The sequence below is a fragment of the Lotus japonicus genome, chromosome 5 (assembly GCF_012489685.1).
Source record: "Lotus japonicus ecotype B-129 chromosome 5, LjGifu_v1.2".
Lineage (NCBI taxonomy): Eukaryota > Viridiplantae > Streptophyta > Magnoliopsida > Fabales > Fabaceae > Lotus > Lotus japonicus.
This window is the reverse complement of record NC_080045.1, coordinates 44,635,532-44,706,232: the sequence shown is the minus strand read 5'-3', so window position 1 is coordinate 44,706,232 and position 70,701 is coordinate 44,635,532. Positions and strand designations below refer to the sequence as shown.

The window sequence follows — 70,701 nt, the reverse complement described above, 5'->3', positions numbered from 1 at the left end:
AGAAATAAAAGCCAGTGGAGAACACTTGGAGGCACTCAATCACTAGAAAAGAGGTTCTTTTCTTACTCTGAGTTTAGTCCATGCATTTTTGCATATTTTTCTTTCATAGATTTTGTTTATCTTTTTTATCATGCATTGTTATATAGAGTCTTTTATACCTTGGTCTTTAAACCCTTTACTCAAATGACATGTTCCCAAGTCTTGCTCACTCATATGATGCTGGTTTTGAAAATGTTTTTAAGTGGATACTTTGTGCTTTCTTTTGGGGAGTGATTGTATGTTTGGGAAAGAGAGGGATAGACTTCGATCTTCTAAATGTTGTCTTGAGGATAGAGTTGAAGTGAGTCCACAAGGGTCCATCTTTGACCCTTCACTATATAATTTCCCTGGAGGATCCTGACTCACTTGCACTTCTTGGTTCTGTGTTTCATTTCTCTCACCCTTGAGAGTAGCTCTATGAGACTTGCATTTTTTAGACTAGTAGGTTTTCTTGGACTTCAGAATTTGTTTATAACATATTTGTCCCTAGTTGACCCTTTTGAGCCTTATGGAGAATTCTTTGTTACCTTTGTTATTTGGGCTGGATGATTGGTTGGATTCAATGGGAAGTTGTGGTCCTTAAATCTTAATGGAGCTAGTTTATGAAAGGTGCAATTGTCTCTTACCCCAAAGAAAAAATTGAAAAGAATTCAAAAGAGAAAATGAACTCCATGGGATGGATGGAATTTCAAAAAAAAAAGTCAAAAGAAAAAATGAACTCCATGGAATGGGTGGAGTTCCAAAGAAAAAATTTTGAAACAAAAGGGGGTTGAGAGACTTGTGTGCTAAGTATCAATTGCTTTAAGCTCCGGTTTTCATGAAGAACCACACTCAAATTTTGTGCAGCCTTAGTCTTCCTTAGGGACCACCTACCTTGTGCTTTACCTAGCCAACATTACAACCCTTTTGAAGTCTCATTGAATAATGCATTGTCAACTTTAGTTGCTCTTGAGGGAATGATTCTCAGAACCTATGAACTTGCTTGTGTGCTCAGTGCACTAAATAATTGTCTCATGCTAGGATGTTAGTTCTAAATGCTTCTCATAGTGGACTCTAATTCTTCTTTGTCTAAAAGTTCCACGGAGTTGATTGTTGAATCTTTCTCTTGGAACTAACTACATTCACTTGATCCCCCGGTTTTCTGAAAATGTATCCCTCTTTTGGCATGTGTGTTGGGAGTATTTCTTTGTGCTTGAGGGCAAGCTAATCTTAGTGACGCTCGAGGGCGAGCTGTCGTTGAGTATAGTGGTGTGATGACCCGGATTTAGTAGTGTTTTTTGGGTAATTTCTTTGCTAGTTTTGAGTCTTTTCGTGTGTCTCATGTAGTGTTTCATGCATTCTCATGCATTTTTACTTTTATTTGTGCATTTGCATTAGTTTAGTAATTTCATAGCTTTTAGGGACTTTTATTGCATTTTAGGAAAGATTGGGAGTCTTAGGTAATTTCCACTTGTCTTGGAGCCTTTGTGCTAATAACCCTTTGAGTTTCTTGATATTTTTCCTTGAGCTTTGATGAGAATCAGCAGGTGAAAACTGAAGAAAAGGGAAGGTCAAGAGGCTTGGAGTCATGAAGAAGACATTAAAGTGGAGTTAAAATGAAGTTTAAGGGGTTTTTGGGCGAGCACGGGCGCTCAGGAGCCCCTGTCTGGCGCCTGAGCGCCAGCTAAACAGTAGGTATTTTCTGCCAGCATCTGATGCTGGCGCTTGAGCGCCCTGGTCTGGCGCTTGAGCGCCCTGATGGCAGTAAACTCGCCCATTTTGCCTACAAATAGGTTTTTGGTGGTTTTCTTTTGTAATCTTTGATACCCATTCCATTTTTAAATAAGTTTAGAAGGAGAGGAACATCTAGGAGAGTGAGAGAAGGCTTCCAAGCTTGTAATTCAGGTTCTTAGCCAAGCATGGCTCTTGCCATGCTTGGCTAATCTCTCTTCTTATGCTTTGGTTTTCATGTAAGACTTTTCATATTTGAGTTATAATCTTAAGTTCTTTCCCACATGATCTTCTTCTTTTCTTGAATCCCATTTTCTGAATTTCAATCCAAGCCTGTATGCATGCCTGCTTTATGCTATTCTATAATCAGAACGGAAGTTTGTTATAGATTAGGGAACCGATTTGGGATTACCCCTTCTATCTTGGCTACTAGGAATAGAGGAAGGGTTGGGGTTTGTTGGCCTGAATTTGCATGATCTAAAACCTCATATAAATGACTAAGTACACAAGGAATTGGACTTAGCTTTTAGTATGGGAGAATTGCTTATGTGAGGAATCAATAAGTGAGTAACTAGGCTATAGCATCAAGGAGAGATTCATGAGAACATGTGCTTAGAATGATGTGCTTGAATTGACTAGATGAGCAAGAACCCAAAGCATGTTCTTTTCTGAGTTTTTGTTTATTTTATCTTTGCTACTTCGACATATCTTTGATTCAATAAAACAAACCTTCATACTCAAGACTTATACCGAATTAAGTCACTCACAATCCCTGTGGTTCGATAATTAAAACCGGGTGGATTCGTACACTTGCGGATTTACCAACAACTACCTCATTTCTTCCTTTCCAAATTGCCCAAAGAGTGTTAGCGAGAAGACATAGACTCTCATCTGGGTTGGGTGCGTTTTGTTTCAGGGAGGTCAAGCTTTGGTAGAGCCACAAGTCAAAACGGGAGACATTGGTAGGATGAAAGGCCCATTGGAGTGGTGATCCAAACCAGATTGGACGGGTCCAGGGATATATGAGGAAGGTGTGCTCCACTGTTTCATCATCGAGGTTACAAACTGGGCAGGTAGCTGATCTTGTTATTCTTTTCTTCAGGAGGTTTGCTTGGAGGGGGAGAGCATTGTGGACAGCTTTCCAAAGGAACATGCGAATTTTAGAGGGTATAGCCAGCTTCCAAATAAATTGCCATATATCAGGTGGGGTGCTGATGGATGGGCCTGCTGGTGAGAGGCTTTCTCGCGCTTCAAGCTTAGCAATGTGGTACCCAGATTTGATGGAGTAGAGACCATCATTTGTGTGTGGCCAAGTGAACTTATCTCCACCTCGAGTGAGTCTGATAGGTGTTTGGAAAGCCTTGATTGCCTCGGCTGGGGGGAGAACTTGTCTGATTTTCATGGGGTCCCATCCTCTTCCTTCCTGAATAAGGTAGCTTACCTTTAGGTGGGTTCCATTGTTTCTGAGTTGGAGTGTTTCCCCTGTCCACAACCAAGAATCCTCCCACAGATTGATGTTGTTGCCATCTCCAACAGCCCATCTACCATTCCTCTTTATGAAATCTCTACCTTTCAAGATGCTAGTCCAGACCCATGAGCCACCCTCTTCCCTTGGGCATCAAAGAAGGAGCTATTGGGAAAGTAAAGTGCCTTAAGGATTCTGGCCCAAAGGCTGTTAGGGTGGGCCTGCATACGCCACGCCTGTTTGGAAACATGGGCCAGGTTTTGCAAGTGGTGGATATTCTGTTAATCACCACAAATGTTCAAAGTCACTAAATCTAAAAGATTACCTAGGTGCTTAATGGATTTGGTTTAATCCTTGATAATGAACTAAAAAAATCCCTTAAACACTTGTCAATAAAGTATTGGGTCGTCAAATATGGATTGGTTGAACCTTTTCTTGTCTAAATCCCATTTTTGTGGGTCAATCAATTGGATAGCCCCGTAAAAAGCCCAACTTAATTTAACAAAAATCATTACCAGTAATCCAAAATGCCTATTCCCATCTACTAATTAAATGTTTTATTTTTTTGAAACATAACTAATTAAATGTAAATCAACTAATCCTTGTTCACTTTTACGATGTACCAAAAAAAATCCTTGTTCTAATATCGCCAAATTAGCCAATAAAGAAACGAATATACCTAGATCAGCTAATCTTGACAAAAAAAAAAATCAGTTGATCAACAACTCAACCTTAGACGTTAGACTAATTCATTGTGCCATTTTTTTGGTGCCAATTGAATCATTTAGGAAATTTTGCCATAAGTTTGGGTTTAAAATAAAATATTTAATTAATAACTTGAGTTTAAAACGGTCTCAATTGAATACACCAAAAAAGAAAATTGTTACCTAAAAAGAAAAAATGTAGCTACAATTTTGGCTTAATTCCTCTTTTGGTCCCTTATGTATTACGATTGTGTAATTTTGGTCTCACAATTTTAAAACGAGCAATTTGCATCCCTGACGTTTGTGCCGTGAGCACTTTTAATCCATCTGTCAATTTGCTAACTACAGAAGCTGACATGGCGTTCATTAAATCAATTGGCACTCTTATTGTAATTCCAAGTCATTATTTTTTTTTCCAGAAAAACAAATAAAAATTCATAAGCATGTGAAAGTCACGTGATGAAGCAAAGTGAAAGATAATTGGGGATAAATTTAGATTGATTGAACCCTAAATTGAGAAATTGAACCGAACTAGGAGAGAAAGGAACGCAAGCGAAGAAGATTTCGAAGCAGAGGGTCAAAGGTTGTTCCAATGGCACCAGACAGCTCCACTTCGTGAACGACCTCCATGGGTGATGGACCTATTCGACGAAGGTTTGTATGCGTCTGTGGTGTTTAGTCTCCCTTGATTACGTTGTGGTCAAAGGACAATCCAGGAAGAAAGTTCAACAGCTGTGGAAGGTACCAGGTAACTAAACTTCTCTTTGTCATCTTCGATTGATGGATGTTGCTATTCGAGGAACCCTAAAGTGAAATGTAAAATTTCATTTTCCAGGAAAAAGGAAATGCAAGTTCTTTGTGTGGCATGATAATGAAGGCAATGCACGTGATAAGAAGCTGATTGCAGCACTGCTTTCTAGAATTGAAGGGATGGAGAAGAAAATTACCTTGTTAACTTGGACTTGTGTTGTTTGGTGGGGACTTTTTGCTCTATTTCTCTTTGCATTTGTAATCAAGTGTATGAATAAGGTATAGGATTGGGTTTAGTTGCTGGTGGTTTAGTGAAAGTAAGGGTTTAGTTGTTGGTGGTTTAGTGAAAGTAAGGGTTTAGTGGTTGGTGTTGTAGTCAAAGAAGGGAATGTAGTTGTTTGTGTAATTTGGTGCACTATTTTTTGAATGCAAATGAAGATGAACTTTTAGTATACTTCTGCCCTGTTGTAAGAATGATTGAATTTTGGCATGACCGAATTTGGCATACTTCCACTTTAATTAAGATGAAAATGATGTAAAGGTCCTTGATCAAAAGTGGACAAAAAAGGATCTAAAAGAGAACATACAGTAAAAGTCCATTTTAAGTAAAATGATCTAAAAGTGCAGATTGTGCACATTGGTATTTCACAATAATGGACAGCAAAAGTACACAAACAATCCAACACATGTTGCTTAAAACAGAAACACTTCATAACCTTGTTCCAAAAAAGACAAACACATCAATACTTGTTCTTTACAACCATAGTGAAACCTTGTTCCTAATTAAAACAAAAACACTTAAACAATTGTTCCTTAAAACCTTAAGGACAAGATATAATTACTTGTTCCAAAATACCTACTTAAAACAGAAACACTTAAAATAATTTTTCCTTAAAACCTTAAAGACAAGACATAATCACTTGTTCCAAAATACTTAAAACATAAACGGAAATTACAACAAACAAGTCTTCATGCATTGTTGCTTTCTTGTGTTCCCAAGGCAACTCTGGCTCTCTTTGCAACTCTTGCTCCTATCCCCTCCTCATTTCTTGAACCTATTATTGTGTTGGCATCTTGGGAGGCCTGTGTGGACTGGGCATGTTGAGCTATTGGTTCATTTTGAGTAGCTCCCTGATGCTGGCTCTATCCACTGGCCCTGGCCCTGCCTTTTCCTCTGGCCATAGCTGTTGGTGGCTGTCCTTGGCCATTGCCACTAGCTCCCTGTCCAGGTTGAGCAGTTGTTGTTGACTGAGTTTGGCTACTGCCACTAGCCCTCTGTTCAGGTTGGAGTACCCTTGTATTTTCCTGGTTTCATTACATTATTTCAGAATAACTATTACAGAAGTTAAAAGACAATTAATTTGTGGTTTAAAAGATGCATTACCTTTTGGGATTATTCTATCAGCGGCTGTTTTTCCAATGCATGTCCTCTTATTATGGCCCCATTCTCTACACCTACATCGCTTAATTGTGGTTTGTTGTCTTTTTAGCTTGTGTGGATTTTTGGGTTCATCATTTGCCTTTCTCTAAGCCTTTTTTGGTCTTCCAGCTGCTCTCCTCATGTATGGTGGGTTTAGCGTGGATAATTACTAACTGGCCACAACTTAGGTCCATTTGATGGTAAAAAGATGTACTCGTAAGTCTTGAGAAATATGGATCTCTTATAACACATTATACTCTTTAGAACTGGAAACTCAAACTGTAAAGAATCACAAAATGATATTAAATGGTTAAACAGTTTACTTGTACCAAGGATGACAATACTCTCCAGGAATGTCATTGTTATACTAAATGCATGAAATTGCATGGCAGTAGGGGATGCCGGATAAGTCTCATCTTCTACAGGCACATGATTTGGCTTGCAAATTAACAAAATACTTATGATAACCTTTTGATACTTCAAATAGGCCATATTGATCATCTCCATTCCAGGTAGGTGTTTAACCATCTGACTCTTTCTCTGAAACCTCCAACTATTGTTGTATCATCGGACAAAGATATCCATCATACCTTAACATGAGATCCCTTTGCTTCACTATCATATTGGTCAGATAAAACTTGGGTTAAATGTGTTCTCCGTCCCTGAACTTTGAGCGAGTTTTGATTTTCGTCCCTCGCCGGAAAATCTTCCTAGCGCCATCCTCAAACTCAATTGTTTGTACGAAAATCGTCATTGCCACCGGTATAGCTCCGGAAGCCGTACACGTGGCCATGCCACGTCATTTAATGAAATGACATGGCATTTAAATAAAAAAATAATTTTTTTTGTTTTTTAAATTTTAATTAGCCCTCTTATTTAACCCTAAACAACCCAGAAACATCTTCATCTCCTTCTTCATCATCTTCTCCATCATTAAACCCAAAAATCAAAACATCTTCATCTTCTTTTTCATAGTTCATCATCCTCATCAAAAGCCCCAATCAAAACATTTCAGTACCAAATTTAAAAAATCCGAATCTCAATGTTAATTAAAAACTCAAAGCAATTAAAAAACCCAAGCCAAGTTCTGAATCTGAATCTCAATCATCCACTATGCTTCTGCTTCTTCCATTCTCTCATCACAACCAAGTTCTTATCTTCCAGAAAATGAATCAAGAACCTTCTACCGTGCTCACACCCTCTTCTACTAATCGGCAACCTCCATAAACTTTCCACGCCCTATCTCAGAAATAGACCCATCTATATTTCTTCCCCAAAATTCCATTCTGTAAATTGAAAAAGCTAAAGAGAGAGAGAGATCTGGAAGGGATGAAGTCAGAGGAGGAGAAAATCAATGGATGGTGTTGGGATCGGAGAGTATTACTACTGGATCTTTCAGCTTCAAACCCATTAGATCGAGATGGGTTTTCCGGATCTGGGTTTTGCCACTGTCGCTGGATGATGTCGAGGCCAAGCTCAAATACGCTTCTTCTTCCTCCGTTGCTTCGATTGTTTTTTTGAAATATGGTTGATTGTCAAAAAGATCTGGAGAGGGGTGTTTAAGAGGAATTGAAGAAGGGTGAAGTAGCAATGACCGTTTCGGAGGGCGACGACGACGTCGTTGGGAGTGATTTGTTCGGGTAGCGAATCTCAGTGGCGAACTTCCCCCAAGGTCTCTGGCGAACTCCTCTGTAGTGCTGTTTCTTCTCCACGGGTTTCGGTTGGGCCTGCACCACCGGTTCCGGATTCTGATCCGGGTTTCCGAACTGGATCCACTCGGTTGTCTTCCTAGGTAGAGCGATTTGCAGCGAAGGCTTCCGTGTGAGGCGTTGTGGTGGAGGAGCAACTGGTGTTTCGAGGTCAATCAGGTGTGGTTTGAACTCAAACTCAAAGAGAGGAAGTTGATTTTGGTTATCAACGATTTCAGGGAAGTAATGATCTAGAGAGATATTGGAAGAAGAGGAAGAAGAATCAGAGGAGGAAGATTGAGAGGGGCTAGTGTTTGATGTTGTTGTTTCATCAAATTGTTGAAACCAAGGTTGTTGTTGTGGTTGTTGATTGTTTTTGGGAGTTGGGAGTGGAGAGAGTTCACCTAGAAGATGCAATTTGATTTGTTTGAGAGCTGAAATTTCATCAGCATAAGCCATGCTTCTTGAGTTGAATTTGTTAATTTTATGAAGAGTTTGATGGATTCTAAAGAAGATGAAGGAGGAGATGAAGATGTTTCTGGGTTTAATTAGGGTTAAATCAAAGTGCTTAATTAAAATTAAAAAAAAAATTAATTTTTTTATTTAGATGCCATGTCATTTCATTAAATGACGTGGCATTGCCACGTGCACGGCTGTCGGAGCTATACCAGCGGCAAGGATGGTTTCCGTACAAAAAATTGAGTTTGAGGATGGCGCTAGGAAGATTTTCCGGCGAGGGACGAAAATCAAAACTCGTTCGAAGTTCAGGGACGGAGAACACATTTAACCCATAAAACTTTAGGCCTTCAACCAAAGAGATAATTGGCTTATCTCTATATTCCAATATCGCTCTGTTGAATGTCTCGCACATATTGTTTACTTGAAGATCACAATGGGGATATGTGTTCTATGCTGTCCTACTCCACTGCTTAGCTGGTATCTCACTCATGTCCTTCCAAGCTTCCTCATTCAATCTCTTAAGTCTGGCCATAGCTCTATCAAACTCTGCAATTGCGCATGCCCTTGCAACAGCCCATAGAGCACCTTCCAACTCTTCACCTGGATACTTCTTCCTCCAATTATTGTAGAGGTGTTTCACAAACAACCTGTGTTTCATATTTCGATCCAGCAACTGCAATGTTGTGACCGAGCCCTACAATTCCACATAATAATATGTTAGAATGTTAACAAAATACAAAGTACACAAACACAAACTTATAAAGTATATAAAGATACCTTTTGTTGATCCGAGATAAAGCTCCATAGCTTCCTTTCAATGCGATTTAAGTCTTGCAATAACAGATCCACAAACCAAGCCCACGAGTCCTTTGTTTCTGCCTCAACAATAGCAAATGCTATAGGAAGCATTTGATTATTCTCATCCTTTCCAACTGTAGTTAAAAGTTGCCCAACAGTAGACTCCTTTAAGGAAACAACCATCTAGATCTATTAAAGGTCTACAGGTGTTGGAAAATGCTGTTTTGTAGGCTGCAAAACAAACATACACCCGCTCAAACACTGGACCATCTTCCCCCATTGTGCTTTTTTATTTTTACAGTGCTATTAGAATTGCTTCTTAGTAACTCTTCTGCATAACTCCTCAAATTCTGATACTGCTCACATACAACTCCTTCAATCATTTCTAGCGCCTTCACTTTATCTCTATGAGCCAGAAATCTAGTCAGAACAACACCCTATCTGAGTTTGGCTTCCTCCACCAAAGCACTAACTTTCATACCAGGGGTATGTCTTAGAGTGGACACAAATTTCCTTGCTAGAATATTTATCTTTGCTTGTATATTCTTGGAAGTTTTGTAGCATGTATGATCACATTTCGAGCTGAAAATCTGGAAATAAGAATGCTCCTCATCAATGTTATTAAACTCGCAAGTATACTTGCTGACTTGGTAGACTCGCAAGTCTAGGTGTGGAAAACGCCTTGACTCGACATTAGACTCGTTTGCAGCTCAGACTCGCTCGGACTCGGTAGACTCGGTGGACTCGTGAGTCAATGACCGGGTCAGGGAGTCACGTTTTTTTAAATAATAAATTTAAAAATCCCTAATTTTTTAAAACCTAATGTCGTGAACTTTTTACTGTTGTGCCTCCATTCCTGTCTCTCGACTCTCTCTCGACATGTTGTGCCTCTAGGTTGCTTCCGCTGTCGCACCGCCGCCTACTTCCGCCGTCCAAGGTCGTCTCGCCGCCGCCGGAGTCCATCTCACCTCCCTTGTTCGTTTGTTTCTGGTAAGCTTCCAATCCCTCCATTTGTAGCTCACCTTCGTTTGCTTCTTCTCCTTCTTGTGCTTCTATTTTATTTTTCATCTCCCTGTTTGTTTGCTTCTGTTAAGGATCCTTACCTTCTATTTATTTTTTCTGGTATGGGACAGGATTGCATAAATGTCAGGGGTTGGAAATTCACAAAGCACCACTGCTAGTGCTTCTACCGTACGAGGAAGACCGAACTATCCTAGAAGAAGAAATGATCCTGGGTGGAAACATGGGATAAATGTTCTTGGAACAGGCAAAAAAGTTCGCTGCAACTATTGTCATGTCGAATTTAATGTAGGAATTAATAGATTCAAGAAACACCTTGCTTGATTTGGAGGAGATGATGGACGATGTGTTAGTGTCCTAGATGATGTGATGCAATCATTTAGGCAAATTGTGTCTCAGGCTGAAGATGCAAAAAATAAAAAGAGGCAATTGATTGACATTAGTGCAGAAAATGATGTGGAGGTTGAGGTTGTTAGGCCTCAAATTCAAAGCAAAGGAAAATGTCTTCTTAGCTTGACATCAAAGGGAAAGAGTAGTGGAGGAGGGGTGCAACAACATTTGAATGAAATGCTGAAAAAGGACTTGAAGGAGCAAGCTTATAGTGAAATTGTTGAATTTTTCTACACGAGTGGTCTTCCTTTCATTGTGGTGAAAAATCCTACTTTTGCAAAGATGTTGAAGACTGTTGGGAGATATGGATGTGGTTTCAAACCACCTTCTTATAATGATATTAGAGAATAGTTTTTGAAACGAGTTGTGACTCGAACTGATGAAATAAGAGATGAATTTAAGGAAGAATGGAAAAAAACTGGTTGCACAATCATATCTGATGGATGGACGGATAGGAAGAGGCTCTTAATTTGCAACTTCATGGTAAATAGTCCTAAATGGATATTTTTCTATATTCATTGGACACTTCAGACATTTCGAAAACCACTGATAAGGTTTCACAAATGTTGGAAGATGCTATCAATTAAGTCGTATTCTTAGAAACAACAGCAACATGAACACCTTGACCTACCACTTGATCACTGTCATCTCCTTCTTGATACCCATTACCAGGTATTACAAGCCCCCCATTGATAGTTAAATTTGGTAAGACATCGGTCCAATCTCACCTTTCATCGTAATCAGGATCATATAAGCTGACATCACTTTATTCATCATCTGACTCAAGCACATAATCTTCATCTAAGTTGTCTTCATCAGAATACCCATCAACCACACTCTCTTCCTCAACCCCAACAACCACACTCTGCCTTTCTCCCTCAACCCCAGCAACCACACCCTCTCCTTCAACCCCTCTAACCACACTCTCCCTTTCTACCTCAGCAACAACAACTTCTTGTTCAATCTCAGAAGAATTCAATACCTCAACAACAACCTCACCAACCACAAACTTCCTTTCAATCTCAAAAACATTTACTACCTCAATAACAACCTCAGACTCCCTTTTAGCAACCACACTCTCTCTTTCGACCTCACAAGCATTTACAACCTCAACAACCACAGACTCCTTTGATGCACCAACAACCTCAGAACCAGTGACAGTATTATCACAATCAATTTCAATTGGAACCACTTGATCCCCAGCATAATCATTCACAACCTCATAGTCTTTGAAATGTTCAACGTAGAATTCAACTACCTCATGACCCTTGACATCATTCAAGAAATTCAACACATGAGCATCTTCATTGAAAGGTCTACGCCCATTCAAAAGGCCAAAAGTTTGGTGTCTGTACCACACACTAAATGATGCATATCGAAGTTTTTTTACCAATTTACTCAACTCTATCTAATTTATCTCATCAACCACCTTTCTACTGTTTCACATGCAACATTTACATATTCCAACCTAGGTTCAGTAACAAAACAACCTCCATGCCAAATTTGAACTGTCATATATCTAACATTAGTGGGCCTACAATTTGATAAGTTGGAATTAAAAAAGGAAACCAGATACTATCATGCAATTCTAAATACGAAAATAAGCACAAGTGGGGTGGGGGAAGATACCTAAAGTGCATGTTCCCATGATGTTTATCCCCACCCCAGAAGGTAGGGTCAAAGTTCTTCTCCTCCAATGTGCGTTGTTTTGGGACCACGACACATTTTCCCTTGTCTTGCCTCAAATTCGTCCTTGCATTCCATCCTCGCCCTCCATGCGTTCTTCCCCGTCCAGCCATGGAGAATCTCAAAGTTTTACCGTTGGATTGCAGCAGTAGAACAACAATCACAATCGCCAAGGAGATGATAAGGGATTGCAATCGCACAATCCAAACGAAGAGGCCGATGTTAGGGTTGGAAAATTTAGGGATTTTGGTTTTATTATCCTTGCAATCTGATCCAAGGGTTGGGAAATTTCCTTTTTTTTTAATATGGGTATTATAACTTGATTTTCTGTAAATAAATAAATGAGTTGTAATTTAAGGAATGCCAGCTCATTTAATGAACTCAATGTCAGCTTTTGTCGTTGGCAAATTGACGGATGGACTAAAAGTGCTCACGGCACAAACGTTGGAGATGAAAATTGCTCGTTTTAAAATAGTAGGACCCAAATTTTACCATCGTGATACATAAGGGACCAAAAGAGGAATTAAGCTTTTTTTTTGCTTTAACTTGCGATGTCATATTGCTTACATGACAAGTTTATTATTCAATCATCAATCTATGTGACAAATCTAGTCGGAAAAACATGGGGGGAGTAGGTGGGGGGGGGGAGGATATAGATGTTGTGTGGTGTTGGTGAAGGTTTGGTGGTGGCTAGAAGAAGAACGGGAAGAAGAACAAGGGGGAGGAGAGAAATGAAAAATGATTAAAGATAACTTTAAATGACTAAAAGTGATATGAAAAATCCACATAGACAACCTACATCTGAAAAGTCCACATGAAAATTAAAACCTACCTTCTAATCCAAATTCCTTAGGTGAATTTGAGAGGAATTCACATTATGTGTAGAAATTGTTCATGCACAATTATAAATCCCTATTCATATCTAATCAACTAATTATGTTGCCTATATTATAGTATTTTTAATTTAAAATACTATAAATTTGTTGCATATTTGTGAGTATCTACGATGGATGAGCCTGAACATGAGGTTTTGGAGAGGTTTGCGATGATTGTGTATGCTATATAGGAGGCTCGGAATGCGGTGGTCTTTAAAAGAAAGCCTTTCGTCATGCAGGTGGTGCTGAGGCGTGCTGCCGTGTTGCGTTCGTTGGCGCGTCTATTACCTTTCCCTCATCTGACAACTATAGAGGTTTCATGGTGTAGGACTCCATCCCCAACCTAGGTAAAATTATTTTTGATGCTTATTTATGAAGATTAGTTGCAGGCTCTGGCATGGTTTCGTGGGGTGAGGAGCACAAAATCCTTGCTTCAGTGACTTTGTACCCGGTGGCGATTCAATCTTTTGGTCTCGCAGAAGCGCTTTGTTGGTGATGCACCTTGCTATCGACCTTGTGTTCTGTTTGACATACTTTGAAAAAAATTTCTTTCAGTTGTTTTAGTGGTGGGGACGTTGGTTTCAGAGTTTCGCATAAGCGCTTTGTTGGCGATGCACCTTGCTATCGACCTTGTGTTCCGTTTGACATGCTTTGAGAAAAATTTCTTTAAGTTGTTTTAGTGGTGGGGATGTTGGTTTCAGGGTTCTTCTTATTTGGACTTAATTATTGATGGTTGTGGTTTGAATGTTTTATTAGTCCATATGAGTCACAATTGTGTCGCAGACTTTTTGGCTTGAAGGCTCTGTTTTCCATTTTACAATGTGGCTTGAGGAAGCCTCCGAGGCTTTTAGATGTTGTTATTGATGCTTTGGCCTTTGTGTCGGTCTGATTTATAATATATGCAATTCCTTTTAAAAAAACTTATTTTCTCATAAAAAGAAGGGATCTTGATGAAAAAAGAGGGACTCAAATTCAATACCTAAATTTTTATAGGATTTTATGTTTGTGCATCGTAAGTGTAAACTTTTTTTTACCTATGCATTCAACGAATGATAGCCAAATTAGAAAATAAAATTTTAATTTAATTAAAGTTAAAAAGATCATGACTTGTTTTGAATATGCGATATTTCATCATTGGACGTCTGTGTAAAAATATTTTACACTGACAATGCATGAACATTAAACTCATTTTATATATATATATATATATATATATATATATATATATATATATATATATATATATATATATATATATACACACACTCTTTTTGTCCTTGTTTATAAGTGAATCTTTAATTTTTTTTCTAAATATAAGTCAGTATGAATTATTTAACACTCTCTTCCCCTCAAACTAGCCTCATATTTAACGTGAGAGAAATAATGTGATTTTGAAAAAAATTGACTTGAAAAAGTGACTAATAGAAAGTGGATAAAACTTAGGTCAAGTTCCTTACATCCATTCCATCAAGTTTATGTGTAATTTTTAAAATTTTGACAATAAATTCTTAATAAATGACATTTATTTTTAGAAATAGTTGCATGTGTGTCATCACATGATTGATAAACTTGATGAAATGGATTTCAGGAACTTGATCTAAGTTTCTCCCATAGAAAGTTAAAGAGAAATAATTACAAAAAGTTATAGAAAAATACTCTCACTTTATTAGGCTCATTAGAATACTCTCCCATTTATTGGTTGAAATGAATGTGAGATCTACTACACTACTATAATTAGTCTTGTATCACTCACTTTAGCACAATTTCTTTATACTCTCTCTTGTAATGAATGTAAAATCCATGTGGACCGTCAAAGATTTTAGACTGGACGGTTGAGCTCCTCACTAGCAGGTTGGACAGTTGAGCTCCTCTACTTGGGCAAGGCGGATGAGACATGGGTTGCAGGCCTGAAAGACTAAAGCTCGAGGCCCATAGCATTCTGAGGAGAGTTGACAGTCAGCTAGGTGGTTGAACATCCTCCAATCACGTGTGTGGCTAAAGAAAGAAGTTAAGACTCTATCCTGATTGGTGCGTTGTGTATTCAGGCCAACCAACTGCGTAGATATTCCCATGATTGACACAATCTTCTTATAAGTCAACCAGCAATGTAATAGTGCCCCATCTAGGGTTTAGGGGTCGACCCACTGTAAAAGGGGACCTTCGTCCCACTATGCATCTCATCTTCTACCTACTGAAATAATACTTTAAGTGTTTTGTTCATCCGTGTAGCCAGGGACGAATACATGTTATATACCATGGGAGCAAATGACCCCACCTGTTTTTGATAAAATTCATTAGAAAAAAAATTAAAGTCTAAAGAATGTGTAGTTTTTATTGTCCCCATTAGATAAAAATGCCCCCACATACCACAGTCCCACATTCCTTAAGACTTAAAGCTGAAACTTTTATAGTGGGTAATGCTAATGTCCATCAGATACTCAGATTCATTCATACCATTTTATCACTCTCATTTCTTTTGTCCAACGGTTATGGCTCACAAAATAACCCCAAACCTCCAACCATTTTCCCCATTTTCTTTCATTCACCCACTCAACATCGAGAGAGAAAAAAAAACCCAACATTTCCCCTATTTTCTGGTGTCCTCTTTTCTTCCACACATCCAGCTGCAGGGGACCCTGATTTCTGTAACGCCCCGATTTCTCGAGTGTGACACAGTAACTAATTAACCAATTTTCGTAAAGAGTTTTCGTCGATTCACTTATTAATCTTGAATTAATGATAAAAGTTCAATTTTACAAAATTCTCGAAACTTAACCATTTCAAACTTGCGGAAATAATCATCAACGTAAACCTCAAACTTTATTAATCATTGAAAAGAGTATGAAATAAATATCCGGAAGAAAACTTCAAGGTAAATTACATCAAGTTAAACTATCTCAACTAAAATAAAGTAATGGTTCAATACTTCCAAAATTCGGTACTCTCAACCCAAAAGAAAAATGGATGTCTCACAACCCAACCATATCCTTGGCCCTTTCCTCTTTATCTTCTTCCTCTTCATCAGAAGTGTAGTCGTCATCTGGTAGTGGCTCGTCACGTAGCATCAACTCCCAAGAATGAGTCGTCGTCATTATCTTCACGACCATCTACCCCCCCCCCCCCCCAAATAAACACATAGCAAACAAGCAGGGTCAGGTCCAACAAAAAGAATGATAATGACAAAATCAACAACAGCATAATATAAGTACATTATATGTATTTTATGGGAAAAAGTCAGTTACTAACGGAATATCACATCACACAACCCACCAATCCTGCCTTGGCCAATCACTTACATCCGCAGATGTACAATCACGTGAAGCTGCGATACTTCACAAAAATCTCATGGTGACCGCAGTCAACCAAACACGTGGAGCCGCAAAGATCCACAAAATCTCTAGGTGACCGCAGTCAACCTTTTCACGTGGAGACCAACAGTCAATCCACAATTCTCCCTCGCGTGCAAGCCCATCGTTCTCATGGACTAGTCTACACTAGACCTATGCCCATATTATTCACATTTACTTGCAAGCGAGTTAATTACACGTTTCTCTTTGTTTAAGTCTCTAAAGTCAACCTAGAGTCTTACATCAACATCGCATAAATACAACAATTAAATGATCACAGACACATCGGGAATTACAGCTAGATGAGCGACCCTTTGAACAATTTCCAATAATATCACAATTCACGTAAGGCATAGCATAAACTTACACTTACGCATGGCACATTATGGCATAAATTATCAAATAAGGTAACATAAGGCTTATGCATGGAAAAAAACACATTTTCGCAACTTAGCTTTTTGGACAGCAGAAACAACGTTCATTGAAACTGGTCTACAGAATGCGTCCTCCAACAAAAAATCATGTATAATATCTTTCTGGAAAGCTATTTTAAAGATCTACAACTCCCTAGTTAAAATAATTTTCATTTGAGCCCCAAAATTAGGTGATATTACTCCTTAAAGTTTCTGTCCGACACAGGGAAAAACAGCAGGTATGACAGTTACCCAAAACGACCTACAACACACAATACTAGACCACAATTTATGCCTGGAAATCTCTTTCGAAGATCTACAATTTGTATGTTAATCATTTCTTTATTTGACGACCAGAAACAAGTGAAAATAGGACCTGAAGTTTACTGTCCAGCACAAAAATCTAACAGAGAATGCATTTGCCATCAATTTCGTTTTAGCCATTCTATTCTAAGGGTTCTAAGTCATCTACCAGCATCAAATATAGTAACATGTTCACAGTGTAACCCAATATCACATGGAAAAAGTCCAGCACACATCGCATATTCAAAACCTCAAGCACATCAATCAAGTTCATACATAAAATCATGTCAAAGCATGGCAATATGGCCTACACATGCTACCCAACTCCTAGGACCAGCCCTTACCTTGGCTAACTTGGTGAAAAGGAAAAGGTTTTGGTGAAGAAAAGGTCCAAGAACGCTGCTGTCCACGTCCCCTCACTCTCCCTCGCAGCTCTCTCTCTCTCGCAAGGTTCTCCCTCTCGCGCGTGCGTCACTGGCGGTGGTGGCGGCTTGATCGGCGGCGTCTCTCTCTTGCTCTCTCTCGGGTTTTCACGTGGAGCTGTATGGTTTCTGTTCTTGTTCAGAATGAGGGGAAAATAAGGGTTTCCCCCCCTTATTTCCCATGCAACCCGCGGCCTCACACACATGTGGGCTAGGGTTTCATTTTCTTTTTCTTCTTTTCACTTAAGCCTGCAACCACCATTGACCCATTAGTAATCACCACTTAACCAGGTCCAAATTACAGATAGGCCCCACTCTTTATAATTAAAACCCAATTAAACTCGGAATTAAAAAGAAAATACAACACTTAATCCGCTGGCACATTACAGCCCGACCCTTGCTCAGTAAAATTCTAATATCTCGAGCTACAGAGGTCGGAATGACCTGATTCCACTTCGAGAATTTTCTAAACTTAAAGGGATACAACTCTCATGAAGGACGTTTTCCCAAATGAGGTCGTTAAGACCCTCTAAAAATTCACACAAGTTGACAGTTGTAATCTGTCAAAACTCAAACTTAGCCAAAAGTCTTATTTTATTCAATCTATCACTTAAGCATTACATAAGTAAGTCTAGGGTCTTACAATACCACCCTCCTTAAAATAGTTTCGTCCTCGAAACTACTATAGGAAGACATACCACGCTTCCATTGCGCACTCTGATATTCCCTACAAATTTCCCAGTCGTCTCGATGCATAGGTTATTGTTCTTAGTCTCATCTTTCTGGTCTTCATGTGACATCTCTAATGGTCTAGTTCCACATCATTCTCACAAGGGGAATCCGTCTCTCCTTAACGTTCCTTTCATAGTCCAACACCAACTATCATTCCGATCACAATTTTCCAATATCAAGTTGATCAGGCTCAATATCCAAAAGATTGCAATCAGGAAAAATATTTGGTAAGGATGTTCAAGTCACTCTCATTTCACTGTCTATAACCTAGACACCCGTCGTAGAACCTCACAGAACTCTCCCGTTAGAACACGACCCAAACTGCCTCACTGCAGTCACACAAAACAACAAAAGTTTAAGTCAAACAGGTGTTATGCTCATGCCGGTACACGCTGGTCGGCGTCCCGCCCAGGTGATCCGGATGCAACATCAACAGCTCAGACACGGGAAAACAAACTTTTCGGACATCGAGCTCAAAGGTTCCATCCACCAATTCACTCGTTCAGTAGTTCCATCCACCACCTAGTCCATTCGATGGTTCCATCCACCATCTGGTTTGTCCGATCTATGGTTCCATCCACCATATACGATCGTTGGTTCCATCCACCAATCTCGTCTTTCCTGATGGTTCCATCCACCATCTCGGTCTGACCAATGGTTCCATCCACCATTCCTGCTTCACCGATGGTTCCATCCACCATCTCATCGACCTTGATGGTTCCATCCACCATCTCGATCGACGCACTCCGTTCACTGGCTCCATCCGCCATCTCATCGACCATGATGGTTCCATCCACCATCTCGATCGACACACTCCGTTCACTGGCTCCATCCGCCATCCTTCCTTAGCCAATGGTTCCATCCACCATCTTTGCCAAGTAAGGAAAAACAAAATCGAGAGTGTAACACAGTCACACAAAACACCACAAAAACATAAGGAAGACATTGACTCGGTCAATGTTCTTCCCCGCCTCTATGACTCAATAATGAGCCTTCAGCACACCAAATCACATCACACACATAGCTAAACAAAATTCTAGCAAAGACTTGGGTTGCAAGGAAATCTCTTATTGAATATCATCAAGAAGTTACATCCTTGATTTTGGAATTAAAACAAAAGGTAGCGACCGCTACAACATGGATAAGTGGAATACAATTCCAATAAAAAAAAATAAACAAAGCCTCGAGTTCAAAATAAAGCGGTGACAAGGTCACTAACAAAACTAGCCCATTCCCGAGCTAGCTCCTCGGTGTTCTCAACTTCGTCAGCGTTCAACCGGACGCTTTCCTCCTGCAGCATTAACGGTCGCTCCTGCTTCAACCCTTGATGCCTTGCAATCCCTTGCCACGTGCCCTGGCTTATTGCAGTTAAAGCACACTCTATGGTCTTCCTTGCAGACATTAGCGTAGTGGCCTACTTTTCCGCACTTAAAGCAAGTCACCTCCTTCCCTTAGGCTTGGTTACCCTGACCTTCATAGGTTGCACCATTTGGTGTGTTCTGGCCCGTAACTCGATTGTTGCCTTGCTGGTAATCGTAAGGCTTCTCCTGAGATTGTTTCCCTTTTCTATGTCCTGCATGATCTTGACGGCTTGTCCGGATTGGCCCCCCGCTGTCGGACTTGCCTCTCTGGCGATTCTTCACTGACTCCACTTCACGAGCTTTCTCTACCAACTGTTGGAAAACTCTGATTCCCAATGGCCTCACAGACTCTTCTATGTCATTCCTCAAACCCCTCATGAATCGGTTGCATAGGTACGACTCATCCACTTGCACTTGGAAAAAGCGAAAGTGTTTGGACAGGGTCTCCAGTCTTGCAGCATATTCCCCTACAGTCATCAACCCCTGTCTCAGGTTGAGGAATTGATTCTCCATGTCTTCCCTGGCAGTCTCTGGGAAGTACTTCTCCATGAAAGCCCTTTTGAAAGAATCCCAAGTGATGGCCACATTGTTGGCGGTCATCAACTGTCTGGCACTCCTCCACCAGTACTCAGCGTCACCCTTCAGCATAAAGGTCGCCAAGTTCACCTTCTCAGCATCAGGAGTGTGGAGAGCCTCAAAGATTTTCTCCATCTCCTGAATCCACAGATCAGCTTTCTCAGGTTCAACTTCGCCTTGGAACTTGGGTGGTCCATGGAGGTTGAAGTTAGTCCTCATACGAATCTGGTCCTGTGCCAGCTCCCTCTCAGCCCTCTGTGCCCTTCTAACATCCTCTTCAGCCCTCCTGGTGTTCTCTTCAGCTTCCCGCTGAAGCTGTGCTGCGGCTTGGGCAACAGCAGTGGCAGCCTGCTGGGTCATCACCTGAGCCAGCTGTGCCATTGCTTGAGCAAGCTGAGCACTGGTTGGGTCCTGTCTCGGAGGCATGATGAAAATCCTGCTTGGAAATAGAACCACAACCCAATGTCAGTGCCCTCAATTAAAAGTAATATCTAAGTTATACAATAAATAATCTATCTCAAGTATCACGGCAATGATACTATTTAGACAATCACAGCCAAGCAAACATCTTAGCACACAAGTCTACCCAATCTCACCGCGAAGCTTTGAAAACATCTTTATCAAAAACAAAAACACCAACGAGTTCGGAAACTCGAAAGCCCAAAACCCTTAGTGCTTTGGTTTCTCAACCGGAGCTTTGATACCACAATGTAACGGCCCGATTTCTCGAGTGTTACACAGTAACTAATTAACCAATTTTCGTAAAGAGTTTTCGTCGATTCACTTATTAATCTTGAATTAATGATAAAAGTTCAATTTTACAAAATTCTCGAAACTTAACCATTTCAAACTTGCGGAAATAATCATCAACGTAAACCTCAAACTTTATTAATCATTGAAAAGAGTATGAAATAAATATCCGGAAGAAAACTTCAAGGTAAATTACATCAAGTTAAACTATCTCAACTAAAATAAAGTAATGGTTCAATACTTCCAAAACTCGGTACTCTCAACCCAAAAGAAAAATGGATGTCTCACAACCCAACCATATCCTTGGTCCCTTCCTCTTTATTTTCTTCCTCTTCATCAGAAGTGTAGTCGTCATCCGGTAGTGGCTCGTCACGTAGCATCAACTCCCAAGAATGAGTCGTCGCCATTATCTTCACGACCATCTACCCCCCCCCCAAATAAACACATAGCAAACAAGCAGGATCAGGTCCAACAAAAAGAATGATAATGACAAAATCAACAACAGCATAATATAAGTACATTATATGTCTTTTATGGGAAAGAGTCAGTTACTAACGGAATCTCACATCACACAACCCACCAATCCTGCCTTGGCCAATCACTTACATCCGCAGATGTACAATCACATGAAGCTGCGATACTTCACAAAAATCTCATGGTGACCGCAGTCAACCAAACACGTGGAGCCGCAAAGATCCACAAAATCTCGAGGTGACCGCAGTCAACCTTTTCACGTGGAGACCAACAGTCAATCCACAATTCTCCCTCGCGTGCAAACCCATCGTTCTCATGGACTATAGTCTACACTAGACCTATGCCCATATTATTCACATTTACTTGCAAGCGAGTTAATTACACGTTTCTCTTTGTTTAAGTCTCTAAAGTCAACCTAGAGTCTTACATCAACATCGCATAAATACAACAATTAAACGATCACAGACACATCGGGAATTACAGCTAGATGAGCGACCCTTTGAACAATTTCCAATAATATCACAATTCACGTAAGGCATAGCATAAACTTACACTTACGCATGGCACATCATGGCATAAATTATCAAATAAGGTAACATAAGGCTTATGCATGGAAAACAACATCGAGAGAGAAAAAAAAACCCAACATTTCCCCTCTTTTTTGGTGTCCTCTTTTCTTCCACACATCCAGCTGCAGGGGACCCTGATTTCTCACCTCTCAACAACAATTTGCAGCCCTCCTTCTCTAATTCTGGTAATTTCTTCTTCTATTTCTTACTGCTGGTTTATCCTATTTTAGGGGCCCTTGCTTTCGATGCTCTCGACCTAGCTAGCTTCTCCCTGTGCGTTTTGCTGATGTTTGTGGTTTTGGGGAGGATTAGTGGTTCAATACTTCAATTTATTAAAAAAAAACCCATAATGGGCCCACTGTCGGTTACATTTTACGGTGCTATTACAGTATTACATGAATTGCTTTATTTGATGTTTGTGGTTTTGGGGAGAATTGTTTTGCTATTTTCTTTGGCAAGTTACTGGCGGTTGGATTTGCTTTGGCTCCAGGATTAGTTTGGCTATCTAAGATAATAGTTGGTTTAGGGAATATCTTTGCTGATGTATAATAGTTGGTTTTTTTCTTTGCTGCTGTATAGTTGGTTTGGGGAACCCTTGTGATTGAGTTAAATGCAAGTTTGGTTATAAAAAAACATGAATTGCTTTATATAAATAATGAATTGGTGGGTGCTGTGCTCAGTGCTAGTGCTGTTACATGAATTCCTTTAATATATATAATGACTTGGTGGGTGCTGTTACGTGGGGGATGAATTGTAATATATTTATTCTTGAGTAATTGTCTTGGTAGGATTTTTGGCTTGGTTGGATTCATCTCTAATGTTGCCAAGGGGGGATATTGTTCTCTTTGAATTGGTGGGTGTTGTTACATTTTTTTTGCTTATAAAAAAAAAGAGTAATTGTTTGAACATTGTATTTGCCCATTTGAGTGAATTTTAATGCTAATGGTCCTTTCTTTCTTTTAACTTTGTGTAGCAATGGAAAAATATTTCAAAAGAAGTTTACCTGAGCAACCATCTTCTTCTCAACCTCAAGCAATCAATGAGACATCAGGTCCAACCATGAAAAGAAGATTTATCGAATTGGACTCGGAAAAGCTTCCTAATGATCCGGGGTTAAGACCAAGAATGTCAGCATATCATCCTAACGATAGAGATGAAATTAGGAGATATTATCTACAAAAAGGCCCTTGTCAACCATAAGAGATTAATTTTTCACAAAATCAATTTGGAAATACTTTGCGTAGGTTCAATCCACATTGGTATCTAAAATATGGCAATTGGTTAGAATATAGCAAAAAAGAAGATGCTACATTTTGCTTGTGTTGTTATCTTACGAGATCGGGTACTGAAGAACATAAAGGAGGTGGCGATGCATTTATAACAAAAGGTTTTACAAAATGGAAAAAAAGTGAGAGGTTTGATATTCATGTTGGAGATTCAAGTAGTCCTCATAATCAAGCTTGGAGGAATGGTTAAGCTTTAGTGAAACAATCACAACATATTGATGAAAGGAATATCCCATCGAGGTAATCAAATTTGCTTTGGAAGATATGCTCTTCAGGCACTTGAACCAGCTTGGATAACATCTAGACAAATAGAAGCGGGGCGGAGGGCAATGTCACGAAATGTGCGCCGAGGTGGACAAATATGGGTACGCATATTTCCGGATAGTTGTTTTGTGTAAACAGTCTCTCCAAATTAAAGAAGGCTACCGAACTCATTTGATTGCTATAGTTGATTGCATTCGGTTTTTATTGCGCCAAGGGTTAGCTTTTCGTGGTAATGATGAGTCAATGCTTTCAAGCAACAAGGGAAATTTTCTTGAGCTTCTAGATTTTCTTTCCAACCATAATGACACCATTCACCAAGTTTTGAAGAATGCTCGTGGAAATCTCAAGTTAATAGCTCCTGCAATTCAGAAAGACATTGTTAGGACCGCTGCTAGTGAGACCACTAAAGCTATACTTGATGATTTAGGAGATAATTTATTTGCTATTTTAATTGATGAATCTCGTGATGTCTCAATCAGTGTTATAAAACTCGGCTCGAACCGGCCGGTTCGACCTGTTGAGCTGGGAACCGGACCCTAAGCCGGTTCGAGCCGAGCATCGGATCGGCCATGCAATCCACCCGCTGCGAACCGGAAAAAACCGGCCGGTTCAGTCAAAAAACCGGTGACTCGGTCCTTACGGTTGGACCGGTTCGCTATTTAAAAAAAAAATTTAAAACTCGAATTCTAAAACAGAACAAAACTACGTCGTTTCTTTTTCAGGATAAGGGTTTCAAACGTTCTCAGTTCTCAGTTCTCACGTTCACGGTTCACTCTTCTTCTTCTTCAAAGCCTTCCACCGCCGCCGCGGTTCACGGTTCGCTCTTCTTCTTCTCCAAATCCTTCCGCCGCCGCCGTGTAAGCCCGTCGCCGCCGTTCACGGTTCGCTCTTCTTCTTCTTCGTGGTTAGCTTCTTCTCCTTTCTTGGTGATTTGATGCGTGCGTGCGTGTGCTATCTGCAGACCAAAATCCAATTTTGAAAGACCATGTTTCTATTTTCTTCTTCTCCACCACGTTTCCTGTTTCTATTTTAATATCTTTCTCTGTTTCAGAACCTGAACGAGAGAGAAGAAGAGAAGGTGTAAAAAGGGGAATTGGGTTTGGGGCCCTCCCTATGGGGCTCCGCGCCCCACCTATTTTTTTTAAACCCAAAAATGTCCTACGGAATTTAAACTTCCGTATTCACTAAAATAGAATACGGAAGTTAAAATTCCGTATTCTATACGGAAGTTAAACTTCCGGAAGTTAAACTTCCGTATTCTATCTCTGACAGACATCACATTTTCCACCATTACTCCTCCCTCCACCAACCCCTCCACCATTACTCCTCCGTCACCAACCCCTCACCAGCCCCCTTAACCCCCTCAATGCCTCCAGACCACCCTCTCTCTCACCCTCTCCTACCTCACTTTCATTCTTCCTACCACCACCACCAACTCCTTCATTGGAAAGCTCTCCACCATTGGATGCAACAAGATAGCTTTTGAGGTAAGTGTTGTTGGTTGTTTGTTGTTATGTTGTAAGTTTAAGTAGTTGAAGTGGTTAGATTAAGTAGTTTAAGTAGTTAGATTAAGTAGTTTAAGTAGTTAGGGGGATGATTTTTTGAATTCTGAAACGTGATAAAATATGGAATATAAAGTTTCGTAGTCAATACGGAAAATGATATTCCGTATTTAATACGGATTGTAAAATTCTGTATTCACTACGGATTCTAAAGTTCCGTATCCAATATGGATAATAAAGTTCCGTATTCTCTTCCAGGGATGACAGAATCATTTTTCTTTCGTGAATCACAACTGATTGAAGTTGGATTGCACAATGATCAATCTGAAGAGGCCACTATAGAGGTGCCACCACCAGCATTTGTACCCCCGTGTATAAGTATAGATGTCTCGCATTTATTTGCAACTGATCAGGTATTCTTTGAACAGATTTTTGCATTGTTTTGAAAGTGTAATATATCAATTCTTATTATGTCTTGATCACCCTTGTTTATGCCTTGTTTGTGTGTGTCATTGAACAGATTTTCCCTACCCGTGATTATCTTATCAATTGGGTTCATGGAATTGCGATTGAAAATGGATATGTTGCGTTGATCACAAAGTCAGATAGCGATGGGAATGAAAGCATAAAAGCTTATGTCATGTTGGGGTGCGAGAAGCATGGTAAGTATATTCCCTACAGAGACCCTGACCTTGTTCAAGGAACGGGAACACAAAAGACAGATTGTCCTTTAAGACTAAAAGGACGACCTATGAAAAATGGCATAGATAGAGATTGGCGGCTAAAGGTGATGGAAGGTATACACAACCATGAACCAGCTAGGTCACTACTTGGCCACAATTTTGTTGGTCGTCTAAATTCCGAAGAGAAGGAGCAAGTTGAAAAAATGACAAAGAGTTGGGTTCCACCGAGAAAGATGTTGTTGACTTTGAAGGAAAACAATCCTTTAAACTTGACTACCATATCTCAGATTTATGGTGCTTGCAAGAGGTTAAGAAAATCCCTCCGCGGGTCATAGACAGAAATGCAACACTTGTTGAAGAAGTTGGACGGTGACAAGTACGTCCACTTTGAAAGACATGAGTCTGGATCGGAAGTCATTAGAGATGTATTTTGGGCTCATCCAAATGCTATCAAACTGTTCAACACATTCCCGTATGTAGTGATTATGGATTGCACATACAAGACAAACAAATATAAAATTCCCTTGCTTGAGATTGTTGGACTGACTTCCACAGATAAGACATACTCCATAGCCTTTTGCTACATTGTTAATGAGGGCACATATGACTACGTTTGGGCACTGGAGTGTATGAAGTCTCTATTAGCTGATCATGCCATGTTGCCTAAGGTGATTGTTACTGACAGGGATCTTGCCTTATTGAGTGCTGCTAAGCAAAGTCTTCCCAACACTACCCATTTATTATGCTTGTGGCACATCAACAAGTGTGTTTTGGCAAAGTGCAAACTCTATGTTGGCACATATGATTTTGCTGAATTGGTTATGGGGAAGTGGGCAGAGGTGGTGGATGTTGCAACAGTTGAAGAATTTGAAGTTAAATGGATGCAATTGTTTAATATGTGCAAGGACAAATATAACAACTTTACCTCCTATTGTTCTACTACATGGTTGGTCCACAAGGAGAAATTTGCCAAGGCATGGACAAATCATGTGATGCACTTTGGAACAACAACAAGTAACAGGTACAAAAATTATATGAGCTTAATTTATGCCTTGTTATATGTTTTTCATTTGATAGATTGTTTATAGAGGAGAGTAAATAAGATATCTATTTGTTGTTTGCAGGGCTGAGGGTGCACATGCCAGTTTGAAGAAGATGTTGCTGGATTGCAAGGGTGACCTGGCCACTTCCTGGGATGCGTCGCATAGTTTGACATGTAATCGACATACTGAAATATTAGCATCGTTTGAGCGCAGTATTCACAGAACTGATCACATTTTCATGTGCCCATTTTACACAAATATTAGAGGATTTGTGTCAAACAAATGCCTGCAACTCCTTGATGCTGAACATATAAGAATGAAGTCCTACGGCGGATGCGATTGCTTGTTGAGAGAGACTCATGGACTACCTTGCGGTTGTGAACTTGCAGGTCACCGATCAACCACTCTCTTGTCAATTAATTCTATTTGTTATTGAAAGTGGCACTTTTGTGAACTTGCAGGTTATGAGAGAATTCCATATGAGGCAATTCATCCATTATGGAAGAGACTGAGTTGGGAGCATGTACCTGAACCTGTTGCAGATACTATCAGCAACCATATTTGCGGCATGAACCATGGAGATATGCAACCAGAAGTTGAGGCATTGACACATTATTTCAGTTCTTTGGATACTGGAGGGCAGAGTATGGTAAGGAGGAAGCTTCAGCGATCTATTGTCCTGAAAGCAGTTCACTTTGTACTCCTGAGGTTCAGATAAGGTCCAAGCGCACTCTTAAGGCGAATGAAAGAAAACCACCCAAGGTTAAAGCAATAGGATCCTTGACTTGTGATCCTTCAGGTTTTGAACATGTTGATAGGGAGATCAAAGAGGCAAAGAAGGCTTCACAACCACCAAAGAAGAAGAAGCGTGTGAAGAAGTCTGATACAAGCTATTTCATGGGTAATTTTCCATCCTTTATCCACCCATATATACACACAGTTCAGAATGTTGAGGATAATGGTAACTATGGCTATAGAGCCATTGCTGCATTACTGGGACTAACATCAGGTGAGGAAAGTTGGTCATGGGTTAGGGCAGCGTTGAGAGAAGAACTTGAACGACACAGAGGGTTGTATGATGAAATGTGGTCCAGACATGTGGTTAATGCCTTACATTCCCGACTCACTCTTCCTCCTGGTCATCCGGCTACCGAGGATAAATGGATGCAACTGCCAGAGATGGGATACCTTGTAGCAACCAGGTTCCAAGTGGTTTTCATATCCATCTCCTCCAAGGGTTGTTGGTCATACCTTCCACTAAGAGGAGAAGGTCCACCGGATGTACATCATGTTATAGTTGTTGGTCATGTGATAAATCACTTTGTACAGGTATTTTTTGATTGAGTACACTAATATCCAATTGGTGAATTAATTTGTTGTATTTGCAAGTTATCTAATTTTATTGTTATTCTCCATAATGTAGCTCCATCTAACTCCTGGACATTCTATGCCGCCAATTGCTCTCCAGTGGGAACGGTATGTTGATCCTACATCAGTAAGCTGGTGCGTCCCATATGATGCACGTTTACGCAGGTTCACATCAGAATTCGAAGCTTGGCTTGTTACTTTTGGTGTTCCTCTTAGTCACCAAAGCTATGTAGACATCACCTCAGATTCACACCACACTTTGTGTAATATTCATTTGTAAACGCTCTGTAATATTAATCTGATGGGCCTTGCCCTTATGTTGTTCATTTGCTGCTTTTAATAATATTAATTTGATGGTCATTGTTATATTGATGGGCCTTATTATTTTGATGGACATTTTATATTAAACAGCAGTTGATTGAAACAGCATCAGGGATAATTAACATAGACAACCTGACATTTTCATCAGAGTCTTGTCATTTTCAACCACTCCATCATCAGAGTCCTGTCATTTTCAACCACTCCATCATCAGAGTCCTGTCATTTTCAACCACTCCATCATCAGAGTCTGGTCATTTTCATCCACTAAATGACGAACTTGAAACCTGACATTACTCTCTACCACTAACTTACCCCAACCACACTTGTACTATCCACCAAACACCATAAATCTTTTGACCATTCTGCTATAAATCTCTCTGGTTTCTCTATTCTTCTTCTTCATCCTTTTCTTCCTGTCTTGCAACGAAGATAAAAAAAACATACAATGGAACAGGACCTGAATGCATTCGTCCGCCCTTGCAAACGTCAAGGCAACACTTCTAGTAGCTCTCGTCCTCTCATTCCTGGCCAAGCTGGCGCCGGCCAGGCTGTCATGTATGCCCGTAGATCCAACACTAACACACTACTCATTCCGACCCAAGAAATTGTGAGGCGTGCGCTCGAAGGCAGATCAACTGAAACTGATCCTGATTTCAATTCAAATGCTTGGCTTTCAGCCCTGCAATTGGTGGAATCTGCCACTCCGCTGGGCACAATCACAACGAATGTTGAGAGAGTAGAGAGTGTTGTTGCTGTTATTAAATCATGCTATCCCAATGGTTTCGGAGATGCCAAAGTTACCCTCAAGGTATTTCCTCGCTTTTGTCCAGCTTCTTTAACCGTACATTTTTTGCCTCCTTTTCTCTCACGATTGCATCGATTTAGGACCCTACGGGCACCGTTGACGCTAGCATCCATCGCAAGGCCTTCACTGGCGGCGAATTTGGGAATGCCATAACTATTGGATCTGTTCTCGTTCTCCAAAAGGTCTATCATCTATTACCTAAACATTAATCTTGCTTCCTTTGAACAAGTACGCATGGTGGGTTTTAAATCTGCAATTTACTTGCAGGTTGCTGTGTTTGCACCGAGTAAATCTGTTCGTTATCTGAATATAACGTTGCCCAACGTAGTCAAAGTATTTCCACAGGATAACGGACCCCACGACTTCATCGATATCATTGAGGATTAATTTTGTTTTCGTGTTGCTTCTGAATAATTTCGTGTACCCTTTGAACTGCTTGCCATGGATTATTTATGTTACTTATCCTGCCTTTGATTATTTACGGTGTAGTTATACAGGTTTTTTTCAATATAAAAGTCTAAATATAATGAGTGGAAATAGAAAGCATGATTAATATAAAGAGAGTCATAATACAAAGAGTCACATGTCATAATATAAAAATACACAAAAAAATATACAAATATACAGTCAATCACTCGCCCCGACCCCTACCGAACCCCCTACGACCTCTAGGTCCACGGGCTTGTAAGATCAAGTTTTGATCTAGTAGTACAACTCTATGTTTTGATGATTACAAGTTAACCTTTTGATATGAACAATTGTGGTACTCTAACGTGTTTTTCTGAGTGTGCTATTTACAGGCTCTGACCTCAACTCAATCTCACACAAATCAGAAGCACTGTGTATAAAGGGTAACCCAAGCAACGCTTTCGCATTCACCATGTTCAGTATGAACAGTGGAAAAACTTCAGAAGTTCTGAAGCTATACAAACTCTGATGTGGACTCAGTCGCTAGAAGCTCTGAAGATCCAGAAGTTCTGATAACCAAGAAACACTGAAGGTTCAGATGTTCTGATGGTGTAGAAGACTCTGAAGATCCAGAAGCTGAATAGTGGAAACTCTGAAGTCCAGAAGCAAGAAACTCTGAAGGCCATGTTCTTCCCTCTGAGTTCAGAATCAGAAGATACAATGGTCAGAGGATCTGTGCTTTCCCTCTGACTCTGATCAACCGGCTTCACAAGTTCCAATATGAAGTATTCCCCTGATCAGAAGTCTCCTAGGTTAAAAGGTCAAGTCGCTATCCAAGTACAAAAGCAAGTGTACCTTCCTGACGACCTACCTAACGTTCTCAGCCACAGCAGAAGCTGGATTTTCCAGAACTGCCCTCCAACGGTAGCATTTCCCATGCAACGCTCAACCCTAATCCTTGGAGTATATATAGAGGCTGAAGATTGAAAGAAGCGGCTAGAAAGAAACACATATACGCGCAAGACATATTCAAAATATTCTAAGCTTTCTTTCATCTGAAATTCATTGTGTTTACTATTAGCTTTTTAGAAGCAAATCTCTTGTAAACAATTCTTTGATAAACAGTTTGTTTAGTTCCTTTAGGAGATCAAGGTTGATCGGATCCTAGAGAAGACTAAGAGAGTGAATCTTAGTGTGAGCTAAGTCAGTGTAATTGTTAGTCACTTGTAGGTTTCAAGTGCAGTTGTAACTCTTACCTGATTAGTGGATTGCCTTCATTCTAAGAAGGAAGAAATCACCTTAACGGGTGGACTGGAGTAGCTTGAGTGATTTATCAAGTGAACCAGGATAAAATCCTTGTGTGCTTTTCTATCTCTTATCTTTAGCACTTAAGTTCTCGAAAGATTTGTCAAAATCTTTAAGGTGGAAGTTTTGTTCTGAAAACGTTATTCAAACCCCCCCCTTTCTACCGTTTTTCATACCTTCAATTGGTATCAGAGCGCAAGTTCTGATTACCACACCTAACAGTGTTCAGTGATCCGGGCCGGTGTGAAAAACAATGGCTGCCACCACCAGTGAAACTCAAAGAGATGGTTACAACGCAAAGCCTCCTATGTTCGATGGTCAAAGGTTCGAATATTGGAAAGATAGACTGGAAAGTTTCTTTCTGGGTTTCGATGCAGATCTCTGGGATATTATTGTGGATGGCTATGAGCGTCCAGTTGATGCAGATGGCAAGAAGATCCCAAGGTCAGAGATGACTGCAGATCAAAAGAAGCTGTACTCACAACATCACAAAGCAAGAGCAATTCTTCTAAGTGCTATTTCCTATGAGGAGTACCAGAAGATTACAGATCGTGAGTTTGCTAAAGGCATTTTTGAATCTCTGAAGATGTCTCATGAAGGAAACAAGAAAGTCAAAGAATCAAAGGCATTGTCTTTGATCCAAAAGTATGAATCCTTCATCATGGAGCCAAATAAGTCCATTGAAGAAATGTTCTCCAGATTTCAATTGCTTGTAGCTGGCATACGACCTCTCAACAAGAGCTACACAACAAAAGATCATGTCATAAGGGTCATCAGGTGTCTTCCTGAAAGTTGGATGCCTTTGGTGACTTCAATAGAGCTCACGAGAGACGTTGAGAATATGAGTTTAGAAGAACTCATCAACATTTTGAAATGCCATGAGCTGAAACGCTCAGAGATGCAAGATCTGAGGAAAAAGTCCATAGCCTTGAAATCCAAATCTGAAAAGGCTAAGGTTGAGAAGTCAAAGGCTCTTCAAGCTGAAGAAGAAGAATCTGAAGAAGCATCAGAAGATTCTGATGAAGATGAGCTGACTCTGATCTCCAAGAGACTCAACCGCATCTGGAAGCACAGGCAGAGCAAGTTCAAAGGCTCTGGAAAGGCAAAAGGAAAGTATGAGTCCTCAGGCCAGAAGAAGTCTTCAATCAAGGAAGTCACATGTTTTGAGTGCAAAGAATCTGGGCACTACAAAAGTGATTGTCCAAAGTTGAAGAAAGACAAGAAGCCAAAGAAGCACTTCAAGACGAAGAAGAGTCTGATGGTGACATTTGATGAATCAGAGTCAGAGGATGTTGACTCTGATGGTGAAGTCCAAGGACTCATGGCTATTGTCAAAGACAAGGAAGCAGAGTCAAAGGAAGCTGTTGACTCTGACTCAGAATCAGAAGGAGATCCTAACTCAGACGATGAAAATGAGGTATTTGCTTCTTTCTCTACCTCTGAACTGAAACATGCTTTGTCTGATATCATGGATAAGTATAACTCTTTATTGTCTAAGCATAAAAAGTTGAAAAAGAACTTATCTGCTGTCTCCAAGACTCCTTCTGAACATGAGAAAATTATTTCTGATTTGAAAAATGAAAATCATGCTTTGGTAAATTCTAACTCTATGCTTAAGAACCAGATTGCTAAGTTAGAAGAAATTGTTGCCTGTGATGCCTCTGATTGTAGAAATGAATCTAAGTATGAAAAGTCTTTTCAAAGATTCCTAGCTAAAAGCGTGGATAGAAGCTTAATGGCTTCAATGATCTATGGCGTAAGCAGAAATGGAATGCATGGCATTGGCTATTCTAAACCAATTAGAAATGAGCCTTCTGTGTCTAAAGCTAAATCCTTGTATGAATGCTTTGTTCCCTCTGGTACCATATTGCCTGATCCTGTACCTGCTAAAATTGCTAAAAACCCTCTTAAAAAGGGATCTTTCTCTATGACTAAATATCATGCAAATATTCCTTTAAAATATTATGTTGAGACACCCAAGGTGATCAGAACCTCTGGGGTAACTAACAAAAGAGGACCCAGAAAGTGGGTACCTAAGGACAAGATTATCTATGTTGCAGATATCCTTGATAGCTCCACTGAAACACCAATCATGGTATCTGGACAGTGGATGCTCGCGTCACATGACGGGAGAAAAGCGTATGTTCCGAGAGCTGAAACTTAAGCCTGGAGGCGAAGTTGGCTTCGGAGGAAATGAAAAGGGTAAAATTGTTGGTACTGGTACTATTTGTGTAGATAGTAGTCCATGCATTGACAATGTTTTATTGGTAGACGGCTTAACACATAACTTATTGTCTATAAGTCAATTAGCTGACAAGGGTTATGATGTTATATTCAATCAAAAGTCCTGCCGGGCTGTAAGTCAGATCGATGGCTCTGTTCTGTTTAACAGCAAGAGGAAGAACAACATTTATAAGATCAGATTATCTGAGTTGGAGGCTCAGAATGTGAAGTGCCTTCTGTCTGTCGATGAAGAGCAGTGGGTATGGCATAGACGGTTAGGGCATGCCAGTATGAGAAAGATTTCTCAGCTGAGCAAGCTAAATCTTGTCAGGGGCTTACCCAATCTGAAGTTCGCTTCAGACGCTCTTTGTGAAGCATGTCAGAAAGGCAAATTCACAAAAGTCCCTTTCAAGGCAAAGAATGTTGTCTCAACCTCAAGGCCGTTGGAACTTCTGCATATAGACCTTTTTGGACCAGTGAAAACTGAGCCTATAGGTGGCAAGAGATATGGGATGGTTATCGTTGATGACTATAGCCGCTGGACATGGGTAAAGTTTCTAACCCACAAGGATGAGTCTCATGCTGTGTTCTCTACCTTCATTGCTCAAGTGCAAAACGAGAAGGCTTGTAGGATTGTGCGTGTCAGAAGTGACCATGGTGGAGAGTTTGAGAATGACAAGTTTGAGAGTCTGTTTGATTCCTATGGAATTGCACATGATTTCTCTTGTCCCAGAACTCCTCAACAAAATGGTGTTGTTGAGAGGAAGAACAGAACTCTTCAGGAGATGGCTAGAACCATGCTCCAAGAAACTGGCATGGCTAAGCACTTTTGGGCAGAGGCAGTAAATACAGCATGTTACATTCAGAACAGAATCTCTGTGAGACCAATTCTGAATAAGACTCCTTATGAATTGTGGAAGAACATAAAACCCAACATTTCTTATTTTCATCCTTTTGGCTGTGTTTGTTATGTTCTCAATACTAAGGATAGATTGCATAAATTTGATGCTAAGTCTTCTAAGTGTCTATTACTTGGTTATTCTGATAGATCTAAAGGTTTTAGATTTTATAATACCGATGCTAAGACTATTGAAGAATCTATTCATGTTAGATTTGATGATAAGCTTGACTCTGACCAGTCAAAGCTAGTTGAAAAGTTTGCAGATTTAAGCATTAATGTTTCTGACAAAGGCAAAGCTCCAGAGGAAGTTGAGCCAGAGGAAGATGAACCAGAGGAAGAAGCTGGTCCCTCTAACTCACAAACTCTGAAGAAGAGCAGAATCACTGCAGCTCACCCTAAGGAATTGATTCTGGGCAACAAAGATGAACCAGTCAGAACCAGATCTGCCTTCAGACCCTCTGAAGAGACCTTGCTGAGTCTGAAAGGATTGGTGTCCTTAATTGAACCCAAGTCCATAGATGAAGCTCTTCAGGACAAGGATTGGATTCTGGCCATGGAAGAAGAATTAAATCAATTCTCCAAGAACGATGTTTGGAGCTTAGTGAAGAAGCCTGAGAATGTCCATGTTATTGGAACGAAATTGTAAGGCCCAAGTTTTAACGCTTTGGATAAGTGAATAAAATAAAAGAGTTATTTGATTAAGATAAATTTGGGAAGGAAAGAGGTTCAGGAAAAGTCCAAGAATGTATCGAAAAACCGAAAGAGTTATAGCACAACTAACATACGCTTAATCCTAGGTCGAAGGTATTAGTGAATAGTTAATTTACGCTTTAGGACACGATGGAAACTAATTCCAAAAATCCTCAGAGAAATGTTAGAACTTCTCTTTTCCGTCCTTAAACAACCATTTCGATGCGAAATCCTGGAAAGTACGAACGTCAAATTCCAATTCTCGGAAGTTTGCCGAAACGGAATCCCTGATAGTTCGAAAAACCTAAGATCGACAGACGATGAAGACTTTTTCTATCCGGAAACTCAAATGAAGATTCCACCCGCGTTCTCCTACTTCTCTCATCATTCCTAATCTTTCTTCAGAAGGAAGTTTTCTCATCCGACGATCACTGCAAAAAGTAGTTTTTCGGGATAAACCGACTTACACCGACTTATGCCGATTTTGGATCTTTTGGTTTAATTCCAAGAATCCTGTTTTGAGTTCTGGAATTCTGTCGCCAGAACCTATCTTAGAATGCGCAGAGGAACGCGCAGGAAAAATCGGAATCGCAAAAAAATCATTTTTCCGTTTTTTTTAAAACCTATAAATAGCTTGAAAATTAGATTTTTTGCAAAAAAAAACCCATTTTCCCCACCCCCAAAACCGCGAGTTCCTAGAGAGAGAGAGAGATCCGGATCTTCGTCGTTTCTTGCCCGTTTGCTTCACCGATCGTCACTAATCGAAGACCTCGAGGTAGGTAATCTATACTCTCCTTCGAATCGTCGTTTCTGTCCATTTCTCCTGCGACTTTCTGAGTTCAAAATTTTGAGGTTTTTGAAAAACTGTTCAAATCAGCTGATTTCAGCGTCTAAACTTCTTCCCTGCATGCTCCTGAGCGTGTTCTGCGGATTAGATTTTGTCAAATGTCGACGAAATGCCGCCGGGATCAATTTCTACCCTAAATACCCATTTTTCGGCAAAGTCGCAACCTTTACGCTCTAATCTATCGACTTGGCTTAGTGCTAGTAGGATTTGTCGTCATAAACGTCGTTGTGGACGTCCCCATCCAATTTGTTTTTCAAAAATCCAATTTTGAAATTCTGAGCTAAAAATAATGACCAAACTGCCCCTATATCAGTTTTCGATCCGAAAATTTTTCCGAGCCTAGAACCGTCTTAGTTACGGCTTATGTTAACCTAGGAACCAAGTTTGATCGAAGAAAAATCGACCCTCCCAATTAAGGAAAGTGGCCGAGAGCTATATCAAGGGGGGAGGAGAATCCGATTTTTCGAAAACTTGTCTTAACGCGTTAGATTGTCGTACCAAGGAGGTAGTAGTGTACTGTGTAACCCTAGGACTCTTTGATTGCTGAGTTTCTGACTCTTGGTGTTGATTTCTGTGATTTTTGCTTAAGGTTCGTTTGAGGAGATTCCCAGAAATCAAGGAGAAGAGTTTGGAGAACATCTTGAGGAAGAAGCTGGAAGACCCACCGGTGAGGGCTACTCTCTGAATTACTAGATAATGCTTTAGGTGTCGACAAGTTCGACTTGATCTATGTGTTATGCACTTAATTGCTAAATGTCTGAATTGTTCTCTGAGGCTTCGGCCGACCTTGTTGAGTACTTGAGGCCATGATATTGTGTGCTAAATGATTCACATGCTATGTGCTACATGGTTAACTTAGGATGTGTTGGAATATGCTGTTTATGCTTTTGACCGAGCTGTTTTATTTATGCTATTCCACTTGTACCTGAGATTCTGAAAAGTGAGGTTTACGGGCAGGTCATGCCGAATTTTTATGAGATTTTGAGAGAGTTTTAAAAGGACGAACGGAGTTCGGACCTTGTCATGCTCCAATGGATCGAGACCTTCTCAGGGAATTACTTGGGTTTATGGGAACTTTGAAACTCATAGGGAATACGATAAGACTAAAAAGAGCTATTTTTATAAAGAAAATTCATAAGATATTAAACAACCTCTAAACCTTTAAGTAAGGATAACAATCTCGGATGCAAGCTTTGGATTGAAGTTTAGTTTTGGAAAACGAGAAGTGTCGTCGGATCCAAGTGTTGAGAAGATTTCGAGTTCTGGGTATGTTGATACTCATTCGCTCTGGGAGCAGTTTGTTTAGCCATCCAAGGGATGAGCCGAGAAGCTTCACGGAGGTGTGAGACCTTGTGAATGCGTGATACTCCACTGAGGCGTGAGACCTTGTGGAAAGCATGGATCTTCACTGAGGCGTGAGACCTCGTGAACAGCATGAAACTTCATTGAAGCGTGAGACTTCGTGCAAGTGTGTAAATTCACTGAGGCGTGAGACCTTGTGAAAGCATAAAACTTCACTGAAGCGTGAGACTTTGTGAATGTGTGAGACTCCACAGAAGCGAGAGACTTCGTGAGAGCATTGATGACTCGAAGAGTTGTCGTGAGTGGTTGCACTCTTTTGTTTATGATTAATTGTATTTTGTCGCAGAATCGACATTTACCTTAGGGTATTCTTTCAGAGACTTTAAGTTATCTAGAACACGTGGCGACGTGTCGGGTGAGGTCGGAGACGTTGTTTGGCTAATCACTTGCATTCATGCACTCATTTTGAGGTTAATACACGGCGTGATACCGGACCTCGGTGGATTCCAAAATGGTCATAAGACCCGGATTTCCATATTTAGGACACTACGGTGGTCCTCAGTAGCAGACGGAATGGCAGACCTACGGGTTCACTGCTGATCTGACTACTTTTGTGTGGTGTAAGAGACACGCGAGCAGGAAGGTACCCACCGTGGCTGGTGTTAGGGCCGCCTCGTTGATGTCCATCCTTCTTCCGGAATGCATTTTGTTACCCAGCATTGCATTTCATGCAACATACATGCTGACTTAGTTGCTGAGTGTGATTGGTAACTGTTTATCCTATTTTTGAGGCATGCTACTTGTTTTTATGGCTCTTTATATTCATTGTGATACATGCAACCCTAGGAAGCTATCCCAAAACTTATAAGCCTGAGGGGCGAGTATTTATTATCCTATAATTATATCTGGTTTTATTAATTATATAATTCTTTGGAGTTGACCCTCGCGTCTGCTGTGTGTGTTTGGGCGGACTACGCCATTTGTCAGATGAGTATGGGGGATTGGTTTACCATGGTCAGCCCGTCGGGGGGGACCAGGTACGAGATGCTTGATCAAGACGACCCAGGTGCATGGGTGGTCGATCCCGAGGGCCACCGTGCGACCTACACCGGTCGGATCATGGAGGACCGTGTCGACCGATTTGGACGCTTGACGGAGGGAGTGATGAGGAGGCACATAGTGAGCTTCAACCTGCCTCCAGGAGTACACTGTGGACCCGGCTTGGGAGTACCTCCACCGCCACCATCCCCTTCAGATGATGAGGACCCCTCTGAGGAGGTGCCAGTAGGTGGGGCTTCGACGGAGTCTAGTCCGTCTACTGCTGCTGCTGTCGTCGCGGATCTCGTTCCGGGCCCCGAGCCCGAGAGTCCAGTGCAGGAGCGCATTAGGGTGGACAGAGAGGGCAGTGTTGAGTACGTCGACCTAGTCGTCCTGGATGCAGATTCGGATGACGACCGCGCTAGCGTGTAGGATCGAGTGCTAGTGTGGGCTCCTCGGGTAGGGATAGTGTAGGAGTAGTGTCGATGCTCTGACCGTCATGTTTCCGTTTTTGGGGACAGGGTAGTTTTCCTACCTGTAGCTTTTGTGTGGTTTCCTATGGAGATCACAGAGAGCTGGTTGGATTTAGGGGGTCTTTTCTTAGGCCGCTGGGCCAACTTGCTCTCAGATTTTGTAGTTTAGTGTTGCGGACACAGTATCTTTATCTTGGATTGTACATATTGCCTTCGGGCGTTACTCTTTTTCTGTCACCCGTCACTGGAGGTTACTCGTGACGTGGTAGTGTTTAGCGAGGCATGTATATATAGTTGTATAGTAGTTCCTTTTATCTTTTGTTGGGGAGTTTTATTGCTTTCTGTCTTTAGTTATATTGTCGAAAAAAAATAATTCACGTTTTTCCGCTTAAAGTATTTTCTTTTGGTTACTAAAGTGACGCCACCGAAATCGGGGTGTTACAGAAATGGGTATTCAGAAACAAGCTAAATGAGAAAGGAGATGTAGTCAGAAACAAGGCAAGGCTAGTTGCTCAAGGCTACAGCCAGCAGGAAGGAATAGACTACACTGAAACATTTGCTCCGGTAGCAAGACTGGAGGCAATCAGACTGTTGATCTCCTTCTCAGTAAATCACAACATAGTTCTACATCAGATGGACGTAAAGAGTGCCTTCCTAAATGGTTATATCTCAGAGGAAGTCTATGTTCATCAACCCCCAGGTTTTGAAGATGAAAAGAAACCAGACCATGTGTTCAAATTGAAGAAATCACTCTACGGTCTGAAGCAAGCTCCCAGAGCATGGTATGAGAGACTTAGCTCATTCCTTCTGGAGAATGAGTTTGTAAGGGGTAAAGTAGATACAACTCTTTTTTGCAAGACTTATAAAGATGATATCTTAATTGTGCAAATTTATGTTGATGATATTATATTTGGTTCTGCTAATCAATCTCTATGCAAAGAATTTTCTGAGATGATGCAGGCTGAATTTGAGATGAGTATGATGGGAGAATTAAAGTACTTTCTGGGAATACAAGTTGATCAAACACCAGAAGGAACATATATCCATCAGAGCAAGTACACTAAAGAACTTCTGAAGAAGTTCAATATGCTGGAATCTACAGTGGCCAAGACTCCAATGCATCCTACATGCATTTTGGAGAAAGAAGATAAAAGTGGTAAAGTATGTCAGAAGCTCTATCGTGGAATGATAGGTTCACTTCTATACTTAACTGCATCTAGGCCAGACATATTATTTAGTGTTCACTTATGTGCTCGTTTCCAATCAGATCCAAGGGAAACCCACTTAACTGCTGTTAAGAGGATCCTAAGGTATCTGAAAGGCACCACTAACCTTGGCTTGATGTATAAGAAAACATCAGAGTATAAGCTTTCAGGTTATTGTGATGCTGATTATGCTGGAGATAGAACAGAGAGAAAAAGTACTTCTGGAAATTGTCAATTTCTGGGAAGCAATCTAGTCTCATGGGCAAGCAAGAGGCAATCAACCATTGCACTATCAACTGCAGAGGCAGAATATATCTCAGCAGCAATATGCAGCACTCAGATGCTCTGGATGAAACATCAGCTGGAGGATTATCAGATCCTTGAGAGCAATATCCCAATCTATTGTGATAACACTGCTGCAATCTCATTGAGTAAGAATCCTATCTTGCATTCAAGGGCAAAGCACATTGAGGTAAAGTATCACTTTATTAGAGATTATGTACAGAAGGGCGTACTTCTTCTGAAGTTTGTTGATACTGACCATCAATGGGCAGATATCTTTACAAAGCCCTTAGCAGAGGATAGATTTAATTTTATTCTGAAAAATCTAAACATGGACTTTTGTCCAGAGTGAAGATGGATCAGAACCTCTGACTATGATACTTCTTGATCAGAAGATGTCTAGTCCAGAAGGTAACTCAATCAGAGTGTGTGTGCCCACTGGTACTGACTCTGAAGCTGAGACAACAACACGTGTGTCAGAATTTCTGATGCATAATTCCTTGTGCCCGTGTGACAGTCTGTTATGATTGCGTGTAGATATGCTTATCTCCTGTGTGTGATTGTGTATTTTACTGTTACTATCTATCTTTAATTTTCAACCGTTGATCTTAAAGTGCTTTTTGAATCAACAACGGTTATTTGATAAAACCCACTATACACACACGTTCTCGTTCACTTCCGGTTTTCACTCTCGCACTCTCTGCTTTTCAAAACCGCCTCTTTCTTGATTTCTCTCTCGATCTCTCTTCATCCTTCAAACTTCATCTTCTACCTCAAACCTTCAACCTCTTCAAAATGGTGAGACAAACCAGAAGATCTACTGCAGATGCACCTCAGTTCCCTCACATGGTAGTTGGTTTGGCAACGGGTCAAAGGGGCTCTGAGAACCCGGCACAAGAACAAGTTCAAGCTCAAGAGCAGATTGTTCCAATTGCAGAACGGGGCTGTGCCGTTCACTGCGTATTTGCTCCTGAGGAACTCCAAGTCCTGGCAGAATGGAGATTCGACCTCGACAACCTGGCTGCAAATGGGTTTGATCTTCGTCCTGAAGTCCAAGCTCAAGGTTGGGGAAACTACTTCAACCGACTTCGAGGACCGGTGTATGAGAAGTTGGTCAAGGAATTCTGGAAGCACGCCGACTGCGATGATACTCAAGTGGTATCTCATATTCTTGGCAGGAAGATCATCATCACGGAGAAGTCATTCGTGAATCTGCTAGGTGCAGACACTGCTTATGGATTTCGATTCCAATTCACTGAGTCGAAGCTGAAACCCAGCACCAAAGACAAAACCAACCAGGCCCTGTACACCACTTTCAAACCGGGCAAGACAAGTTACAAGGTGATGGACCTTCACCCCAAACTCAGGATCTGGCACAAGATCCTGCTCAACTGCACCAATCAGAGACCGAAGGGCAGTTCCCCAGATTACATCAACTTCAACCAGAAGGCGATGCTGTTTTTCATTCAAGACAAGAGGAAGATCTGCCTTCCCTACTTCCTGTTCTCCTACTTGAAGGAGTGTATCCGGAAGTCTAGGACTACTGCCTCAATCAAGTCAGCAATCAAGTATATCCCCTTTGGGAGACTGCTGTCTGATCTCTTCATTGAGAGTGGCCTCATTCAAGACCTGATCAATGCTGGTTGCACAGAGGACTTGAGCACAATTGTCAGCGATGTCTTCACTGCCAACTCTCTGAAGAAGATGGGTTTGGTCCAGAAGAAGATTGCTCCTGCTCATGAAGACACATCTTCTGAGATCAGAGGAAGAAGGATGCCTCTGAATGACTACCCACTGTGGACTCAAGCAGACAATCCTGAAGCCATCAGATGCTATGTTGAAGACCTCAGGGCTCAAGGATTCGAGATTGATCTTGATGATTTCTTCAGCAGACTGACGCCAGCTCCAGAGTTTCCTTCTCCTCCCAAGAAGAAAGCTCAGAGGAAGATGGTTCTGGAAGAATCCTCTGAAGAATCTGATGTCCCTCTGGTCAAGAAGACAAAGAGAAAGCCTGATGATGGTAATGATAGTGATAGTGAGGATGGTCCTCCAAAGAAGAAGCAGAAGAAGGTCAGAATCGTGGTGAAGCCTACTCGGGTGGAACCAGCTGCTGCAGTGGTCAGAAGGACTGAACCTCCTGCCAGAGTGACTCGATCATCAGCACATTCAAGTAAGCCTGCACTTGCTTCTGATGATGATTTGAATTTATTTGATGCACTTCCTATTTCTGCCTTGCTTCAACACTCCTCAAATCCCCTCACTCCTATTCCCGAATCCCAACCAGCCGCACAAACCACCTCTCCACCACATTCCCCACGATCCTCCTTCTTTCAACCTTCTCCTACCGAAGCACCTCTCTGGAATTTGCTTCAGAACCCAACCTCTAGGTCAGAAGATCCAACCTCTCTCCTTACCATTCCGTACGACCCATTATCTTCTGAACCCATCATCCATGACCAACCAGAGCCCAACCAAACAGAACCACAACCCAGAACGTCTGATCACTCTGCTCCCAGAGCATCAGCACGTCCTGCTGCCAGAACCACGGATACAGACTCTTCAACAGCCTTTACACCTGTATCCTTCCCAATCAATGTTGTTGATTCTTCTCCCTCCAATAACTCTGAATCAATTAGAAAATTCATGGAGGTTAGAAAAGAGAAGGTGTCTGCCTTGGAAGAGTATTACCTTACCTGTCCAAGCCCTAGGAGATATCCTGGCCCTAGACCTGAACGTCTAGTTGACCCAGATGAACCTATCTTGGCCAATCCTATCCAAGAGGCAGACCCCTTAGTTCAACAAGCTCACCCTGTCCCTGACCAACAAGAGCCCATTCAACCAGACCCTGAACCCGAACAATCAGTGTCTAACCAATCCTCGGTTAGATCACCTCACCCTCTGGTTGAAACTTCAGACCCTCACCTTGGAACCTCTGAACCCAATGCTCCCATGATTAACATTGGTTCTCCACAAGGTGCCTCTGAAGCTCATAGCAGCAATCACCCAGCCTCTCCTGCACCCAACCTCTCCATAATTCCCTATACTCACCTTCAACCCACATCTCTCTCTGAGTGCATCAATATCTTCTATCATGAAGCCTCCTTGAGGCTCCGCAATGTGCACGGTCAGACTGATCTCAGTGAGAATGCTGAAAATGTGGCTGATGAGTGGAACAATCTGAGCACTTGGCTAGTGGCTCAAGTTCCGATTATGATGCAGCTCCTGCATGCAGAGGGCAGTCAGAGCATTGAGGCTGCAAAGCAAAGGTTTGCTAGAAGGGTGGCTCTTCATGAACTAGAACAGAGAAATAAGCTTCTTGAAGCTATTGAAGAAGCCAAGAGAAAGAAAGAACAAGCAGAAGAAGCTGCACGTCAAGCAGCAGCTCAAGCTGAACAAGCCAGACTTGAGGCAGAGCGACTTGAAGCTGAGGCTGAAGCTCTTAGATGCCAAGCACTTGCACCAGTTGTGTTTACTCCTGCTGCTTCTGCTTCCATTCCAGATCCTCAAGCTGCTCAGAATGTTCCTTCCAGTTCTACTCAGACAAGCTCATCCAGACTCGACATCATGGAACAACGTCTTGACACTCATGAATCCATGCTGATTGAGATGAAGCACATGATGATGGAACTTCTGCGACGCACTGACAAACCTTAGTTTTAGGATCTCTTCTTTTTCTTCTTTTTTCGTTACCTTTGTTTTCCTTTGTTAAACTCTGTTTCTTTTTATTTATTTATTCTCTTTTGTTCGTTTGTGATTATATATGCATAACTATATACTTATGTCACATATGTTTGCTAAACTCGTTTTATTCATAATTGTTTTGTGTTTACATCATATTTCTTTCCATCATATAATCTAGAATGGAGGATCTCTCCTCATTCTTCTGCACTCCTGGCGCTGCTCTGACCTATCCTTCTCCAGACGCTCCAGTACATGCTGGATGTTGCTGAGCCTGATCTTTAGCTCATCCCTCTCCAGAATCTCTTCTGAAGTCTTGAGCTTCTCTTCCAAACTCTCTTTCTCTTCCAGCAGCTTGAGTTCAAGCCGGCTGAGTTCTTGCACCTCCTCCACGAAGGCAAGAAATTCCTTCAGGTCTCTCTCCAACTCTGGACGCAGGTCCTCTTCCAGCAGTGTCCGTGTCAGCTCCGCGATGGTAGTTGCACCCTCTGGATGCCTGATGTTCAGGAACAAGTCCTCTTCAAAGGCCTTCTTCCTCAGCTCTTCTAGTGCTACGTTGTATGATGCCATTTTTTTTACTGAAAATTATTCGAGGTGTGAAGCTTACCTTTCTCTCCAACGCTTTTTATAGGCTTCACTTTCTCTCTGAAAGTTAATGCTCTTACAGTTTCTCGAGGTTAAGTTCTTGGTAACTGACCCTTCTATTTACTCACTTGACCGGTGGTAAACGTTCATCCCTTGCATTAACTCTTCTATTTATTTTCGCCTAACTCTGATTCTTACATCGTTTTCATTTTCTTTTAAACTTAGACCTTCTCTAAGGGGGAGTACCTTGTACTTCAAGCTAAGTTTTTCACACCCCAAGCTTTTTGCTTATGACAAAAAGGGGGAGTAAACCCAGTTTTTGATTTGTAAGATGTGTTAGTGTGACTTATTTTTCTTTTGGAGATTTTAAGAGTTCCACCTTCATGACCATAGATGTGTCACTGGGCAAATACAAGGAATACATTTCACTTCTTCTGAAGTGATTCTAAGTTGACTCTGATACCTAAGACTCTGATACCTTGTCCATGACTCTGATCACTTATGCGCTCTGATTATTCGTTTTTCATCTATGTCATAAGCTTTTCACTCTGAACTCTTATATTTTTTAGCTCAGAATCTAGACTTTACTAACGTTTTCATCACGTATTAGATTCAGGGGGAGCTAAGCTCAGAATCAAGCAGTGACTTGAATTCAGAATGAGCAAGATAAACTATTCACATCAGGATAAGTCTTATTCTATATCTCTAAACTCTGAGTGAATTCAGTTTAATGTTTAAGAATTGTTCATCAAAAATCTTAGTTTTGTCATCATCAAAAAGGGGGAGATTGTAAGATCAAGTTTTGATCTAGTAGTACAACTCTATGTTTTGATGATTACAAGTTAACCTTTTGATATGAACAATTGTGGTACTCTAACGTGTTTTTCTGAGTGTGCTATTTACAGGCTCTGACCTCAACTCAATCTCACACAAATCAGAAGCACTGTGTATAAAGGGTAACCCAAGCAACGCTTTCGCATTCACCATGTTCAGTATGAACAGTGGAAAAACTTCAGAAGTTCTGAAGCTATACAAACTCTGATGTGGACTCAGTCGCTAGAAGCTCTGAAGATCCAGAAGTTCTGATAACCAAGAAACACTGAAGGTTCAGATGTTCTGATGGTGTAGAAGACTCTGAAGATCCAGAAGCTGAATAGTGGAAACTCTGAAGTCCAGAAGCAAGAAACTCTGAAGGCCATGTTCTTCCCTCTGAGTTCAGAATCAGAAGATACAATGGTCAGAGGATCTGTGCTTTCCCTCTGACTCTGATCAACCGGCTTCACAAGTTCCAATATGAAGTATTCCCCTGATCAGAAGTCTCCTAGGTTAAAAGGTCAAGTCGCTATCCAAGTACAAAAGCAAGTGTACCTTCCTGACGACCTACCTAACGTTCTCAGCCACAGCAGAAGCTGGATTTTCCAGAACTGCCCTCCAACGGTAGCATTTCCCATGCAACGCTCAACCCTAATCCTTGGAGTATATATAGAGGCTGAAGATTGAAAGAAGCGGCTAGAAAGAAACACATATACGCGCAAGACATATTCAAAATATTCTAAGCTTTCTTTCATCTGAAATTCATTGTGTTTACTATTAGCTTTTTAGAAGCAAATCTCTTGTAAACAATTCTTTGATAAACAGTTTGTTTAGTTCCTTTAGGAGATCAAGGTTGATCGGATCCTAGAGAAGACTAAGAGAGTGAATCTTAGTGTGAGCTAAGTCAGTGTAATTGTTAGTCACTTGTAGGTTTCAAGTGCAGTTGTAACTCTTACCTGATTAGTGGATTGCCTTCATTCTAAGAAGGAAGAAATCACCTTAACGGGTGGACTGGAGTAGCTTGAGTGATTTATCAAGTGAACCAGGATAAAATCCTTGTGTGCTTTTCTATCTCTTATCTTTAGCACTTAAGTTCTCGAAAGATTTGTCAAAATCTTTAAGGTGGAAGTTTTGTTCTGAAAACGTTATTCAAACCCCCCCTTTCTACCGTTTTTCATACCTTCAGGGCTCTGTCTCCACGAGCACCCTCTGCAGGAGCACCCTCTCCACGGGCTCTGCCTCCACGGGCTCTGCCTCCTGCAGCTCCAGCTCCTCGGACAGCAGCAAAGGCTACTCCCTGGGTACCAATGAAGGCGCTGGATCTAATAAGATCCAGCGCCCTCTCAGTGAGGGATCGGGCATGCGTGCCCACTGCAAGAGCATCTGGCACCTCAAGTGACTGCTCCAACAAGTCCACGGCCCGACGCACAACCGTCTGCAAAAATAATGTACATACATGGTTAGGTACAAATAAAATATCATGAACAAAAAATCACAATTGAATGGAAAATAAAATTCAAATTACCACAGCACTGAACTCCTCCCTCCTATCATCAGGGATGATGAACCGATGAGACACACCGCTATACCACCTCATGTAATCCTCCACAGCCTCTCCCGAATAAGTAGCAGGGATCCCCTGAGGGCGCAAGTGCGGCACAAAGTCAGCATAGGCAGCATCTGCGGTCTCAGCAAGGGACCCAGTCGTCTGGATCTTCGAGGGGTGTCGAGGGACATCCTGTGTGTAGCCAAACTGGCGCAGAACCCTCTCTGGTAGATGTCGTCGAACAGCACAGCCAAATGGCGTACGGATGTAGCCAGAATACATGGCCCTCGGATCCCGTGGTCGATGAGCCCGATGGTCCTCAAATGGGGTCCATATAATGTCATCCACCGTCAGCTCATCGAGCATGACTCGCCTCTCATCGAGGCCTGCATGCCCGACCCGGGACGTAACCCACCGCCGCGCCCTAGGCTGGTCCTGCGAGTAGTCCGGATCCGCCCTCCGGATAATAACGCGGTCAGAAAGGTACTCGTAGGCCCATCCTAGCAGTAGCGAGCTGAAACCTCCCATCTGGGCCGTCCCCCTCCTGGACGCTCGATCAAGCTGGTCGTACAACGTAGCGAGCGCAATCGCGCCCCACGCGTACTCGGACACTCGACCAAGATCCTGCAACATCCCTATCCAGTACACGGTCGTGTGGTAGCCTCCGCTCTTGCTAGCAAAGAGCGTCGCGCCTAGCTGGTTCACCAGCCAAATCCGCGCAGCATCCTCGTATCGGTGATCTACAATGAAATGAATTGAGTTAACAGTTTATAACAATACAATAATAATAGATACAATTTAATCAAATAATAATTAATACATACCCTCCAACGCAGCATCATACAAGGTCTTCAAGACCCCAAAGCGAATAGTCTGGCTCCTGTTCGTATCAAACTCAGCATGATAACGAACAGCAGATCCTCCCATCAACTCAGCACAGAGCGCTGCACACTCGTCCCTCTCCCCCCTCCCAGGCGTATAGAACCTCGACCCCATGGGGAGATGGAGAAGAGCCGACACGTCGTCCAGGGTGATAGTCATCTCCCCGAACGGCATGTGGAAGCTACTAGTCTCCTTATGCCATCGCTCCACAAGGGCCAAAATGAAGCCTACATCTGTCTCCGGGTAGCTGCACCAGGGTAGCTGATGAAGACCCGTCTGCTCAATCAACTCTCGAACCCGCCTGTGACTGTCTGAATCACCATCACAAGCAAGGTTCCAAACCTTCCCCCCAGTTGTGGCCACCTTCAAGTGTCGACGGTCCGCATACCGCTCGTCTGTGCGTAGGAGTGCATGCCACGTCTAGGGAGCCTTGTGATCAGCATAATGCGTGAGAAGCGACAGCTCAACAGGCCCCCCCGGAAACGGCGGCAACCTCTGGATCAGGTCCTCCTCGCCACCCTGTGCCTCTGGCACGACATCAGCATCAACATCAGGAGGAGGAATACTATCCTCGTCAGATGACTCCTCGCCGGATGACTCCTCGCCGGATGACTCCTCGCCTGGTGACTCATGGCGAGATAACTCAACCATGGGAGACGGCGGAGTAGGAACTAGATCAGTAGGGTCAACTAGAGCCGAATACTCTACCATGGGCGACTGCATTGAATCAACTGGAGCTGAAGCCTCCACCGCCTGAGAGGTTGCAGCATGATCGCCGCGCCGGCTAGAAGCATGTAAGCGCCGGTGTCTATCCTCAGTAGCCCCCACATCCTCACTAGCTCGAGACCTCTTTCTGTTCTTCATTCTCACTATATATTCAGCGCAAACATTTTCTAAATAAATTCACTAAATAAATTATAGTCTCTCAATTACTAAATCTCTCAGTTAAATCTCTAAATAAATTCACTAAATAATTCACTATCTTAATTATCAATTTAAAAACATTTTCTAAATTAGTCAAGCTAATTAGATTTTTGCTTAAAGACTAAACAGACCCCAAATACGGAAATTTAAGTTCCATATCGAATACGGAAAATGATGTTCCATATCGAATACGGAAAATCATTTTCCGTATTGAACCAGAACCTCCATTAACGACATTGCTGAATCAGAACTCGCCCCAAAGCCAATTTATACCATTTCAGCCAACATAACCTCTACCTAAGCATCAATCGACTACCCTAGGGTTGAAAGATTCACATAATTTCAAGTTAAATGGTGAAAATCCAAACTTACTTACCTCTAGGTTTCAATGCAATGAATGGGGAGAATGGGTTTGATGAATAGCTTTGATGGAGATGATGGAACCCTTTCCAGATGATGATTCAAGCGAGGAATGCGTCGGAGATCGAAGATTGAAGAGCAAGGGGAGAATGGGTTTGAAATGGGTTTGGAGAGCGCTGAAATGGGTTTGAAAAAACCCCTGTCGTTTACATACGAATATAATACAGAACTTTATCTTCTGTATTGAATACGGAATTTAATTTTCCGTATTCTATTAAAGGGGGGCTTTTCAGTAATTTCCCCACTTTAAGTGGGGTGCGGAGCCCCATAGGGGGGGCCCCAAACCCAATTCCCGTAAAAAGGGGAAGATAAGTAACTGATGGGAAAAAAGATTGGAATTGATTTCCATCTATGACCTGATTCCTTTCTTTCTTTTAAATTCTTTTTCTAAACATATGGAAACCGTTTTTGTTTGGCCTGCGAAATTTTTTTTTTCTCTATTTCAGTATTTTGTTTTGTTTTCATTAGTTCTTTTTTTTTTTACTTGTATAGTTGTATTGCTTAGCTGCTGTATTATGTGAAGTTTGCCATGTATTATGTGAAGTTTGACAGTTTGATTTCTAATGAACCCGTATTGTATATGTATCTTTCTCTATTTCAGTTAAATTTTCAATTGTGAAGTCTTGTATAGTTGTATTGTGATATTTTGTTATGGTATTTTGATTTTTTTTTTATTATCAACCGAGTCAAACGGTTCAACCAGTGACCCAGTGGTTGAACCATTGACTCATTGACCCAGTGCCTCGACCGAGTCGATCACCGGTCTGAGTCTGATAACACTGGTCTCAATTAAGGAACAAATGGTTGTTGCTTTGCGTTATGTGAACAAGAAAAAACTTGTTGTGATAATCCTGGATAAAGTCAAGAATCGTGAGCGTCCACTTTCCGAACAAATTATTTCGACCCTATAATTGCCTGGGTTCACGAAATCTTTGTTGGGATAATACTTGACAATCAATCTGTTTCTTGGCACAAGAGAACAGATAAAGAAAGTAGAGATGTTCTGTTTTTCGTATTTCTGTTTCTTTATTCTGTTTCTGGTTTTTTTGTATAGAATTCCTTAGGCTGCAAGTAACCTTATATAAGAGGTTGTGTTTGCACGAATGATCACAACCGTTCGAAAATAAGTCACAATTTTTCAAATAATTTCAAACTAGGGTCACCAGCCAAGGGCTCCGCCCCTTGGACCCCGGTTCGTATTCGCGGTCAATTATGCGTTGGCTCACCGAGCGTGCACTCCGCACTAACCTGACTCGATTCCTAGCCTAACGCGTAATTGCATCAGCCTATAGTAGATCACATTACTACTAAAATACATTGATGATTCTAAAATCACCAACAAGATCTCTAGTGGTCGTGCATTGAATCAAGAAATTACGATCAAGAAATCAGGAGATACTAGATGGGAATCACATTATGGTGCATTACTTAATATAATTTTTTTGTTCTCTTCAATGATTGATGTGCTTGAAATTGTTGAGGAAGATGGCATAAGTTTAGACCAAAGAGGAGAATCATGTGCTTTGTTGAATTTGATGCAATCTTTTGAATTTGTTTTTATCTTGCACATGATGAAGAACATTTTAGGGAATACTGATGAATTATCTAAAGCATTACAAAGAAGTGATCAAGACATTGTAAATGCTATGAAGTTAGTTATTGTGTCAAAGCAAAGGTTGCAAGTTATGAGGGATAATGCTTGGCATTCTTTGCTTGATGGGGTTTCATTATTTTGTGAAAAACACAATGTTGTCATTCCTAATATGAATGATACATTTCAAACACAAGGAAGATCAAGGCGCAACTTGGAGAAAGTTTCTAATTTGCATCATTTTCAAGTTGAATTATTTTACCAAGTGACTGATCGACAAGTTCAAGAGTTGAATAATCATTTTACTGAAGTGAATATTGAGTTGCTTCTTTGTGTAGCATGCTTAAGTCTAATAGACTCATTTGCTTCATTTGATAAGGAAAAATTGATTCGTTTGGCTCATTTTTATCCTTCAGATTTTTCTCCGGTTGAACTTTTGGCATTGGATAATCAGCTTGAAAATTACTTCATGGATATATGCTCTGATTGTACATTTTCAGAATTGAGCGGAATTAGTGATCGTACTATAAAGCTTGTGGAGACTAGGAAGCATATTGTGTATCCAATGGTATATTTGCTCATAGAGTTAGCTTTGATACTACCTGTAGCAACCACAACAGTTGAAAGCGCTTTCTCCGCTATGAATATCATCAAGAACCGGATGAGAAATCGTATGGGAGATGAATGGTTAAATGATTGTTTAGTTACTTATATAGAGAAAGATGTATTTGATAGTGTTGAGAATGAAAAAATTGTGCAGAGTTTTCAAAATATGAAAACTCGTAGGGAACAATTATGATGTATTTCAAACTTCTAATAGTAAATGTTTTATTTTCTCCATTACAAATCTATATGTAGATATTGCCCCCACGACATTAAATTCCTGGATCTGTCGCTGCGTGTAGCTGTTGAGATTTTATATCAGAACACCACTAAATCTGTTATAGAATAAAAAGTCTAAGACAAAAACAACTGAGCAAAAAACTTAGAGTCTTATTCAGGTGGAAAAATTGAACATATATAGAGCTACGAAAGTCCCCTTTTTTTATGGTAGATATACCTCCTTGCCCTAAGGGTCTCTCGCATTATACAATTGGTTGACTAAACAGGGGACGACGCTAGTCAATGGGTAGAATTGGTCGACCTAAAGAGCGAGCAACGGTGATTGGTTGACTTGGGCAACATAGAGCGATAATCCTAGGATACAGCCTGTTGACTTAGTTATTTTCCCTCGTTGATCATGCAGACATAAGCTACCCAGTTGCCTCTTTGACGAGTGACCCTTTCTAACGTACGGTGGAGTTCAACATTGTTGTTCCAAGCCCAATAGTTTGCTCTCTCGGACCCAACAATTGTTCTAATCCATATTGCTCCAAAATCATATGAGTCTCACTAAAAAATATGGAGGGCTCACATTAGTTTTAATCAGTACTCCCTCCATTACAAAATGGTTGTTGTTTAAGGTAATGTCCACAGTTTAAGAGTTCATTAATTGATTGATATAATATTTAACTAAAACACCCCTATTTAAAGTTGAGTTATATAAAGAGAGAGAATTATAATTATTGGTTAAGTGATTGATAAAAATTGTGATCGGTGAATATTAAAGGTGATAGATGAGAGATATAATATTAAACGAGAATATATATGGAAGAAGATGTAATAAATAATATTCAATTTCTACGACAACAACCATTTTAAAATATATAAACAACAAACAATTTAGAAGAAAATGAGTAAAAAAATGTATTAAATTAAGTGTTACTCACCTTGCTCAAAGTTAAAATCATGAAGCGGGTCAAAGTGATGCTTGTCCCCTATAAATTCGTCCCAGTCATCATGGAGTGATGTACATTTATTTTTGGTTTTTCCCTTTCCAATTACTACTTTGTAAGCCAGCGTAATAATTTCCGAAGACTAGACTTTCAATTTTTTTTTTACATTTATTTGGGTTTTATATTTTTAACTAAACGTTGAGAAATAATTTCATCGATCGAAATTAACACGCAGGTGTGGCAATTTGGGTTGGTGGGTGGGTTGGACTGATGGACTCAATCCTTTATCATTCCGCTAAAATACTAATTGATTTAGTCAGAATCCGTTTTTAACAATTGTGTTTAAAATCTCAATTCAACCCATATTTTAACGGACCGACAAGTTGTGGGTCGATCCATTTAGATTTTAGATAATGTAGTGGAATAAAAAAAGGTTGTTCAATGAGTAATTTTAATAATTCTTTCACTTTTATACATTGTGAAATATAAAAATTAGAATCATCACAGTATTATACTTATTTAATATCTTTAAAGGTCTTAGCTCAATAAGAAAAACTCACCGATCACAATATCAAATAAATATTTATTATCCTTTATTATTAAAAACTATAATGCATGCTCAAAAGCTACTTTCAAGTGCAAAGGTTAATGCCAAACCATCTGCCAAATGTCATTTTTTTTTTCTATTACACACTTACATAACTTTCTTAATTTTGCTAGATGTACTATACAATTATCAATAAGAGTTACTTAACTCAATAAACAATTATAAATAATTATGTTATGCAATCATGAAGTTTTAAACCAAATAACCTACAAAATATGAGTTGATGAGCCGACCTAAGCCAAACTCACAAAAATGTAAGTTTAGTTTAGCTTATCCACTTTTAAAATATGAGTTCAAAGTCGTAATAACAAAAAAATGGGCCAAACGAACCGGTACCATGTCAAGCCTCGTTTGCCAACCCACTCGTATATCTCAAAAGAAAAAACAATATTCAACCAAAAAAAATAAAAATAAAAGAAAAGGATGGCTATAATTATCAATAACAGCATTTAAATACCAAGATTGCAATCACTCTAAAAAAACAAACAACTTTAATCACATTAACACTCATAAAAAACTAGTCAAACTAGAGAATTTAGATATTACACGCGTCTTGTGATTAAGGAAGGTAACGTTACAACAAAAAGGTTGATTAATTACCAAATCTGAAGTAATTAACGAGGCATGAGTGTGTATAAATAAAACCACAAAGCACGTTAAACAAATGTTTAAAAAAAATTAAAACAAGCCTCGTCGAAAACAATACAAAAAGCGCGCCAACTCTCCCGCGCTGTGTCTTATATTTTACTCTCATCATCATCATCTCACTTTCCTCCATTTCCCTAAACCACACAAAATGCAACGCAATCACATCGCCGCCGCAGCGCCACCACTAACCACCGCAAGCGGCGACACCACCACCGCAACCGACGCTAAGCGCGGGAAAAGACGCGGCAGTTACAACTGCGGCCGATGCGGTCAACCGAAGAAGGGTCACGTCTGCAACATCAAGACCCCTGTCGCAGTCTCCGACACCGCCGCTACTCCTACCGATTCATCTCTCTCGGCGATTTCCGCGCCGTCCTCGGCTGCTTCCGCGCTCCGTCAGCCGCCGCCGTCGCGGTTATGCCGCGCGCTATCGTTCGACGATCTTGTCGATCGTGGCGCTGGCGGGGTCGATCTGGTGGAGCCGGATGAGGTGGCGGATGGAGATTCGTTTCACGAGGAGGATCTGGATATGGATCTGGATATTGACCCGTGCGGGTTGCCGGTGAGTCTTATGTGGGAGGTGATGAGGAGGCTGCCTCCGGCGGGGTTGTTGGCGGCGGCGAGGGTGTGTAGAGGTTGGAGGGAGACGGCGAAGAGGCTTTGGAAGGCGGCGGAGGAGCTGAAACTTAGGGTTCCAGCGAATGTGCAAGTCGGATTCGTCGCGTCCATGTTGCAGAAATGTCCAGGGATTGTGAGGCTCTCTCTTCGAATGGAAAGGTGTGTGTGTTGGAATTTTGTTTTGAATCGATCGATGCTTCCAGATCTGCGATTGTGGTTTGAATGAACGAATGAAATTAAGCAAAATCGAAATGTATAACCTAAAATCTGTTAATCGGAACATTGCACTTCAATATAGTGCTAAAATGCAATGCTAGAGTAGATCGGAAAACATAGGTTGGTTCGTGAAGATCGATGCAGAATCTGAATCTACATGAAAGGAACAAGAAATAAAGGGATTTTGAAAATGGGATTGTCATCGCATGGTCTATTTGTTACGCTGCACTATTTTTTTTCTGGATTTTTCATTGTGTTGTATGTAAATCTAACTGGTCTGATGTTGCAGTGATTTCGATTCGACGATGCTGGCTTGCATTGCGTTCTCATGCCCTAATTTGGAATGTATGGAGATCTGTATATTTGATACTGCGACGAATCGGATCAATGGGTAATACTCATGCTCTTATTATTACAATTTTTTTAACCTATTTTTTATTTGTATGGAAATTAAGTTTAGGTTTTGAACATCTGAGCAATTGAGAATGCAATTAACGCGCGGTAGTAATTTTATACAATGTGAACGTCAGACCTGGAAATTCATTAGATAAAGCCACAGTAAACCAATTGGTTTTGCATAGGATTCAAGAATTTTAGTTGTGTTTGACATTGTTCTATGGGGGTAATTGTGGCTCTTCAGTACTTTTGTCTTGTACGGTCACCCTTCATAGAAATTTTGATTTATGATTTGTGGTCAATCTTCTACATTCTCATCATTCTAGATTCTAGTTGTTTGAGCCCTTCATATGCGGTAGGAGCTTAGATTAGCGTACCGAAGGTTAAACAAAGAATGCTGCTTTTCACTGATTAGCTTTATCTGTTGTTCAACAATGAAAATGCAGGGATGAGTTAAGCCGATTTGTTGCGGATAAAAGAAGCCTCAAAAGCCTCAAGATGGAAGGCTGTTCGAATCTGGGGGGTTTTGCCCTCTGTTCGTCTAGTCTTTCTACACTTTGGCTCTCTGATCTGCACTCTCTTTCTAAGATGGTGATTATTATCTTTTCTTATCTCGAGTGATCGATTTTAAATTGATAATTCCCTCTGAGCATGCATACTGAGTGAACTGTAGTTACTAATAGATGCTTTTAAATGTTAGGTATTTAACTGTCCCCAGTTGAGAGAGATTTCCTTGGAGTTTTCTTCCCAAGATGATGATGGTACTGATCTCATAACAATGATTGAAAGTTTGGGAAGAAGCTGCTTGAAATTGCAAAACATACATATAGCTTCAGTGCGGCTTTCTCATGCTGCTGTGCTTGCTCTTACAGCTGCTCAGTTGAGGTTTGTTATCTTTTGGCATTTTGATCTCTATTTTCCAGTTGTTATACGTATTATCCATTCATCTTGAAATTCCTTCCCTTATTTAAGACTAAAGTTTGTAATGTGTAACGCCTTGAACTTTCTATTAGTATGAGTTCACACTTCTGTGGTGTATGAACTAAACATGTAGGAGGATGTCCACCTTTATACTGTGGCTGTGTGCTCCACATGGTACATGAGAAATGAAAAGAAACTAGAAAACAAAACTATAACACCTAACATGCATTCATGTAAACAGAAATAATAAGTAGGCAATGACCCAGTCTTAATTCTATTTCGAAATTTGTATGTATATCTAAAATCCATATCCTATAAGTCTATAACTGATTGACAGGTTATATATTGGTCAAAATGCCATTCTTATCTGTTTTTTCCTCCCAAATTTGTACTATAGTGAGGCAGTGTTAATAGCTTTTACAAGCATATCCACATTGTTGGGAAGCATACTGAAAATTTGTTTACAATATTCAGGGGTCTGCGAATGCTCTCTCTGGTTCTTGGATCTGAAATTACTGATGCATCTGTTGCTGCAATTGCGTCAAGCTATCCAAATCTAGAATTGCTTGATCTCAGTGGGTATGCATTTGTATCCATTCTAATTGCTAACAAATTTTCTATTGGAGTTCTGAAAGTGTATATACCTTGAAGATGAAAAAAATCTGATAGCAGTCAAGAGACTATATGTAAATTCAAGAACATATATTTCAAGTATGCGTTTGTGTCTTGAGTTCTACCTCTGTTCTGTATTTTTCTAATGGATACATTTTTAACAGATCTGGCATAAGTGACAGCGGAATTGGAATGATTTGCAATGTGTTCCCTGAAACACTTGCCAGACTCCTCCTCGCGCTTTGCCCAAATGTTACTTCAAGTAATTACCTGTTGATCAATATCTGATACTGTCGATATTTGCTTAAGTTTCTGCCTACTAATCTTCTGTGACATGTTTCAGGTGGCATTCAGTTTGCTACAGCTCAGTTACCGCTCCTTGAACTTATGGACTGTGGCATGACTATATGTGATCCTAATTCCTTAAATTTGCCTGCTGATGAAAATGACGAATCTCAGAAAACATCCAGCACTAATCTCCACCTCATAAACCAAAAGCTGATCATCAAGCATAGCCGTTTAAAGAAACTCAGTTTGTGGGGTTGTACTTCTTTGGATGTAAGTTCCATTATATTGAAGACATGCATTGCATTTTCTTTCTTAGGCTTCTAATCTTCAATTTCTTCTCTTCAACTATCATGCAGGGTCTATACTTAAACTGCCCACAACTCAATGATCTCAATCTAAATTCTTGTAGGAATTTGATTCCAGGTAGTCATTTCATGTCCCTGTTTTGTAATTAACAGCTGAAAATTTGATGCAACTTATCAGAATTTCCTTGAAAATAGTGAGATTGATTATTTATTAAATTGATTGGTTCAGAGAGGCTGCTTCTTCAGTGTCCCACTTTAGAAAATGTGCATGCATCAGGTTGTCAGGATATGTTAGTCGAGGCTATCCAAAGTCAGGTAACAAGCAGTTGTTCAGATGTTTTCCTCCATTATTAATAAATTAATGTGCTCTTTGTGACATGAGTTTCATGAATTATTTTTGGATCCAAAGTACTAGATAGCTTGAAGAAATTTGCAGTTCATGAATAAGCATACATACTCTGACCTCTTTGGTTTGATATCCTCTATTCCTCCTATTTCTAATATAAAATATACTTGATGATTTGCAGGTCCGGGATGCATGTTCTTCTATGGAAAACCAATCTCCTTCTAAACGTCTACCTGATGGCTCTAAAAGGGTTCGGGTTCCTTATTCACTTAGCAGTGAGGTAAAGCTAGAAAGAGATTAACGCCGTAGAGCATATTTTAATGTACCTCTTTTTTGGGGCTTGGGTGGTTAAGTTGAAACAATATTTACTAGTAATCGATCTCCATATCAGGCATACTGTAAGTATGTGCACCAGTGGTAAAGGAAAAGAAAAATTTGAATTTAGAACTAGCATAGTTTTCTTAACTGGTGTTATATGCATTTTATTGTTACACATGAAGATGATTTTATTTTGAATTTGAAGTTAACGCGCAATCGTTTTTTGGTTTATTGCAGACACCTGAACCTGAAAAAAAGCGTAGGAGGGTGGATAGAAGGCTTTGCAATGTGCTAGTGGATCCCCCTTGAGACTGATTGTACTGTATACATGTGCAGTATCTCTTGTATGTTTACAATAATCAAAATTCTAGATGTATTATCTATATCCCCTAGCTACCAAACAGGTCATAGTTTTTCAAGCTAGGCTCTCAAACTGTTCATCTTGTCGCCAAGAGATGTTCATGGTTAGCAATGTTGTTATTTGAACTTTGGATGACTACCTCATTTTTTAATAAAAAATTTATGGGGCCATCGCCTACATAAATGTTCACAGACGTGCTGTGAGCTGTGGGAATATTTGTCTACGAGAGAAACAATACTTACTCTTCAGTACTACAATAGCACCAAAGTTTTTATCCTCTCCTTGATTTTGGTGTCCAATACTCTAGAAGTTAGTAGGTTACACCATGAGTGAAAATGAACATGTATGGCTGGCCAAGTTGCACATTGAATCCAAATGAACATATATACGTGTCAATACCTATACATTCAATGTTCTGACACTAGCCCGGATTGTTATTGTAACTAACAGTAACAATTTCCCTTTGCACCCACTACCACTCCTCTTCTTATCTTGATCCTATCCCACCCATTTTTCCTTCATCCAAAACTCTTGAACCTACTAATCCTTTGGAGCCTCAACCTGTACATGATCAACCTACATCTCAATTCTCTCCACCTCTTTCTTCTTTGCCTCTCAACTCTACTGCACCTGTCAGGAGATCTCAGAGAGCACTACAAGCTTCTCAGTATTTGGCTGATTATCATTGGTTCTCTCAAATCGCTCAGCAGTATCTACATCTTCAGAGATCAGGTATCCCTTATGTGGTGTTCTCTTATTCGTCTTTATCTCCATCACAGAAGTGTTATTCTTTAGCTCCTTCCTTGATCACAGATAAGGATGCAATCTACACTCTTGTTGGAAGGAAGCTATGATACTGAATTAGCTGTCCTGCATAACACCAAAACTTGCACACTTGAAACTTTGCCTCCACACCATTATCTAGTGGCTTGTAAGTGGGTTTTCACGAAAGAATAAGGCAAAAGGTCTTGATTTCCTTGAAACATGTAGACACGTGGTTAAGATGACCACAATTCAAGTGTTGCTTGCCTTAGCTGTTGTTAACAATTGGTTCCTCAAGCAAACTGGACGTAAATACAACTTTTCTTCATGTTGATGTGAATGAAGAAGTTTATTTGGAACCCTCACCTGGATTGTGTTAGGACCCTATTTCCCTAACAATGAACAATAAGGAGAAACAGAGGAAAGAATGCAGTAAGTGATTGTTTATTGAATGAAATTGGCTGAATACAGAGAAGGAATGGTATTCCTATCCTGACAAGAGCTGTGCTCCTTATAGGAAGCTCAGAGCTTCCTATCCATCTCTTAGCTAACAGAATGAATAAGATGCCTCTCAACCTCTCTCCTAGCCTTCTTTATACTAAAACGGTTACAATCACACCCTCTCTCTTACACTCAACCTATTCTGTTATGCTGAGCTCACTCTTAGTTGCCTTGGATATTCTCTTTCTTTCTTCTAGAATACACCTGCCAAACCTTAGGCCCAATCCTTTCCTGCACTAGCGGCCCACTGACATTTTTAGTCCTAACAATACCCCCTTCTGAAAAACCAACCTTGTCCTCAAGGTGGAAGGTGGGAAACTGACTTTGAATTGTGACCCTGTCTTCCCATGTTGCTTCTTCAATGGATTTGCCTTGCCACTGCACCAGTACTTGAGAAATCTCACTGCCTTGACGTTGCACGACTCGATTCGCCAAAATCACCATAGGCTGCACGACTGGGAACTCATCCCCATCCAACTGGTCAGGCAATTCTGACGCAGCTTCATAATTTCCGATTGCCCTTTTTAATAACGCGATATGAAAGACCGGATGAACGCGCGATCCCTCCGGTAACTGCAATCGATAAGCCACTGCCCCAATTTTCTCCACAATTGGATAGGGCCCATAGTATCGCGCCGCCAGCTTCGCATGAACCCTGTTAGCGACTGAGAGTTGGCGGTGAGCACGTAGCTTATTGAACACCCATTCCCCAACCGTGAACGATTTATCGCAGCGTTTAGCATCAGCTTGAGACTTCATGCGCTCCTGAGCTAAGCGAAGGTGTTGCTTCAACTGGCGAAGAGCTTCGTCACGATCCTGAAGCTCTTGTTGGACAGCCGCCACTCTGGTTTCGCCCAAAGCCCAGCGAGTGATCACAGGTGGCTTCCTGCCATAAACTGCTTCGAATGGAGTCAATTGCGTGGCAGAGTGGTAAGTGGTATTAAACCAGTACTCTGCCCAGTGAAGCCATGTTGCCCATGTCTTGGGTTGATCAGCAGAAAAACATCGGAGATAAGTCTCCAAACAACGATTAACGATTTCGGTTTGTCCATCGGTTTCGGGATGGTAAGCCGAGCTTAACTTCAGGTGTGTTCCTTGGAGACGAAAGATTTCCCTCCAAAAATGACTGACAAACAGGGGATCACGATCGCTGATGATAGACGAGGGCACTCCATGTAACCTCACAATCTCTTTTGTGAATAGCTCAGCGATGCTCCTGGTCGTGTAAAGGTGCTTAATTAGAATAAAGTGGGAGTATTTGGTGAGACGATCAACCACCACAAATATGGCTTCGAATCCCTTTGAACGGGGCAATCCAGTTATGAAATCAAGGGAGACATCTTCCCATATTTGATTAGGAATAGGCAGAGGTTGAAGGAGGCCTGCTGGAGACGCAGCCAAGTACTTGTGCCTCTGACAAGTGTCGCAGCTCCTGACAAACTCCTGAATCGTGTTTTTCATCCCTAACCAGTACAAATTTGCTGCCAAGCGTCGGTATGTTCTCAGGAATCCAGAATGACCACCTTGTGGTGTGGTGTGATATTCTTGAATCAGTTTGGGAATGAAAGATGAGGTACTTGACAGCACCAAACGGTCATGATAGAGCAAGATTCCTTGTGAGAGCTTATAACCAGGATGAGACTGAGGATTAACTTTCACTTCCTTGATTATCTTCATCAGTCTTGCATCTTTCTGAACCTCTTCTTGGATTAAACCTTGCTCCTCCCAAATAGGATAAGATACTAGGGTACACAATTCCCGTGCCTCGTTTTTGCGTGATAAAGCATCAGCCCCTTGGTTGTTTTTTCCGGGCTTGTAAACTATGTCAAAATTGTAACCCAACAACTTTGCCGCCCAATTTTGTTGATCTCCAGTTATCAATTTCTGGTGCAGAAACTCCTTTAAGCTTTTCTGATCAGAGAAAACCACAAATTTCCTCCCAAGCAAATAGGGACGCCAATGTTGGATTGCTAGTGCCACAGCCATTAACTCTTTTTCGTAAGCTGACTTAGCCAAATTCCTTGGGCCCAACGCTTTACTGTAGTAGGCTATGGGATGTTTCTCTTGCATTAATATTGCTCCAATGCCTTCTCCTGAAGCATCACATTCCACTTGAAAGTCTTGAGTGAAATCTGGTAATGCTAAAACCGGGGCCGTGGTTAACTTGTTCTTCAATTCTTCAAAAGCTCTTTGTGCTCCCTCATTCCACTGGAATGCATCTTTCTTGGTTAGTTCAGTGAGGGGCCTTGCTATTTTACCGTAATCCTTTATAAATTTCCGGTAATATCCTGTCAAACCCAGGAACCCACGCACCCCCTTCACATTTTTTGGTATGGGCCAAGATACCACACTTGCTATTTTGCTTGGATCCACCGCAACACCATGCTCAGAAATCAGATGACCCAAGTATTCCACAGTTCGTGTTGCAAACTGACATTTTTTCCGATTTGCAGTTAAGCTGTGGGTTTGCAAACACTGCAATACCTCCTCCAAGTGACTCATGTGTTCCTCCCAGCTTTGACTATAAACAAGGATGTCGTCGAAAAATACTAAGACTCCGCGACGCAACATAGAGCGAAATACCTCGTTCATAAGACTTTGGAATGTAGATGGCGCATTCATGAGACCAAACGGCATTACCATGAACTCATAATGACCCTCATGCGTGCGAAAAGCGGTCTTATGCACATCTGAAGCATGTACCCTGACCTGATGATATCCAGATTTCAAGTCAAGCTTGGAGAAATACCGCGACCCATGGAGTTCATCTAACAGCTCCTCGATGACGGGAATCGGAAATTTATCTGGCACAGTAACCCTGTTGAGGGCGCGATAGTCTACACACATCCTCCATGTGTGATCCTTCTTCTTTACGAGAATGACAGGACTTGAGAACGCACTTGTACTCTGTCTGATGATCCCAGATGCTAGCATTTCCCTTACTTGCTTCTCAATCTCATTCTTTTGATGATGAGGATACCTGTAAGGCCTCACGTTGACCGGGCCTTGTCCTTCCTGAATTACAATTCGATGTTCCCTTCCCCGTCCTGGAGGTAACCCTTGCTTTTCCTGAAAAACTCCATTGAAACGGTCCAGTAGTGCTTGTAATTGACCTTGCTGATTTGTCGTGATGTCTACCAGAGCTTGGTCTTGGACTGCCATATTCCCTCTGGTCCTCAGAAGAGCTTGCTCCTTACCCGACACAGGTGACAAGATGCTCTGAAGAGACCCCAGGATTTCGCTATCAGTGCGTACACCTTGCAGCTTTACCCATTGTTGACCACTCCAGAAGCTCATGGTCAAGGATTGCCAATTGACAATTGTATCTCCCAGTGTCTTGAGCCACTCTATTCCTAGCACGATATCGGGTCCGCCCAATTCGAACAATTGGGGAGAGCAAACCAGTTGATACCCATTTAGTGTAAGCTTCAGCCCTTTGCAGCGTCCCTGAGCTTGAGAGCGGTATCCATCTCCCATTTTCACCGTCAGCCGAGGCGTATCTTCGACTTCCCACCCCATTCTGCGCACCAACTGACTATCCACAAAATTATGAGTGGCTCCACTGTCAATTAACACCTCTACAGGAACTCCATCAACTGTGCCTTGAAGCTTCATGGTCTGAGGCATTTCTACTGGTGCTCCTCCCATGCTCCCTAAACTCATCAAGCTCAACGCTCCTATGCTGTTTTCGTCTTCCTCCTCGTTTACCTCCATTGCCAAGATGTTTCCCTCGCCGGCGTCTTCATCGTCGTCTTCGAGGATGAGAACTCTGAGATGTCTATCGGGGCATTGGTGATTCGGGTGGTACGCACCCCCACACTTGAAGCATAGGCCTTTTTGCTTCCGCTCCAACAATTGTGGGTAGGTGAGGTGATTGAAGCCACGGTCACGGGGCCCAACCCGTTTTGCTTCCCCAGCATTTTTTGTTTGCCCTCCGCGTGGGTTGCTGTTGTTGTTGGGCCTAACCTCCTGGCCCGAGTCCTTATTCCCTCTGACCCATACCCATTCCGTTCCTCCAGTTTTACCCGACCCACTTCCTCCGGTTCGGAAACCCGATGGTTCAAAGCGGTTGCTCCGAGATTGACCCGTTCCAGCCTCTCCTCTCACCTCCTTCTCTACAGCTCGAGAAACGACGAGAAGACGGCCTCGATTCATACCTCCCAACGCTACCAAGCTCCTTACCTTTCCCCGGATTTCATCCTTCAATCCATGCAAGAAGTAGCCTTGGTATTGCTTCTCAGGTAGCTTCGGAATCTGCGCGACTAAGTACTCAAACTCGGTGATGTAGTCGTCTACTGTGCCTTTTTGCCTGAGTTTAGTAAGTTGTTCATAAACATCTCCGTCGCCATGGCCACCATAGCGCTCCAACAGCGCATCCCGCAGCCGCTCCCAGGTCAACTCCTCCTCCGATTCGAGGAGCGAGTTGTAGAAATGGATCGTACCACCTTCCATACTCAGCTGCGCCAAACCAACCTTCACCTCCGGCGATGTTCCCTGGACGCGGAAATACACCTCCGCGCGTGAGATCCACCCCGCGGGGTCCTTACCGTCAAAGAGGGGTAGCTCGACTTTCTTCACAGATTGCCGGAACTCCTCCAAAGCTTCACCCTGGAGTGACATCCGACGAGATCCTCCTCCTTTTTCCCCGGAAGATTCTGGGGTTTTCTCATGGGTTTTGACACCAGAATTACCCACAGGACCGCTATCTTCCTCCGTGGGTACCTTTTTTCCCACCGCCTTCTCTACCATTGCCAATAGAGTCGTAGGCAGATCCGTCACCGCCGTGGAGACCGCCGAAAGAGACGTTCGCATAGCAGCAAGCTCCGCCTCCAGAGCATCGATCTTAGCCTCCATTTGAGTGAATGCAACCTTAGTGGTTTTCTTGGGTGGCATTCACTGATTTCGACGGATGAATTGATCCGGTAGGTCGGACCAAATTGTTAGGACCCTATTTCCCTAACAATGAACAATAAGGAGAAACAGAGGAAAGAATGCAGTAAGTGATTGTTTATTGAATGAAATTGGCTGAATACAGAGAAGGAATGGTATTCCTATCCTGACAAGAGCTGTGCTCCTTATAGGAAGCTCAGAGCTTCCTATCCATCTCTTAGCTAACAGAATGAATAAGATGCCTCTCAACCTCTCTCCTAGCCTTCTTTATACTAAAACGGTTACAATCACACCCTCTCTCTTACACTCAACCTATTCTGTTATGCTGAGCTCACTCTTAGTTGCCTTGGATATTCTCTTTCTTTCTTCTAGAATACACCTGCCAAACCTTAGGCCCAATCCTTTCCTGCACTAGCGGCCCACTGACATTTTTAGTCCTAACAGATTGTTCTTACTTGTTCCAAATGTGGCTGCAAATTAAACAAATCCCTCTATTCTATGCCAGGCTAGCCGTATGGAATGCAAAACTCAAGGATGTTTTTCTACAACACGGCTACATTCAATCTTAGGCTGACTATTCCTTATTCACACAACGGACCTCCACTATTTTATTTCTGCTCTGGTTTGCGTTGATGATTTACTTATGGCCGGAAATGATATTGGAGAGATAGATGATCTCAAGCAGTTGTTGGATGTTATGTTAATGAGTTACTTTTAGCAGGATATGGAATTGCTCTTTATCGGTGCAAGTATGCCTTGGACTTGCTTGCACACACTGGTATGTTGGGGGCAAAGCCATGTACAATTCCTATGGATTCTTCAATTAAGCTTCACAAGACTACAATTTCTATGGATTCTTCAATTAAGCTTCACAAGACTTCTGATGATCCCTTTCCAAATGTATCTAGTTACATAAGGTTGATTGGGCACCTTTTATATTTAACTAATGTTACATTAAAATAACACACGCAGAAGAGCAAGTACACTCTATCGCTCAAGTAATATAGGATATGAAAGTCCCAGTTGTAGAAGGGAGTAAGTAAAGAAACCAATTTTAAGGGGAAGTTCATAGTTCAGACAAATATAAGTTTGAAATTGGTGTTGTGATCTTGCGAGCAAAGCAAGTAACAAACAAGATTGAGAATCAGATAGAGAAAAGTCTCGAGATTGCAAAGTAATTGAATCATCTCTCATGATTTTATATATGTTGCCTAAGAGTTGTAGGTGTCAACTCTACTTCAAGTTAGATAAGCCTCCAAGCTATACCCAAACCACATACCACCTAGCCGCAAGAAGCTACCTGAGAGATATTACACTACCTAACCACATGCTAGTTGAACTAATCCTAATACATCTACCAGGAGTGCACCAAAACTAATTTCCCACACTTTATTTTAGGTTCCATAGTATATAATTCCCCCGTCAGGAGTAAACTACCCTACTATATTGATACGATTAATTACTTCATACTGAATTAAGCGAATACACAAATTAATTGAAATAACAAGAACATATATAAAATATCAGGGTTCAAATCATCTTATGCATTGTAAAAATATTGAATGTCTTCTTTTTTTTCTTGAGAGGGAATATTTCGAACACATACAGTCCCTAGTAACTAACATCTTATAGAGAAATGAAAATACTAAGATTTCTATTCTTATTCTGTCTTCTCCCTGCAAAGATATGTGTGATAGCGTTCTAATGTTTAATTCTCTAATCACATGATCCTCTCTACCTTGGCCTCAAACCCTCATTTAATTGAAATAATTAGGTCTAATTCAGGCTCTCTACCAAGCGAATAGGCATGGCCGTCCAACTTATAGGGAAACGGTCGTGATTACTGAATTGACTTTGCGCCAAAATCGTGCATGACTTTGACACAGTCATAACTTGTAAATTTGATAGAGCACGACCGTGCCCTTGGGTTACATGTTCGTGCTTCCTTCTCAGTACGTAAGTCTCATATTAATTGCTTGTTTTTCTTGAGTATTTTTTTTCTTCTTCTTATTGAACTATTGTAACTATATAGAAAACACATGAGTGCAAACTAAATTTGTTTTTCTGGGGCGCGAATATTTTTTTTCCTCTTATCCCTTATAATTAATTTCTCTTTTTTCCTCTGTTTGAATAACATGAAATAAGATAATATAAAATTAAACTTAATACAACACTCTTCAATGGGCATACATATATAAATGCTCTTTGAGGCACATGTTCTTGTCCCCCACCAAATATATCATGTCAGCTCGTCCATTCTTGACCTAAACCAAAAAATCTGAAGCCCATATATACAAATTTATTTTTCTCACTATACATTATACAAATAATAAATTGAATGCATATAGAATGAAAATGGTGAAAATTAAGTAAAATACAAACGATATATAGGTACAACAGACAAGCACATTATTGATCAGCTTACTATTATGCAAGCACACAACAAGTAAAGAAATAAAGTCTTGCGACATAATTCAGATCGAGTCATTATCGTTTCTGTTCACAATATATACTTAGAATTAATCTCACAGTTTTGTTTGGAATATTATATAACAAACCATATTAATGATACACAAATATAATTAACTATATTTTTAACACCCTGCTTTCTTTGTCCATCCGTGTCTGCTGCAGCTTCTTCACCTTGCTTGATTCAGTTACTAAGTCAACTTGGACCACATGGAATATTGAGCAGTTGCAATTGTAACGACTAGTCTAGCTCCTGTTCTTGCATTTCTCCATGGCTCTTGGTGCTGACACATACATAAACAAGTTAATTAACTTTAGAATGTGTTTTTTTTCCTTCTAAATTATAGACTAGTCATTGCAATTCTCTACGGAGATAGATATTTAACAGTAGTGTGTATATGACTGAATATATAGAAGGATTGTACGTGCATGCATGAATCATGACTAATGAGCAGGGTTTCTTTTTTGAAGTAAAAGTAACTGAATTAATCGTTGTATGTACTAACCGAGTCCAATAGCTTCCTTTCCTTTCATGATACGTAAACGCTTGCATGATTCAACAAACATCCTGCTTGCCATAAAGAAAATAGTCATTATCATATGCAAAACTTTAGTTTCAACAAGAAATGTGTAAGGATAATAAATCATAAGTAACAGCAAGAAATAAATATGTAAGAAGTAAATATGTGAGTAATAGTAATATATTTTTTCTTGGTTTTACAAGGTATATCAGTATGCAATTATGAGATTAATTCTCTCAAGTTTCGAAAATCACATTTAAATGAGTACAAATCTCCTGATAAATCATTTTCTATACACACTACTTATAAAATCAAACTCTAAATTAATTAGTATTTGAAGAGTCTAACTATCTACTACTATCAAATGATAACCACATGAGTAATATAACAAGACAAATTGGTTAATTAATTGGTATAGCTAGCATAATATATTACTACTAAAGGATATGCTTATATATGCCGATGCACATGGAGGAAATTATGAGGTACGTGTAATTATTGCAGGCAGAAGAACAATTATGGGTGTTGAAGTGGAGAAATGAAAACTTACTCCCATGGTACATCACCGACAAGCATCCAGTCACCATCCTTGTCTTCATAGGTTGGGACATAGTCGGAGTTCAAAAGATCCATCAACTTACTCTCATTCATGAAATCCTTAATGCCTTGGGACTCGCAATTTCCTTCAATTCATCAAACAAAGCAATAATTAATTGTTATCATCAATCACCATGACCTCATTCAACTCATTTAATTTTTTTTTAGACCAAGTAAGTACCCCACACAACACAAATTAATTCCCAACAGCTTCTGATCACTATTATAAGTAAAAATTAATTTTTTAGATTCATTGAATAAATATTGACCACATACATCATTTATTCAATAAATCTAAAAAACTAACTTTCGCTTATAATAGTGATCAGAGAGTGTATCTATAATACTCGTACTGAGTGTTAAACAACTGATTAGAAAAGGGTTTCATTTTGATGAGTGTGGTTTGAACTCTGAAACTCATAGTATCAAAGGGATGATTACTTAAACATTTACGATAAAGTATTTAAACAAAGGTACATATATAAATGTGCCGATAAATTTGGTGGTTAAATAAATAATTACCAATGGTGAAGGAGCTAAACATTTTGCCTAAGGCATCAGAGAGATCTTTGTAAGTCTTGTACATGCTCAAGTCCACTTTGCGGAGGTAAGGTGCTCCATCCATGCTCACTTTCACAAAGCTTGCATTAGGGCTGCTGTTCTTCTCGCTCTCTTGATCTCCGCTGCTCTTTTGGGCCGCAAACATGTTCTTCCGGAACGACCGAACTGGTGGCCAACCCACCACTTGCGCCCTAATTAATAGTTTCATTTCAATCCATCACAATATTCGTATAATCAATCACTTTTTCATTGAATTAATTAGTTTGTGTATGCATGTGGTTGTGTAATGAATCTAATAAAAAAGGCTTAATCAGAGATCTAGAGAAGTCCTAGTTACTTAATTATGATATATATGATATTCTACATACATGAATAAATATTTAGTCAAAGTTAACTTTAAGAATTAACAAAAAAAACTGTTATATTGTCAACTGTTTAACTAACTAGCTAAACTATATGAAGCCATGGGTAAAGGGTATGTTGTAATAGAGATGAAAGCATCTTTGAAATTAAGGTCAACACTACTCCAATAAGATGTAGAAAAAAGAGAGAGAAAAATGAAGAGAAGAAAGAGGAAAGTGATAAATGTGATATGATGTGATAGAAAGAAATAAAATAAAAATGTAGCTTAGGAAAGATGTTGATAGTGTTATATGTTGTTTAATTAAAGATTAGGATTGACATTAATTCTCCCTTTCCCACTCATGATCTATATTGTAATAATTTCTTTGATTTTCATTTAATTTCTCATCATCTAAAATCCTCTTGGCTAACTCTGGCAATCCCCAAATATAATTAACCATAACTTTAATATAAGCAACAAACATGAATCCTTGTTTTTATATGCTAATTAAATGGAAAATCATGAAAGTTAGTAAAAAGTATAAAATTAAATTAGCCCGAACCTTTTCCCCTTTTCTAATTCATCCTTAAACAAGTGGTTGAGAGGTTAAACCCAGACTTTTGCGAATGAATTTTTTTTTATTGCGCTGATGCTGATATGAGAGATTAGACTCATAACTAACACTATGGTATTTAAGACAAAGGAAAAAAGCATGCATGGTAAATTATTAACTACTTACTTAGCAGGAGGAGGCTTGGCAGAATCAGAGACCAGCAGGGTGTTCTCCTTAGGCGAAGAAGTCTTAAGCTTATCACGTGGATCTGCCCCACCAGCAGCAGCCGAAGCAGAAGAAGCTTCTTTAGGGGAAAGGTTAAGCATCAGATCCACAGTAGTGGTTGCTGTTTCTTCAGTCTCAGTCGACTCAGTTTCAGAGAATCCTCTCTTTCTCATCACAGCTCCTTCTGCAGCAGCACCTTCAGTACCAGTGCCTGCTGCTGTGCCTCCATTTCCAGGCAACCCAAGGCCAAGCCTCAGCTCAGTTTCCTCAAACACCATCATCTTCTCCATATGATGAATTTTTCACTCTTTTTCTCTCTAAACTTCTCTTTCTCTCTCTAAGAATTTTGGGATTTGGTTGCAATAATAGTACTGTGAGTGGGGGAAGGTATAGGGGCAAGGCACGTTGAAGTGGGGGAAGGAAGGAAGGAAGCCTTTGCGTTTTGGGCGGGGTGGCCATTAATACATGGATGGATGGGCCGATTTGTCTTTTCACATCCAGCTCTTCCAGCAATGGGATCGCGACACGTGGACAAATGTGTGAACTAGACTATTCCAACCTTGCTGGGAAAGGTGAAGACATGGTCATGTGTTTCCTTCCTATGATTGTTCATTGGAAGAACTGGAAGTGGACACCACTGCTGGCTGCTATAATTATTTATCCAATAATGATATTTGTAGAATATCAATGGAACAAAAAAAAAAGTAGAAAATGATGTATGATGTAATGTAATTATATAATAGAGAGATAATATTGAGTGTTTGTAGGGGTGTTTTAAATGTTGGTGATTTACATATCATTTTGTTACATATCCCCTTTGGATATTTTGAAAAATTTATCTTCACACCATATTTATATTCCATCAAAATCAAGTGAAAGATACACAAGCTGAGAGTTAATTATTATATATATATAAGATGTGATCAGATAAGCCCGTCCAAATCACTTAAGGGAATGTTGATCGAGAGGGGAGAACGGTGAACTTCTTATTGACAGGGAGCTTCTACGAAAAAACACAAACTGCTATGTCGTTTGAGTCATATCGATGGGGGTACCGCGAAGAAACTCCAACCCAAGTCAAAATTGAAGAGAACGATGAACTTCAATTTTATATGTGGAACAAAAAAATTGAAGTTTCACAATTTTTTTATCCAAGTGGCGCCAAATGGGATGCCACGTCAATCATTGAGACCATGTCAACGAGTTTCGTTAGCTTTTGGATGACAAACTAACGAACTGACTAAAATCGTTCATGTTAAAAACACCTGGGAACAAAAGCGCTTGTTTTAAACGCAGGGGTCCACTTTTATACAATCATATTAGATTAAGGATCAAAAGTACAATTCAGCTTTCTGAAATTCACAATCTCTTCCATAAATACATGAGGTTAATTAATTTTAGGGAATAATATGAAGTGCTTCACTGTTAGAAAAAAAAAAAACTCTTAAAAATTACTTATAAATAGAGACGGTGAGAGTAATTATTTATAAATGAGAATTTTGAAAATCCAAAATGTCTGAAGGCAATTCAAG

General features: G+C 40.6%; 7 protein-coding genes and 1 pseudogene across 7 annotated transcripts; 5 read left to right on the top strand and 3 right to left on the bottom strand.

Moving 5' to 3' along the window:
• The first annotated feature begins 4,425 nt into the window (after positions 1–4,425).
• Positions 4,426–5,122, top strand: LOC130718393 (uncharacterized). The gene is made up of 2 exons (XM_057568978.1): positions 4,426–4,666; positions 4,754–5,122. Exons 1-2 carry the CDS (start codon positions 4,579–4,581, stop codon positions 4,951–4,953), a joined length of 288 nt encoding a protein of 95 aa, XP_057424961.1. The 5' UTR covers positions 4,426–4,578; the 3' UTR covers positions 4,954–5,122.
• Positions 5,123–5,811: 689 nt separating this feature from the next.
• On the bottom strand, positions 5,812–8,241 carry LOC130719625 (ethylene-responsive transcription factor 5-like). Its single transcript, XM_057570241.1, has 3 exons — positions 7,684–8,241; positions 6,263–6,367; positions 5,812–5,973 (listed from the first exon to the last, which is right to left on the bottom strand). Exons 1-3 carry the CDS (start codon positions 8,233–8,235, stop codon positions 5,812–5,814), a joined length of 819 nt encoding a protein of 272 aa, XP_057426224.1. The 5' UTR covers positions 8,236–8,241.
• An 11,431-nt stretch (positions 8,242–19,672) lies between these two features.
• Positions 19,673–20,584, bottom strand: LOC130719624 (uncharacterized). Its single transcript, XM_057570240.1, has one exon. The coding sequence runs from the start codon at positions 20,582–20,584 to the stop codon at positions 19,673–19,675; it is 912 nt and encodes a 303-aa protein (XP_057426223.1).
• A 2,342-nt stretch (positions 20,585–22,926) lies between these two features.
• On the top strand, positions 22,927–24,436 carry LOC130719623 (uncharacterized; annotated as a pseudogene).
• A 3,190-nt stretch (positions 24,437–27,626) lies between these two features.
• LOC130719621 (uncharacterized) lies at positions 27,627–49,809 on the top strand. The gene is made up of 3 exons (XM_057570239.1): positions 27,627–28,058; positions 28,153–28,262; positions 49,800–49,809. Exons 1-3 carry the CDS (start codon positions 27,627–27,629, stop codon positions 49,807–49,809), a joined length of 552 nt encoding a protein of 183 aa, XP_057426222.1.
• A 390-nt stretch (positions 49,810–50,199) lies between these two features.
• On the top strand, positions 50,200–51,135 carry LOC130719620 (uncharacterized). The gene has a single exon (XM_057570238.1). It carries the CDS (start codon positions 50,200–50,202, stop codon positions 51,133–51,135), a length of 936 nt encoding a protein of 311 aa, XP_057426221.1.
• A 2,307-nt stretch (positions 51,136–53,442) lies between these two features.
• Positions 53,443–57,940, top strand: LOC130720540 (F-box/LRR-repeat protein 17). The gene is made up of 11 exons (XM_057571192.1): positions 53,443–54,143; positions 54,490–54,591; positions 55,043–55,187; positions 55,297–55,481; positions 55,992–56,096; positions 56,294–56,391; positions 56,473–56,687; positions 56,774–56,840; positions 56,952–57,037; positions 57,250–57,348; positions 57,624–57,940. The coding sequence occupies exons 1-11, from the start codon at positions 53,515–53,517 to the stop codon at positions 57,693–57,695; spliced, it is 1,803 nt and encodes a 600-aa protein (XP_057427175.1). The 5' UTR covers positions 53,443–53,514; the 3' UTR covers positions 57,696–57,940.
• Positions 57,941–66,288: 8,348 nt separating this feature from the next.
• LOC130718312 (auxin-induced protein AUX28-like) lies at positions 66,289–69,603 on the bottom strand. Its single transcript, XM_057568885.1, has 5 exons — positions 69,131–69,603; positions 68,010–68,239; positions 67,441–67,573; positions 66,876–66,937; positions 66,289–66,653 (listed from the first exon to the last, which is right to left on the bottom strand). Exons 1-5 carry the CDS (start codon positions 69,457–69,459, stop codon positions 66,616–66,618), a joined length of 792 nt encoding a protein of 263 aa, XP_057424868.1. The 5' UTR covers positions 69,460–69,603; the 3' UTR covers positions 66,289–66,615.
• Positions 69,604–70,701: the final 1,098 nt, after the last annotated feature.

Excerpts from the sequence above, each read along its gene's own strand:
- LOC130718393 (XM_057568978.1), top strand. The coding sequence starts at position 4,579 with ATGCGTCTGTGGTGTTTAGTCTCCCTTGATTACGTTGTGGTCAAAGGA. Across the intron at positions 4,667-4,753 it reads ACAGCTGTGGAAGGTACCAG|GAAAAAGGAAATGCAAGTTC; the intron begins GTAACTAAACTT and ends TTCATTTTCCAG.
- LOC130719625 (XM_057570241.1), bottom strand. The coding sequence starts at position 8,235 with ATGGCTTATGCTGATGAAATTTCAGCTCTCAAACAAATCAAATTGCAT. Across the intron at positions 6,368-7,683 it reads CGTCGTCGCCCTCCGAAACG|TTTGAGTTTCCAGTTCTAAA; the intron begins GTCATTGCTACT and ends GATTCTTTACAG. Across the intron at positions 5,974-6,262 it reads ATGGACCTAAGTTGTGGCCA|GAAAATACAAGGGTACTCCA; the intron begins GTTAGTAATTAT and ends TAATGAAACCAG.
- LOC130719624 (XM_057570240.1), bottom strand. The coding sequence starts at position 20,584 with ATGCCTCCGAGACAGGACCCAACCAGTGCTCAGCTTGCTCAAGCAATG.
- LOC130719621 (XM_057570239.1), top strand. The coding sequence starts at position 27,627 with ATGGGTAATTTTCCATCCTTTATCCACCCATATATACACACAGTTCAG. Across the intron at positions 28,059-28,152 it reads TGATAAATCACTTTGTACAG|CTCCATCTAACTCCTGGACA; the intron begins GTATTTTTTGAT and ends TCCATAATGTAG.
- LOC130719620 (XM_057570238.1), top strand. The coding sequence starts at position 50,200 with ATGATTGATGTGCTTGAAATTGTTGAGGAAGATGGCATAAGTTTAGAC.
- LOC130720540 (XM_057571192.1), top strand. The coding sequence starts at position 53,515 with ATGCAACGCAATCACATCGCCGCCGCAGCGCCACCACTAACCACCGCA. Across the intron at positions 54,144-54,489 it reads CTCTCTCTTCGAATGGAAAG|TGATTTCGATTCGACGATGC; the intron begins GTGTGTGTGTTG and ends CTGATGTTGCAG. Across the intron at positions 56,841-56,951 it reads TTGTAGGAATTTGATTCCAG|AGAGGCTGCTTCTTCAGTGT; the intron begins GTAGTCATTTCA and ends TGATTGGTTCAG.
- LOC130718312 (XM_057568885.1), bottom strand. The coding sequence starts at position 69,459 with ATGGAGAAGATGATGGTGTTTGAGGAAACTGAGCTGAGGCTTGGCCTT. Across the intron at positions 67,574-68,009 it reads GTTTAGCTCCTTCACCATTG|GAAATTGCGAGTCCCAAGGC; the intron begins GTAATTATTTAT and ends GATGAATTGAAG. Across the intron at positions 66,654-66,875 it reads AAAGGAAGCTATTGGACTCG|CACCAAGAGCCATGGAGAAA; the intron begins GTTAGTACATAC and ends TGTATGTGTCAG.